This window comes from Amia ocellicauda, chromosome 17 (assembly GCF_036373705.1).
Source record: "Amia ocellicauda isolate fAmiCal2 chromosome 17, fAmiCal2.hap1, whole genome shotgun sequence".
NCBI lineage: Eukaryota > Metazoa > Chordata > Actinopteri > Amiiformes > Amiidae > Amia > Amia ocellicauda.
In genome coordinates, this window is record NC_089866.1 from 5,579,570 (window position 1) to 5,640,517 (window position 60,948).

Here is a 60,948-nt window from a genome sequence, read left to right on the forward strand (position 1 = left end):
CCAATGAAAGATAGTATATGCAGTTCTATAAGGTTTTATTACCTTCTGGGAATCAGCTCACTGCGGCTATTTGAAATTTCTACAAATGTATTGAATTAATGGTCAGTTTATTACAGTATTTGAGAAGAGAACCTTCTGGAGTCTTCAGTCATGTTATTGATGGACCTGGTCTTCCATATTCCACATTCCACTTGTTCAGTCTTCTCATTTACAGGACCCATGCATGGCCACTGACTGTGTTTGTCCTACTGTTATCGCAGTACTGGGGCCCAGTTATTTGTGTCCCACAGATGGACTGGATGCCTTACACCTACAGAGTTTGCATCATCACTCATTCATCAACAACTCATACCCTACAGCCATCACTTTGAAATATCTCTGCATTGACTCATTGTTTTCAGTGGTTATTCTACATGAACGGAGCAGAAAATAGACATCACACATCATCAGAGAATAATTTAAACACACTGGACTCCTATTATCTTCATTCTTCAGAGAGTGTTAAATGCTCTGTTAAAACTACTCGTAATGAAGCTCAGATGTCTTATATGCAACAACAACAAAAACAGGGCTGAAAGAAACATCATGTATGATTTATAAGTGCTTACAGTTCTGGATGAGCACTTACCAATCAGTCATTTAAACTTTACTTTTTTTTGGGAGAAGGATTCCTCCCAAACAAAGGTCCAATACCAAGGCATTTGCATGACTGGGCCCTATGCTTGTACCCCCCCACCTCAGTGTCCTCCCTGACCAGCCACCTTGCCGTGTCAGGGGCTTCTGTCAGGGCGGGCAAAGATCTTCTCTTCCAGATTGACTTCCAGCTGGAGGAGCTTCTGGCAAGCGAGCGTATGTTTAAATAAACAGCCATATGCTGCTCTGTTAATTATTTCTAGTAAGCAACTGCTCTTGTTCTGTACAGTAGTCAATGCATCATCCCAAACCTTGTTTTGTACCCTAGTGGAAAACGATTGCGTCCCGCAGAAGGTTTGCTCAACTGTGTAGTCGTTTTGACTCTTGACAGTATTGTATGTTCTCTGCATCTTCAGCCAGTCTGATCTATGAACAGTTGTTGCGACTGGTGCACTTTCAGACTGTAAATCTAATTTCTCGTAGTCAATAAGGCACCATCTGAAATGTTTAGGGCCACTGTGGAGGTGCTAGTCCCCCGAGGTAGTTCTACATGGAGTGTTTAAGCTTTTATCCTAATGAAAGGATTGCCGAGGGTGAAATCATAAGGAGGCTGTGAAGAACCGACAGATGGAGGCAGGGTACCCACAGAGCCCGGACCAGCTGTAAATAGCTCTCGCACCACCAGCACCACAGGGATAGCACCACGGGTGTTACTCTGAATTTCAGGTGGTCCCACAAGCCTTTTAATCAGCCATATAACACAGTTTCTAAAAATACAGTACAGACCAAACACATGCAAATGGCAGTTAAAAAAAAAAGCAAATCAATTAATTTAGAGCAAATCTGAAGGGGGGGGGGAAAAACAAACGCTGTTGGGTACATACTAGAGGCGCTGGATGCTCCTGAGCAGCACTACTTCCTAAAGATGCTATCACTCAGTGGGAGTTGTCTCATTATATTCATACTGAATATTCAAGGTTAGGATTGAAGTGACAAGATAATTATGCAGCTCTGCAACTACGACTGGTGCATCTCTCTGAATAAGGCCGGAGTATCTCTCAGGGAGGCCAGTGTACTCAAGAGTGAGGCCGGTGCATCTCTCGGGGGAGGCCGGAGTATCTCTCCAAAATCCAGAACATTGTAGTGAAATATGACCTACTTAATGATTCACTGAGGCATCAGCCAGCGAAGGCACATTACAAGCAAAGCATGAGAGACTATATACTATTGATCAGCCATCAAGGTGTTTTATTACCCCTCACATTTATTATTTGATCATATACTGTATGTGTAATGTTTAACAAGAGATTAAGTGGCTTTAATATTCAATGTGAAAGCAGTTTGCTGTTGGTGCAAATACATTGGGTCCTGTTTGCAAACAGTGGATGCAACAGACCAGTATTGGCATTGAAGCAGTTTATTTAAATTCCTGAATTACTAATATCATGGCAGACTCGGCGCAAGGTCTCTTGGCATCAGCCGCCTGGGCATCATGAAGTCTCCAAACCATCAGAAGGTAGGGCAGCACCGCACAGGCATGGATTTCTGGAGAAGTAACTGAAGTGCAGGGATGCCTGTGATGATTAATCATAATCATCGTCATTGTCGTTATTACGAAAGTCAATTTAAAATGAATGATTAATTAAAAAATAACTACTTTTTATAATATATGAAAGAAAACGACAATATTATATATAAATGCATATATACATTTTAACTGACCACCCAAATCAAGTTTCTGCGTCCAATTCACAGCGCCTTTCCTTCCATTTCTTTGGCAATCCGTTTAATTAGCTTCTCTCTCTGGAAAATTCTGCTGTTATTAGAATAATCCCATTAATAATTATGAAAGTTAAGCAACAAGGATGTAACGAATCTGTAATCTCCAGCAATCCACACCACGCTAGGAATTGGTACTTAATAGATGTTGTGCTTGTCAATATTTAATTTTTAAACTTTTAAGGTTCAGAAGAGAATGATCCACGCTCCTTAATTAATTAATTAGTGTCTTCTGGTCATTCTACCCGTTTGAACAGCCTGCAGTGCAAGTCACGTGCTTTCATTGAAGATATAAACAGTGTAGTTCAATCTGTCATTAAAAAATATAGATGTGTGATGGGGTGAACTGATTACAGCAGAAAACAGTATTAATACACATTTTATAGACATTCTACAGAATAAAAAATAAGAAAATAAAAAACCAAAAGAGAGGGAGAAGAGGCCAAATCCACAGAAAGTCATAAAGATTTAGGATGACGGAGCAATAAATAATAAAACGGCAGTTCCACAGCAGTCTGCTGTGAAGTCAGCGAACATCCCACAGAAGAGATTCCAAGCGAACTGAGGTATCCGAGTCCGAGTCCCCCTGTGCATTCCTCATGCAAACGCCGGGCTCCTGCAGCCTGAGGGAAGGTGTCTTTGTAACGAGTCGAACCCTTCAAAGGACTACGCTGAGCTGAGGAAGGGAGAGAGAACAAATTTTGATCAGAAAGGGAATCCTTTAGGAGGGGAATAGGCTGCCGAATGCGCGGCTCAGACGGCGAGGTCATGGGGTGGACTCGATGCAGGCGCTGCTGCTTTGCTTTGTACTTTGTACTCAAAATATTCTTTTGTTTCTGCTACTGCAGGTAAACACAATTACCAGCCAGTTTTACAGCAAAAGGAGGTATTGTGTTTCTCTTTCCCATGCCTGCATTGACTACTTTCAAAGAACCGGGAACATATTTAACTAAAGAGCAAACGTTAGACATTGCTCTATGGAAACAATCTGGGGGTTTCCTAAACTCTGTATACGGTCTCTCCACCAGCTCCTCTTCTCAGGTACTAAACAAACCCTGCCATCAAACAGGTGAAGTGGACGGTGTGTGCACTGTTACACCGATATACCGCAGAGGTCAGAGTCTAAAAATACCAGTGGAGAATGCCTACAGGGCTAGTTGAGACTTGTTTAATTAAAAGGACCGAGCCTGTCTCCATCTGTTAGCGATGACAGCAGGGGAATCATCGGAGCTAAGGAAGGAAAAGGTGTCTATATATAATCTCCCGGGGAAGATCTAGAAAATCATTTTACATCATTTGACTTTATATCTCACAAATTGCTCTCTTGCTGTTTCAACCTGCCTGCCCTCTATGAACGGGGAAGATCCTACACAAGAAAAACGTTTTCCCCCTGTGCATCCCACATGACAAAAGTGAAAAGGCAGCATAGTCCATGCCCTTTATAAGATCCTATCACTTTATATTCTATTCAAAATCATACAATCTTTCCACTCACAAAAACAATCCAGCAAAATCCACATCCAGGTTCTGCAGTGTCTTCTCTCATCTTGCAACCACTGAGCAAGTAGGATATGCCAAATAAAACATGATAAAGACACAAAGATGGATGCAACAGAAGTCAGTGGAATAATCTGTGGGCCTCATTGTGTAGCATATAACCCAGTGATGCAGCCAGGGCTGGAATTAATTAGTCAGTCGATCCAAGAGCAACTTTCCTGCACCACGCAAATTAGTTTCCAAATCTAACAAGTCTAAACAGAGGCTGTTATAAACACAAGTATAAATTCACCGTGAATCAACACCACACTAAACAAGAGCACTCAACACGCGCTCGCTCATTACGGCCAGTCACCGCAGTGCGTGACAAAAAGCCAATAACTCGCATGTGTAAAGCCAACGATCCCATGTAGCGAGTCACGTTATGTAAGAGTGAAGCAGAGGTCATGCTACACGCCATGTGGAGACGGATGGGTGTTCGGAGATAACTGAACTGCTTCGGCTCCCATCAGCACTGTATTTCATTGGGTTTTTACATAAACCCCAGGGCTTTAAGTGGTTAGACTGTATAAATAGAGAGCACATATATACACACGTACATAAATATCCTATGCATAAGTTTGGAAGCAAGGAATGATGTACAGAATGGGGAATGAGAATAATAATGTTGACTTTCCTTCCAACTAATCCCTGGATCACCAACACATTTGCATCCCCACACTGAGAACGACCGCCCCTTTAAAAAATAACATGCACACATCGATAACGAAGGCGTCTCATTAGCGTGATGGGAATCCGGCGTGTTTGCTTTTAATGAAGAACCCTGCAAAACTGGGGACAGTTTCTGTTATTCTTGATACACTAACTTTAGTGTATCGTGTATATATATATATATATATATATATATATATCCCCCTTAAATGCCATCCTATACAGATAAAGTGCTGCCTGATTATACTGCCAGGTCTGGTAGAGGCATTGAATTCGGCAGTTGACGGGAGCTGGTGTGATTAAGGTGGTGGTGGAGAGAGAGACAACTACACAATGGTGCAAAACCTGTCAAGAGGGCAAAACTGGAGCTGTGCGAGGCTGGCATTAGGAACAGGTTTGGATAAAGAGGGACGCATGTATCTGAGCACTGTACCTTGGGCTGGCATTGACTGTGATATTCCAGAGGCAAAAGAGCCTGGTTAATAATTAAATTAATCAGTTGACACGCTTAGTAAAGAGCACCCTTCCTCTGACACAGCTTTCGGCGAGCGAGATGCAGAATTGCGCTTCACTCGGGAGCTCATTCAGGATCACTATCAAAATTTTTGCAGAACAGCAAGGATCAATGTGGATGGAGAAAAATTGCAACTCCTATACAGTTTTTGGTTTTACCTCTAGAGCACAATGTGAACCAGAGCACAATGTGAACCAGAGCACCTGGTTTAGGTAGACAAACTCAGGGCTCCTTCTTCTCAAGCCAAACTCTTTGCAGGATTCATGTGGAGATTTCAGCAAAAGTTGGGTATAGTTCAACATATTCACTCTTGGAATTGACAATGGATTCCTTTTTTTCCCCAGTTGTAACGAACAACAACAGAGACATTGTCTGTTCACCTAAGGACCAAACTGTTTCACAATCTTTCTCCAGCTGAATCAATATTTCAAAACTAGGGCGGAAGGTGACAGGAAATCGAAGTCAGCTAACTTCAGGATAGGCAGAGCACAGGGACAACTTCCAAGAGGAACGGCGAAGGACAATAAAAGAGCAACAAACTGATGAACTTATTGGGCAATAGCATCTATTCCATGTGTTTAGGTTTTGCAGAAAGTGAAGAAAATAGGACTGGAACCTGAATTCAGAAAACTAGCAATGGCTTGATGGAGGGGCTGTCATCCCAAATGTTCTCTGTGTTGAAAAGGAATGGCACGGATTTGCGGTTCGCTCAATAACACTCTCTCAAGGAGGGATTTCAAACTTGGCTGACCTTCTCATATGCACTCGGGGGCTCATTTAACAGAGTTCATATCTGATACCACAAGAAAAGTAGGGCATGTTATATTCAGTTGCTACAGTGAGAAAGAGGTAGTGGATACGCAGTAAATGCACGGGGCTGTGTTGTGCCAAAGCCTCATTCCAGAGAGGTCCGCGGACTGGATGTGAATCTGATAAACAACTGACAGCACCTGCGGTTCGGTCTGCCGTGCGCAGGAGAGCTGGGAGCCTTGGCATGCAGGAGCGCACCCCTCATGCATTGTTTATGCCTCCTCCCGTCCCTTCCTCTCTGCTGCACCTCTGAGGAAGCTGCACGAGGCGTTCAGAGATCTGAGGAGGCAAGACATGCTTGGATTTTCCAGATTAGAGCCCAGCTGTCCATAGACGGGGATCGTAACGAGACCTTGTTTTAGTTTTTGACCATCTCACACGAAAACACAGCTCAAAGACTTGACCGCCCTGAATGAGATTTTCCCGATTCCCTTTTTTAAACGTTGCCGTTGGAGAAGAATAGTGATTTGCCACGTGCAAGGCTCAGTCTGTATCGAGCAAGTACTGTTTTGCCATATAAAAATATATACCTTTTTAAAAGTGATCTAAAATCAAACCACTCATGAACAAACTAGTAGGAGTACGACTGAGGGAGTGGGGCTTACATAAATATAGGAGAGCCTGTTATAGTGGAGCTATAATTCGTGACATTCTTGCGTCATGTTTCGAAAGGCAAAGTATTGTTTGGCTCAGTGAGGTGCTGTGGCTGTATGCGACAGAGCAGTGATTGTATTCATTGTCAATCAATCTATCACATGCTTCCAGGGCCCAATACCGACAGCTTGTGGGATCTAAGCGTGGCAGCTACACAGCAAGTGTAAACCATGTCAAAAAGAAAACCCTCAGAGGTAGAGAGTGAAATGTTGTTGCAGCAGTATCTGAGGGGCCCTCGGCTGCAGCAGATTACTGTACAAACACACGGCATACAGGAGATGTAACATAACCAGTGGCAAGGGTTTCTGAAATGTATGATCATTGGTACCAGAAACACCTAGCAAGTATCACTACAGCAATAGCTACAACATAACCACGTTTGCATATGCACAAATCCAAGTGTTATGACTTCTGATTTATTTCTGTATTCTATAACACACACAAGGAGCACTGCAACACATACGTACTGCTGTTCAGGCATAACATTCGACCTATTTCACATTTTAGATGTAAATGTAATGGGCCCATCAGATCAACTCAGTGTGAGATAAATAGATTCTCTGTTTTGATCTGCAAGTAATATTGAGCAGTAATGGCCAATCTGCAGAGAAGGCCTTCTACTGGGAAAAGCCAATCTTCCCCAAAGTAAAATGACAATAAGAGCAGCAACAAAAGTTCATTTTTCTCTGTCTGTGTGTCTTCTAATACAATCTAAACAGCACCTGCATATCTACAGAGTCATGTGCGTCTCCGGTATTGTACACCACGTTCTCAGATTTAAGCACTTCAAGTAAAGAAAGCCCAGTCCGTCACTGGGCCGGTTTAAGAAGCCCGTAGAGGTGGGCAAATGAGTCACCATCACAAAACCAATTTACATTTCAGAATAAACAACACTCCTGACATTCACTGCAGAATATCACATTGTTTTTTAGACGCATTTGAAGTTCCCAGTATTCGCAGGACAAAGTCATTCTGTGTTTTAAAATGATTGTCACCAACGTCAGAGCATCTAAATTTTGATGATTTCTCATGCTTTCGATGTAGGTAGACCAAGTCCTCTGCTTCCCTGCCAAGAGAGTGACATTACAAATTCACACTGCATCAGGTCCAGTGAATTGAGACACCGAAAGCCAGCCAAGGGTATATCCCTGTCTTTAGCAGAGTGTAAAATGGTTATTATGGATGTCCTTTTATTTGCAGTGATGCTGGTGTGACTAAATAACTGTTCCCAGAGTATGCGCCAATGCACTGTGCAAGTGGCAAACCATTAGATTACTCTGAGACAAGTGCTGAGTAACAAGAAATAGAGAGGTCTTATTAAGGCACTGTGGACTGTTTTGGATGCTTGACTGTAACTGAAGAGCACAATACTGTATGATAGGACAGCAAAGACATGACAGACCAGAAACAATGGCTGGACAAAGCAGTCACTACACACAACAAGCTCTGTGGTCGCACTCTTTGACCAATCAGCCAGCAACAGTATCACCGCACCTGGTGTTTACAAAAAAAAATACTTGAGTGCGATGGTCCTTGACAGCACAGTCTGATTTTGATAAACTACTGTCATTATTTCTAGCTTACTCTTGTTTTTTTTTTTTTTTAATTCCTGACACCTATGTTCAATACAATTTACTGGGCTGTTAATGGTTGTCAACAGTTGGGGGTATGACACGTTTGGAATCAATTTTTCATTAAATCTTTATCTGACTAACCTCGCTGTTGAAAAAGGAGAGGCAGAGGGCGGTGTCATATTGTCATCTTCAGCATGTCACTGTCAGGCGCTTCGGTAAGACTGAAATTAATGATGCATGAAGTTAATGTCACTGTATTCATTAAAGGCATATGCATTGTAAAGTCATCTGAATACAACTTCAATGGTAGCATTTTGAAAAACACCACCACCCCTCAAAGACTTGAAACTTGGGTTATTATTGGAAACAAAAACAGGCGCTTATAAGACACACCTCCATTCAAATCACACACACACACACACACACACACACACACACACACACACACACACTAAATAAAACAGTTCAGTACATTTGCCATTCTTGTGTCTCCAAAGACTACCGATCACTGTGGCCTATTTCCCTTCACCTCAGGTGTGCTCCAGTTTAGGTTTACCTGAGAGTACCGCAGCAGCGAAAAGCAGCAGCACAGCCATTAGCAGCATCACAGAGGTCACTGTCACAACGCCGAGCACACGGGTCTGTCAAAACCGCACACGCCATTTCATAACAGACACCCCGAGACCGTCCTTTCATGGCATCTCAACACATCTGTTAATGCACTGCGCCCAAGCTGATACACAGATAACTGATCACTTCAGGATTTAATCTCACAGAGAGATGCCCTGTGTCTAAGCTGGTACTGTATCTGTTCAGCTTTGCCATTTTAGATATTTTTTTTTACTTCAGATAAGTACCATTTTTGGTAAGCCTAAAATGGAGGTCTGCAAAAGAACCACAACAACAAAAAACATAGTGGCCATATGTCTGCACTGAAAGAAAATGGCTTCACATGTTGAGCAGACAATTTCCAATGCTAACTGAAAAATATATATCCCAGCATCACATTAGGGAATTGTGTTATTACATGTTATAAGACACCACTGCAATTTCTATCGAATGCATCAGAGCTATCTAAAAAAGTTCAGGTTTGTAAATATGAATCTGAGACACATCAATGTATTCAATTCAAGATATCCTTAAACGGTTCATATTTAAAAGCACTCGTTAGTTAATTACTACAGTTCAGTTCAGCCGCAGTTAAATCTATCCATTAAATCTGCATTAGTAAAACATACCAATATATATGAATCACATGTCTGTATAGATCCTTCCGTGCATAATCGTGTCTGCGGTGGGGAAAGGCTACGTATTACCTTGTTTCAGCAGAGAGATAAAATGAGTTAAAAAAGCACAACGCCTGTCCCATTGAATGTGGCAAACACACCGGCGCGCCCCTCTTTAAAATACCCTGTCAAGCAAGAAGATGAATGATACTGAGAGCCCAGCTATTTATTCATGTCTTTTGTTCTTGATTTGAATAGGTGATTCTGGGAAACCTTTCATTCTTTTCAGGGAAAGGCTATATAATAATAATACATGTATACCATATTCATGTTCTTCAATATCAACACTCGTGACTTTAATGCTACAGAAACTACCGAGGAAAACAACTTCAAAGTGAACACAAAGTTAATAATTTAGATCCTTTTAATGTTTTCTCTGTAGAGATAGTAACTGTGTACGTTAAACTGATGCGGTGGGGAGCCAAAGACAGCCCCTGATATTAATCAACATTGCATGCACAAACATGTGCATATAGAAGATGTATATTCATATATTTAAATGCAAGGTTCAAAACATCCACGGATAAAACTGGGAAAATTACCAGGCAACATTATCTGTGAATTTAAACCGTGTTTCAAGCGGCATTTTCCTCCCAGAGTAGGTGTGATTGTAGTCTGCTCTGCTGGGTAATTTAAATGAACACAGACAAAAGGAAGAGAGCCTCGGCCAAGATATTTGTGGAATCTCCTGTCAGAAAACAAACAAGTTAATGAAACATAACAGTGATGTGCATTCATCATTACTGCATTGCGTCTGGGACTGGGCTTCCGCACTTTTGTCATTCTTAAATTGTACTTTGCGTTTGCTGCTTATTTAGAATTTAGTTTTGAATTGTATTACTGCACTTTTGTAATGCTTATGCTGGATAAGGGCTTCTGACAATAAAATAAATAATAATCTCAGCTGTTGAACACTTTGGTTGGCCTCCGATACTACACCATTGTCTCCGGGTGAATAAAGAAAGCAGAGATGATTTCATTACATTTCTGCAAGAGCCACCCTCCCACCTCATGCCACGCAAACACAGAGGACAGAAACTCGTTTTGAAATGCAGCTGTCAAGCCAATCTTTGGAAAGACTCAGAAAAAACTAAAACAAACTTTACATATTATAGTTCTAGCTGCAGTGGTAGATTTCGGTCATTCGAGGACATCCAGACAAATGCTGTCCCTGTCCTTTAGTTTCTCATCCCAGGGAATGCCTTCATTCGAGACACAAAGCAGTGCGGCTTGGACGACAGCTTGACATCCTACAGCACCACTGTGATCAGAGCGCAATCAAAATATCAATGTATATGAAAAGTGATTCACAAGATTTCACAAGGAGCAAAACTAGAGTTGACACTGGGATGTTGTGGTTCAGACGGGGTCTTAGATATCGCTGCTCTAGAGGCAGTTCAGAGGAGAGCAACCAGACTTATTCCAGGTCTGAAGGGAATGTCCTACTGAGAGACTGAGGAACTGAACCTTTTCACCCTGGAACAGAGGAGACTACGTGGGGACTTGATTCCAAGTCTTCAAAATCATGAAAGGCATCGACCACATCAAACCAGAGGAGCTTTTCCAGATCAGCAGGGACACACGCACCCGGGGACACAAATGGAAATTGGGCTTCAAGGCATTCAAGACAGAAAACAGGAGACACTTCTTCACACAGAGAGGCGTCACAATCTGAACAAACTCCCCAGCGATGTGGCTGAAGAGACAATTTGGGAACATTCAAAAACAGACTGGAGAGGATCCTTGATCACTTAGTTATTAATGGACACCAAACAAGCACGATGGGGCAAATGGCCTCCTCTAATTTGGAAACTTTCTTATTTTCTCACTGCTCCCCGTATTCAAAGTTCAGTGCTGTCTACCAGGCAACCAATGACTGACGGGCCTCAGAGCTGAGCCCAGGGTCTCCAATCCCAATCATTACAAACCAATACTTTTCATCACAGCCTTATTATCATCATCATCATCATCATCATCATCATCATTATATTTGGAATGCATCTATTGACAAAACAATATTTTCTACAACAAATATCGTCTCGACTGCCTCTGCCTCGGCTTCGGGCGGTCAGGAGAGCGGCGCTCATCTTGAAAGAGAATGGATAAAGGCGGCTGATATTTGAAGAAAGCAAAAGGTAGGAAATAATGGATCAGGCCTTCAAAGGCTTGTGTTTGTTTACTCGGAGTGGAAGCCAGCACATCTAAACAGGCTTCTTTAATGATTAAAGAGCTGCTTTCTGCTGCAGATATGTGGTTTAACCTCTGCCTCTGACTGACGCCCAAAGCCCACTGCATCTCTCCAGCCTGGAGAGCACTGTAGCACCTGCACCACACTTGTTCTCTGGCAGTTACAAACTGCTGCCTGGCTTAAAGATAAAAATAAAATGCCATCAGGAGCGATTCCAACAGGCTAATGTTGTAAACAGTAATCAAACTGTTACTTTGAGTGAGTGACATAATTCAGAACCTGTGTTTTGGCTCAGTTTGGTGTAACCGGGTTCCCTATTCAACGTCCTAGAACACGTTGTGTATCAGCAACATTGCAGATGAAAAAATGGCTGCATGTTCTTAGGACATTGTTAAATACCAAAACTTGTTCCATTGAGTCAGTTTATTAAAAAAAAAAGTATACTGGCCTAATTGCAGTACTGTACACATCAATTAATTAAAACATCCCACAACTAATTAGCCAAATTTTTCTGCATCATAGATGTAAACATTTCATTAGCATCAAAGCCTCCTAGTGCACTTTTCTTCTGTACCATGGTGGGATCAAATGTATTAAATACAGAGTGAAGCAGCTTCATATTTAAAACCTCATCCACACCTACAGGATTGTAAATAACATACATCTGTGTATGTGTTTCCCATGTGAAACATAGAATATACAGAGAAATAAGTTATCTGGGGATCTGTGAGGAAGGTCTACCGTTTTCTCTAAAGAACCCAATACAAGCCTTAGCAAGGGATATTGAATCTGTGGGATTTCAATGTGTGTCAGAGTATAAGACCATGAGATGCCGATATTTCTAAATTAATGAACACAACGTTCTGTGACGTTACTTCTAAGCGAAGTAAGAGGACCTTTAACAACAAGGCAACAGTTTTCATTTTTACTTTCATGTGACAATCTAGTCACAAGTGATGCAAGGTACTGTTTCATCCTAATCAAGGAGGCTTATTTTCTTCAGACATGAATGATATAAATAAAAACTTCAGCTTCACTGTATTTCGGGATGTACTCAGGCACATAACTGCAGTCACTCCAATCACTTGCAAAGATGTGAGGGAGAGGAGAGGTCGAATTCCCTCGTTGCCTCTTCTGATAAATAGATAAATGAACCCAGATTTCCGGCCACACATGAAGGAACAGTCTCTCTGCTATATGGTTCATTATTCGTACTATTTCCCAGTCATTAGTCAAGAGATCCCTCTCCGGAAGTACTGCAAAAGCTACCCACTCTCGCCATTTAAAATGTTTTTTGTTTTTTTTCCTAAGTTGTTTGCCAAACTTAGGTGCCAACTTTACATTTATGTAATCTAGTTCAATTGTAGCGTGATTGAAGTGAATAGCAGTGCAATGAGCAGAAGTTGCCTAGGGGCCTCACTGGTGCCTTAATATAGCCTCACTGTCTCTATTTAAAAAAAAAAAAAGACATGTTTCTTATATATTCTGACCTTGCCAATAAAATTTCCCATTTCCTTTTGGGCTGGTATTAAGCACTGGAGGCTGGGATTATTAAAAATAAAATAAAAAACAATGAGGACAGTTGAAAAACCATAAGTTAATGGTACAAATAATGAGGAATATTAAAAACACATTTTGTACCCGACACATGACACACAAAGTGCGTCTAGAGAGTTTAGAGGACACGGTAACTTTGCGACTCCAAAACCCTCACAATTAAAGCAATGTAGAAAAGTAGAAAAGTCATATTTGGTGGATTTCATGATTTAATGCAAGAAAATATAATTAACTCACATTGGCATTCTGCAGAAAAGCTTGATAAATCTGTACCATGTTTTCCCTGCCAGAAATGTATTAATTTGACAGATGAAGACCCCTTGATTAAATTATGTGTAATGTTTTTAAATCATTTGCAATTTTTCTTTAAATAGATGTATTTCTATGGTGCATATTATTGAAAATACATACAACAAATGAGTCGTTTGCATTGTTTTTCCAAAAAGCACCAATTAAAAAAAAAAAAAAAAAAAAACTACCAGCTTGCTATTCCACGCCCCGCTATTATTGTTTACCACAACACAGGGGATATAACCTACCGGAGCAGTGTTCATGAACAGCAGCGATTGATTTTTATGAATGAGCTTTGAGATTGTGAATGAACAAACTAAACGTTGGATTGCATTTCATTTCTCAGCACTACAAGGACGATAGCTTGGATCCAGGACAGTATAAAATCACATGGAGTTTTTGGCTTCACTACACTGGCTGCATTAGTAGAGTTTTGCTCAGTAATTGCAATCAGATTTTTTATTATGGTTTGTTTATTTAATTTCCTATCTGCTCTTCATTTTCTTGAATTGACACACAGGCAAGATTATATCAGTTTTATTTTGTAACATATTTTGGCCAGTTTCAACTCACTAAAGTTAAAGTAAAGTAAAGGGGAGAAAATCCATCATTTGCACAATCAAAGTGGAGAAACATTTTGACTTGATGACATACTAAGATGACTATCAATTACTCTACAGCATATATGTTGCTTAGGTAATTCAGAAGGCATCAGCAACACGTGTGTTACATTCTCAGCCGAAATTATAGTGGTGTGTATCCAATGTCAAGATGAGAGAAAGCTTAAGTCGTCAGGTTAGGTTAGTTTAATTATGGTGGTGTGAATCCGTTTCCTTACCTGTAATTATTATCAGATCTTTGAGCATCACTCATAAAGGAAGGAAAAACATTTAAACCAAAACCAAACTGAAAACATCTCAGGGAATCAGATCATCACATTCAGCAAATGCCACTGACAATCTCTCCGTCGCAAAGACTTTGTACTTTGAATGGTTAACGTGAAACTGCACCCTGTGATGATGGATCACTTCTTTCTTGCTACTGTACAGCAAGCAACAGATCTGGGCTCAACCATCAAGTTCCTTTTTCTTTTTCTAAAGCAACGCAAGTAAAAGAAAATGCCAAGGCCACTGGACAGAGCATGAGTTTCACCCATTTCCAACTGCGCACGGCTTCTCCACAGGGCAATTATATTATACTTACAGAAAAGCTGCAGTGTCTAAGATTAGGCAGGGCCCTGCTCATGTATCTTGATCATGTTCGTTTGGCAGTAAGGAACTGATTTATGTGTTTCACTTCTAAGTTGTGTAACTGAGCATGAAAAGCCTAATAGACTCTAAAAGTAATGTGCCTCCAATGGGATTCGCACATCTTTAAATTTTGATGTCAATTTGATATAAAAGAGATGTTCTACACTGGAGTCCGTAGCAGAAGACTGTGCAGCGGTTTATGGGTGCCTTGTTTTCAATGCAGTTCACATCGACAGACAGCCGGGGCACTACTTAAGTCACATGCATCAACTTGCGGACAATGCAAACCATGGAGTCAATATAAAATAAACACTTGAGAAGGTGTAACCAGCCTCATCATCTGAGATCTCTTTATATCTGAAACATAAGCATTAAGTCAATGTTCCTCCCACTCACAACCTTAAGCTAAAATATTTTTATACAAATACAGTTTCATGACAGACTTTTGAAATATTCTGCATATTTTCAATGTCATTTGCATGATTCCTGGAGATTAAGATGATTATGCAATACTATAATTGGGCTTGAGAGCCAACATGAATCTCATACCTAATAAAAAGCAGGCTGAACAGGTGATGAGTAATAATAATAATAACAACAATAATGATGAGTTGCCAGATAAACATAAGAAATATGTTTTGGCAGGAGTGTGAGATCGAAGTTGTTGATGTAGTGACCCCAAGCTCCCTGCAGTGGCTTGGTCCTCAACACAAAATTCTAAGGAAGTGGAGAGTGGAAATAAAATAGGGCAGAATATACAAAGAAGAATACGTTTATTGCTCAAGTCACTGAATCATTTTTTTCTTACCGAATATGTAAACAAGAACTATGCAGAAACATCAAATGAAGGTCTGGGACGATAGAAACTACACCCTCCTGGAAGGGCTCGAGATTTGTATGCCATCTATGTTTGTGTCGTTATATTTCCTATACGCCTTGAGAATGTCTTTGTAAAGGGAACCTCAGCAAACGCTCAAATGGGTGCTCTTACATTGCTTCATCAATGCTGTGCAAATAAGACATCCTCAGACTTATAAACGCGGCCACACGGGAGAAGAGCGAACGAGAACCTGGCATCGGTCCAGCATGGCTCCTGGCTTAATGCACAGGAGGGGCTGTACAGATACAGAGCGGGGGAAAGGGCAAAATCGCTGTGCTGTAATTCTTCGATGCTCAATCTCCTTGGAGCCTCATTTCATAGCAGTAAGTGTTATGTCACAAAAAAGTATATACACATGCTGGAGATCCACACACACACCTGAACGCTGCCAGAACATAAGAAAGTTTACAAACGAGAGGAGGCCATTCGACCCATCGTGCTCGTTTGGTGATCAGATCCAACTTCTAGTCACAAATTGTCCACGATTAAATAATAAAATCAATGATACCGATATATCGGTGGCAACAACTGGCCCATTTCTAAGATACTTTGGATGATGTCCAAATGCTAATCTGTATACACAATCATTTGATTTACACACACAAACACACTGACATTGCGAAGATAATAAACAGAGTTGGCAGCACTATTGGGGATGCAACGTGGTATGAATGTATAGGTTTGACACAGAATGCCATTACAGTAGGAGCCTGACACGGTCTTAAAATCTCCCAGGAAATAAGTGAAAACCTTACCTGAGTGACAGGATTGTTTTTCACATCCAACTGCACTTTCAATCAACGACTGCTCAGTGGTGTTCAATTTGAACTGAAGCAGTCAGTGCAATAATTGGGGTATCTGAAGACTAGGTACATTTTAGCATCCTCCAATAATGCATTAAAATCGATGGGCCAGTCCCTATACCCTTCCCTCAGGCAACCACATTCTCTTGAAGCACTTTCGGTATGCTCTGAGTGCCGAGATGTATTGAAGAAACGCTATGTACTGTTTCAAAACAACTAGAAAGGTCTAATTAATCAAATCACTGGTTCAATTAAGGTTATAATGAAGAAACCGCAAGCTGAGTTTGAAGGGAAATCAGCAAGCATAAGCAATCATAAATATGGAACCCGGCGTGTTTACAAAACCACCTCTCACCTCTCAAGCTCCTTCCGTGACAGTTCAAACTCATGACTCGTTATAAAGATGCCAAAAACCTTCAACTGACTCGTACCTGCTGCCTTACATCAAATTCAAAGGTGCATCTCAATGAATTGTTAAGGGGTCAGTTATAACATTACAAAACCACAAGACAGATCTGTTAAAGTGTTTTTAATGTGTTCTATTCCTGGTTATATCTGTCGGGGGGAAGATACCACAGTGGATAGCTGAAATGTACTTTAATAATTTACCACAAAGAAGGTTTTATATTTTTGCTGGGAAGTCTGCTTATTGATGCATTAAAAGAAATTAGGAAATGTACGCAGTATGTTACCACAGAAATCCAGCCGATTCGCCTGTAATAGCACTTTAACCTCCGCAGTCTGCTCGCTCCAGTCCAACAGAAAGCGGAGAGACAGGATATTGACGTTTCAATTTGAAACAACAGCGTTACAGCAGCCCAAGAACGGCATTTTTTTTTTAGGTGGTCGTCTTGGAAACCAGACTGTTAGCTCTCATTGAAAACAATAATAATACAAAATAATACAAGCCGAAGTCTGAAAATGGTGGGCAGACGTTTGGGGAAGAAAAGAAAAAAAAAAAAAAAAGGCAGCTTGAAGAAGGGAGGAGATGTGGTTATTGTTTCAGAGCCTCAAAGAGGAAAGTAATTACTTAGAATCAAGATTATATTAAGGCTGCTATATCTGTCCTGTGGATGACTAAAATCAGCACTTATTGAGTTCAGCAGGCTAGATTATATTAGGTAAAATTAATTTGGGAGCAAATAAGCAATATGTTATGTAACAATACTGTTGAAATTCAATGCACATGTCATTAAGGATATGGCCCAGGGCCGGTTATTTCCAATTCAAAAAAAACAAATCGATAAAAACTATAACTTTAATCAAACCAACTAACATTTTCATCTTTCATGTGAGAGAACTAAAAAGCCTACAAAAAGCAGAGGGAATACATAGGATACACAACACCCAATGCTATTTTGAAATACTTCCTGCTTTATAGATTATTATTCGTTCTAAGAAATTGCATTTGCTTTGAGAATACAGCTCTTAAAACTGGAGGGTAACAAACTAACAAAAAAATGTATAAAGTTGTATATAGACAGAGACCATTGGTAATGTGGTACAATGTTGGTCATGGACTGGTGATATTCAAACACTGCATGTTTAAACACAATAGCAGTGGCAGACATTTTGGCTTTACTCCCAAAATATTGAATACATTTAACTTTGCATCAGAAATGTTCTCGTTTTTATCCGCATGAGGTGGATAAAAAAACACACACATACACCCGTGACTCTCTCCAAGACAAGTTTAGCGAATTAAATAAAAAACATACATACATACATATACACACACACTATATATACACCGATCAGCCATAACATTATGACCACCTACCTAATATTGTGTAGGTCCCCCTTTTGCCGCCAAAACAGCCCTGACCCGTCGAGGCATGGACTCCACTAGACCTCTGAAGGTGTGCTGTGGTATCTGGAACCAAGACTTTAGCAGCAGATCCTTTAAGTCCTGTAAGTTGCGAGGTGGGGCCTCCATGGATCGGACTTGTTTGTCCAGCACATCCCACAGATGCTCGATTGGATTGAGATCTGGAGAATTTGGAGGCCAAGTCAACACCTTGAACTCGTGATTCATCAGACCAGGCCACCTTCTTCCATTGCTCCGTGGTCCAGTTCTGATGCTCACATGCCCATTGTAGGTGCTTTCGGCAGTGGACAGGGGTCAGCATGGGCACCCTGACTGGTCTGCGGCTACGCAGCCCCATACGCAACAAACTGCGATGCACTGTGTGTTCTGACACCTTTCTATCAGAACCAGCATTCACTTTTTCAGCAATTTGAGCTACAGTATCTCGTCTGTTGAATCGGACCACACGGGCCAGCCTTCGCTCCCCACGTGCATCAGTGAACCTTGGCCGCCCATGTACTTGTCGCCGGTTCACCGCTTTTCCTTCCTTGGACCACTTTTGATAGGTACTGACCACTGCAGACTGGGGAAACCCCACAAGAGCTGCAGTTTTGGAGATGCTCTGACCCAGTCGTCTAGCCATCACAGTTTGGCCCGTGTCAAAGTCGCTCAGATCCTTACGCTTGCCCATTTTTCCTGCTTCTAACACATCAACTTTGAGGACAAAATGTTCACTTGCTGCCTAATATATCCCACCCACTGACAGGTGCCATGATAACCAGATTATCAGTGTTATTCACTTCACCTGTCAGTGCTCATAATGTTATGGCTGATCGGTGTATATACTATATATGTATTAGGCCAGTGCTGGAAGCCGATGAATCCCATCTGTAAACCTGCAGTTCCTCTCTGCTCAGGAAGAGAGTTCATCCTCTTTAATCCTGGAGGAATACGGCTGTCTGAGTGAGGGAGAGGCAGCTCCCGGACTCACCAGAGCTACCGGCTGATGACAAGCAGGAGATCAGATCGATAATCACGCATGATTAAGCCACTAATAATGTGGAAAACTGGCCCAAATGCCTGAAATGCTGCTGGAAGGAGGGATTTAGTCAGACTGAGAGGAAGAAGCAGGATAATTGGATTTTGTGACAAGAGCAGGAAAAGGTTTGAGTCTTGCTTGGTGTCCAGACTTGGCAAGAGGCGGATTATAAGTAATGGTGTTACTGTAATCACATTACAATATGTTATCGTAATGTACTATAATGGCTCATGGTGAAGGGGTTCTTAAAATATATATCATTAGTCAATAGGGGAGAATACAAGGATCAAATTAAGAAATAAAATAAATGTTTAGAGGGGGATAGGAGGGAATAGAGAGAAATTAGAAAAAAGCAAAGTCAAATCAGGCCAGTAAGGTGGAGTAAGATGACTCAGAAAGGGTTTTGAGTTTGTACTGGATCTGAATAACCTGAGGATGTGAGTGAAGTCTTTAACATACAAAGTGTGGAGCGGCCCCCCGCTTTTAGGTAAACTGCTGAGATGCTCAGGGCAAACAGTATAAGTAGGCTGAGGTTAAACAGGGCTTGTGTCTTTTTTCACATGTACAAAAACAAGCTATACATGTTTAAAAATGTAGGCATTTTTAAACCTATGCATGCTATTGTTGTTTGAGTTTAATCTCATGATTTACTATTGAAATGGATCGCACACATATTCAATGGGGAATAGCCCTGATCGGGAACATCTCCAAGAAGAGATCACGATTATATAAAGTACAACTGTACAGAACTTTTCCATGGTGTTGCTTTTGTGCTCTAAGTGACCCGCAAACACAGGTGCAGAACTGGGCCATCTTCCCAGAGTTTCTGTATATATATGGATGTGTGAGGCAGAGGTTTATTTTCAACAGGGGCCAGGTTACCAAGTGAACACATTTCTACAGATGAATGAAAGGATATAAACCTGATTAATGTACACATTTTAGAAAATTAAACCTAAACATTTGGATGTATGAATCAAAGTGAAAGGTATGTCTAAAACCAGAGAATATGGGAATCGCACTCAAATAGTACTTTTGGAAATCTCCATCATCTTCACTGGAATGATCGCATTACAAGATGAAATAGACTGATTTAAGTAATGTATAGTGTTATAACAGTAATATAGACTGATTTCAGTAATGTATGGTGTTACTATCCAGATGCCATGGACTGCCACAAATCCAAACACTACTTTGCTCCTGATAACTCCTGTGCTGAGAAGAGCTCGTTAGCATTGCGAGTGCTGTGTGAAAAATCAAGCTGTATGATATATACATGGTTTCTATTAATATTTAATAATTATTTAAATGCTTCCCACAGAGATCAAATCTAGGTTGGGCTTAAAACCATATAACTGAAATGCAGGAATGAAAAAAACCACACTGTCTAGGCCACTTCATAGTCACACAGCTATAGACCCAAAGAGTCCTAGAGGCCTCTTGTACCAAATGCATGTTAATACTGCTTTTACAGAAGATCGAAATGATTAAAATATTCACATTGTGTTTTGTCTATGACACGCAGAAAAAGGAAACCAGAAAAAAACTAAACAGACGTGGGCATTAATAACAAATGACTTAAACCTGTATTTAGGATCGCTTACAGGATTACATATTAATGAAGAGTCAGTCTTTGACTACAGCAAACCGGCCTCTGCGGTTGTGTGTCTTGAACAGAAAGCTGTGTATGATTACACACTCCACCTATGGAGCAATACTGGTATTACCGCAGGAGACAAAAATGGTTTATTAGATCCTTTCTGTAGAGCTGTACCTGTTTCAACCATTGAGCAAAAGCAGCCTTCTTCAGCAATGAAAGAGCGAAAGAGCATATATTATAAATGACTGTATGTGACAATGCAATAGACAGAAATAAAGGCATATTATCACCGATACAATTATTAATAATCTTCATCATCATCATCATCATCTCCCTCTTATTATTTCACTCCTGAATGAGTCGAGGTTTGATCCCTCCCCTGCAGTGAGCTTTGATTTCATAGCGAGTCTACTGAGAACAAGCATTATCGACACAGGGCAGGATACTCAGAGATGACTCGAGGGTTTCTGATGTGCTCAGAGACTCACCTCACCGTGAGTGGGATCAAATAAAATCGCTGTATTAGGGCCCTCTTTTCTGAAACGGTGCTCAAGTTCAAATGCATGGAGCTCTGAATCAAGGGCCTCTGCAATTTAAACAGTATTGTGATGGGCTCTGACATCATCATAATGTAACCACCAACCTCCCCTTCCCTGTTTCAGAAGAGTTTAATTCTTGGATGAAACCCAACAACTTCATCTGTAAAAATTCAGGATAAAACACAGACGAGGGGTTTATATTTTTGAGATGCAGAAGTGAAGATAATGAAGTGCCACAAACTGCGAGTCTCCCACGTCCACAGCAGCTCCTCTCGCTGCGCCACTGTCTCCTGCACCCACGGCGTCAGCATCCTCACTGCATTCCCAACAACTCTAACAGACTGTTCAGCTTTGTCACGTCAGACTTGAACAGGAGTGAGAACCAACAGGAGGTAGAAACACAATTAAGTATTTAAACGTGTGTCTTGGGTTTTGTTCTTAAAGCAGAGACTGGTTTAGATCACATTTAAAAACAAAAGAGAGAGACATGTTGGAAGTGGCCCTGGGTAAAGGGTGTCAGCAAATTAAAAAATAAATACACAAAGAAATAAGGGAGGGAGGTTATTTGATAATGCTTGGGTTTTGAATAACTGGTCCGATAGCAAACTGCCATTAATGTTTTAACTGGCAAGATTTTGTCTCTCTGGGTTACCAATGATAGATCCTTATTTATTATTATTATTTATTGCCAGATGCCCTTATCCAGATGCTGTTCAAATGCAATCTGAGGGTCACATGGGTCAGTTTTATCGGTAGTAGAAAATGCTACAGCTACACTACTACACATTACTACACATAGTGCAGGCAATCTGTCGGCAGTTCCCGAGAGAAAACACATCTGATCATCTCATTTCCCCAAATCTCCTGTAACCTTGACATCATATGCCAAATTTTGAACAACCCACAGTTACTATTAAAAAGCCAGCTGAGCCCAGGAAAAACATCACACCTGAAATGAAAGACTCCTTTAGATGGAAAGGTAAAAGCAATGATTCAGTTACTTCTAAAGGACTTATTAACTTCATATCATGAAATTTAGCTAAAATAAAAGCTTCATGAGATGAACTCCTGTTGTCTGGCTGTTCAGCTTCCTGGTTGTATCATACAGTTAGGTCCATAAATATTTGGACAGTGACACAATTGTCATCTGGCTCTGTTAGCCACCACAATGGATTTCAAAGGAGAGTGTCGTCTTTCATATTTAATTTGAGGGTAGTTACAATCCAAATTGGGGGAACGGTGTAGGAATTACACCCATTTCTAGATGTGGTCCCCACAATTTTAGGGGCTCAGAAGTATTTGGACAAACTAACATAATCATGAATTAAATTGTGAGTTTCAATACTTGGTTGCAAATCCTTTGCAGTCAATGACTGCCTGAAGTCTGGAACCCATAGACATCACCAGATGCTGGGTTTCTTCCCTGGTGATGCTCTGCCAGGCCTGCACTGCAGCTGTCTTTAGGTCCTGCTTGTTCCTGGAGCGTAAGACTTTCAAATCCATTGTGGCGGCGTACAAAGCCAAAATGGTGACAATTGTGTCACTGTCCAAATATTTATGGACCTAACTGTATTTTAAGTAATTATGTCTGCAGCATTTTCATTATAATGGTTACAGTACTTAATTGAGAAGTTAGCGATTTCCACGGTCCCTTGGGATGTCATAAGTTGAGGTCACCAGTACTGCTGCACTTTTGTAAGGCTTAAATTGTATTTTGTATTGACTATCACTGCACACTGGTAATGCTTATTGTGAAAACTGTAAGTCGACCCTGGATAAGAGCATATGCTAATAATAAAAATAAATCTCAATAGGTGCTGCTCAGAAAGGTATTAAATGTCTGGGTACAGTGGATTAGTGCCATTTCTGCTCCTGTGATTCATCAGTATGAGAAATAAAATATAAGCAAAGAGGCTGTGTTTAAATGTTTTTTTTTCATAGGAATTGAACCTTTGCCCTCTGATTAACATTCATTTTCACAGCAGATCACCACAAAATAATCTGATAACAATACTAATCGTTATACTGTTCTCTTTCACAAAAGTGCGACGGAGAGTGAAGAAACAAAGACGCAATTCCAATCTGCTGAGGTAAAATCATAGAGTGCATTATTAACACGGCATACAGATATTTGTGCTGACAAATGCGTTAACATGTCTTCCTCGAGAAGATCCTGCATGGACTTTGTGCTGCGTTCGTCCAAACAAAGACACAATTGCTTTATAATGGAATATTAAACAATGAACAAACAAACCAGCAAGTCATGGACACCGTACTTTAATGATGGTCTGGATTTTTTATAAGCTAAATAAGCACTGGAGATGAAGACTGAAAGTTTGACTTGACACCTCCCATCCCCCCACACACACTTTAAAAAACATTTTAAGAATCAATTTGTTTTTACAAATCTTGCAAAAAAAGCTCATAAATAAATAACTTTGAAACATCGGTACATGTGTCATGGAAGTGCAGTGTCTAGTGCAAAAACAGAATGAAAAAAAAAAAAGGGTCCTATTTTCATCTAACAGTAACACAACTTAAATAAAAATGGCAAAAGCTGTGTTCCATAAAGACGACACTTTCCAGGTTTCCCTTTCAAAATTAACATGCAACAGTGAAATAGAAAGTACATAGTTTTACAAGAAATGTAACATGCACTCTTACCTCTGATTCATAAGCTGTAAGTCACTGCTTTTTTCTCTATCCAGCTTTACTGAATTGATTGTAGCTCAATAATCTGGGTGTAACTCAGGACTCAAGACATGAACATATTGGCTTTTTTTAAATGTATATGTAACACACGAACGTGACTGCTCGTATGCCGGTGTTGCCTCAGCACAATCAGTAAATAACTTCTGAAACTACGGCACAGTGTTACCCAGCTGTGAACTTTTTGGGTTGTTGGTCTTAAACACCTGGACGTCTAGACAAGCACAGTCAAGAAGGATCCAAAACCCATTAAGCAACACTAGTTATCTCTCCTAGTAGGGGATGTGTTTCTTCAAAGATTACTGAAAATGTCCTGAATCATAAAACAGGACGACTCATGTTTTTGGATGAGAGTACAACTGCTTCAAAGGAGCCCTAATGCATTTAAAACTTTCCATTTGTGCTCACCACAGGTTTCATTTGAATAAGATTACATGAACAGTAAGACACGGCGGCGAGATTATCTTTGGGATCTGCGCTTCTTTTCAAATGGGTCTGTCTTCGTGGGTAGAATAAGGCACAGAAAGTTCTCTCTTTACTCATTTTGAGGTTGCTAAAACATTGGATTTATTCATTATGAATTTATTTGTTAATTTGCATTCCATCAATCTGTTGTAATTCAATTCAGACCCAGGCATTTCTTTTTTAACATACACGACTCTTTTTAGCATCCAGCATGACTAGCATTTAATTTAGGCCCAAAACAACCATGCAGGTTTACCCTTTATGCACTTACAGAGCAACTTAAAACCTGCATAGTATTTTCGATCTAGTTTAAAATGAATTACAAAAGGTACAACACAGAATAATGCTATGCTATAATATACTGCAATGCTGTAGGATCTCTAATTAAATTAATGTACTAGGTCAGTATATAAATTGTATTGAATATGCATACATTTTGTGAGTTAACTTTTTTATTTTATGAATGGTTTGGGGATACAACCCTACTAACCTACTGACCTTCAAAGAACTGATTGCCCATTTATGTGCTCTCCAATACATTTCAGTGATCGATAACCACACTAATAGGTACTAGATATTTCTAATCTTCAACTTCAACAAAATGCAGTGCAGGGAAGCAATGATTAGACTGGGGGAAACAGCGTGGTTTTTTTACAGGCAGTGGGACACTAATCATTATACATATTAGCTCCGTGGGGAATGTGTTGATCTTCCCAAAGGAAAAAAAGGATTCCCATAGTACGCATGACTGCAGATAGTGTGCTTTGACAGCACAGCGGCTGTCAATACAATTGTCCTTTAGTTTCAAGAGCTGAAGAACTGTACTTTCCTTTACTTAGAAAGTGCAGAATTAGGGTTTTAAAATACGAATTATGTATCACAATTGAAATTACGTTGTTCTTCTCAGGTTTAAGGGACTATAAATGAGATCCCCATCTCATTGGTCTCGCAGGCTGTATGCAGAATCTGAAACTGTGGATCTTTGCATGGCTAAAAAAACTAACAAAAAAAATTTCATCAAGAGCTTTTCATAAAAGTCTTGGGGAAGTAAATTAACTGCTAAATGATTTACATTTGTTTTGTTTAACTGATCTGCTTGTTTGGGTTTTTCACCTACAAAGCTGGAACTGGAGTAAACATTCATTCAGTTTGTAAACAAACAAACAAAAAAAAAAGAAACGCAATACATAAAACAAAGTGTGAAAATGTCCTACTAAGAGGTTTGCTTTCGTATGTACGTCGTCAGTCTGGCAGCTTCCCCGAACAGGTGTGCATGCAACTGCCGTATCCACACACTCGCTGCTGCTGCTGCTGCTGCTGCACAGGCTCTGCACACGCTCGGTGACATATGCAGATCTGGACAACGCAACCTTGTTCAAATCGTTCATGAACTTTGCCAACTGCTGCCTGCAGTCCTAAGCACCGGCATGTAACACAGCGAACGCGTGTGCGTGCCTCTGCCCATTTAGTCTCATTACTTATCTTGATCTTTGAACTTCAGACAACGAAGACTGCATCTGTTGTGCAGGATGACTGACCATAAGACTTGCAAATGCAATTTGTCCTTATTGTGAAGAATGTGGTAAAGAGATTGTGTATCTTTGTAGCATCAACACAATGTGATTTACCTGATGTAACCTTGTGCACTGCTGTATGTGATTTGAAGCAAGGGGTCCCTGTCCCTGAGGGATCTTGTATCGTATGTTTTTGTTCCAATAGGAGCTCTCAAATACATAATCAAATCTAGTTATTTTATGAATCTGGCATGTGCAATATAAGATATATTTGACTTTGATTTAACATGTTTGGGGCCTTTTACAATATGATTTGGATTCAAGTTGCATAGCCATGTCCAACCTGGAGAAATATATTAAATTAACTTAATCAGCAAATTAGACTAATTAGGTAACAGAGTCAAGAGACACTGCAGCCCCCCACAACCTGAGTCTGAGACCCTTGATTTAACTTATCAGATATATGTTAGAAAAATATATTAAACATGAAAAGATTTGTGTCATGAGGTGTCATGTGGTCAGGGAAAACAAATGGAGATCAAGTCCATAAATATCCATTTCCTAAGTGTAATAAATAGATCCATGAATTATTAAACACAAATACTATTGTGCACATCGCTAATAAGATTGCAGAATAAAACATGAACAACGGTTTCTCCACAATCTCTTTAGGCTAATGAGCAGCCATCTTAATAACATAAACCTTAGCTAATGACATATTAATAGCCTTATTTTTCTGATACTTAGATTGAGCCATCCTATACGGAGAGACACTAATTTATTAATAAGTGACACTTCTGAAGAACCCCTCCCACAGGGCAATTATCCCTCACTGTATTTCTTCTTTAAAGACCACCCCTCTCATTTAAAGACAATAATTTTGCGATAATATTTCCATGGTGTTAGTGTTGTTACAGTGCAGAAGCCGTTTCAATTCCTCTCCCTCAAGAAATCCATGAAGCTCTGAGGGGGCCTAACAATATTATCCTCCCTGGGCTTCCCTCAGTTTCACATTCATAAATATATACCTTCCCCTTCGCACTGCATCACCTGCTACATCCTGCAACGATCTGCTCACGAATGGTTGGTGCATCGTTTCGTTACTTCAGCCGTGTAAGGTCAGCAGTGATTAAAACTGTGCATATTCTGTAACGCCCCGCAATGTTCAACAGATCATGTGTATCATATGATCACCAGCCTGCCTGACATTCAATAAAGGATGAGTTCAACGAGGGGATGTTTTTCAGCAGTCAGTCCTTTGGAAGTCTTTCAAGTTGCTACAACAGCTCTGCCTCTGCACACATTTCAATAGAAACCCTTTCCTGAGCAGAGGATCTATCGGTCTGAGGTAATGCAGATGTTCCCTGCATTCAGAGATCAGCACCCCAACTCAAAACACACAAATAAATAAAAACTGGAGTTATAGATATTGTTTTCTGCATTTCTGTTGACCAGACAGGACCTCCACATACCTTGCAATGAGTTCCAATCTTCAAAATCATATGTGATACGAAAATAAAAGCAGAAGAAGCTGAAGGGAGGTTTTCGCTGGAAGGCAGTATTTTTAGGTTACAGACGAACCTGCTGTAACTGGTAAAGCCATGAAGGTTATGGGAAAAAACGAAAATGAAAAGAAAAAACAACAACAACTGCCTGCCAAAATGTAAAGATGAGATTGTACCAGTGCTTGAAGGAAAAGTACAGGGAAATCAGTAGCATCAATTCAAGTCAGTTCATGGATGTTACCAAAAACATAAAAGAAATGCTGATGTATGGCTTTAGATACACTTATTTGTACATCAAGTTGCCGTTCATTGGCAGTGCAGCAGGAGGGAGTGTGAGGATTGAGCCCACAGTGGCTGTGAGTGCCAGCTACTGTGACATGCTGAGAGAGAGCGAGCAACAGAGAGAGAGAGAGAGAGAGAGAGAGAGAGAGAGAGAGAAGAGAGAGAGAGTGAGTGTGTGTGAGAGAGAGAGAGAGACAGAGAAAACTGCAGCAGATCTGGATCAGATAGCAAAAATAGAGCGAGAGAGAGGGCAAAGAAGGGGAAGCCAAATTTTAGAAAGGCAAATATATACAGAGAGAAATACTTCAACTGGCTGGCTTCAACCAAATACAAGTACACAGTCGTACCGAACTACCCGAAGGAGTGAAAGGCTCAAGGATACCATGTGGTTTTTGTGCTGGGAAATTGTTACTTAGCCACCTCTTCCAAAGCCAGGGACACTGGTAGTGTTGGTGGGGGTGACTTTTTTTTTTTTTTTTTTTTTTTTTTTTTGGTTAATTGTTTTTGGGAAGAAGAAAAGAACAGCAAGAGAAGAAGAAACTGGGGGATCGCCGGTGAGTGAATAACGGCACCTGAAGATCCCTTTTCCAGCACACGCTGCAAACACGCAAGAACAAACAAAGCAAAACAAACCAAAATAAACCGGATTGATGGAAATGAAGAAGTTTAAGGGTTTTTTATGGTTCTGCCTCAAATGGATGGATTGGTTTTACCCATAGGTGTCTGAAAGGACCAAAAGAAACCTTGAAAAATGCTGAGGTTTGGGTAGCTATGAAGAAGGGATACTGACATTAATCTGAGTGAATCAGAAGAAACTCAAAGGTAAGGAGGACTTACAAACTTTGTATGCAGTTCTGTTTGCACTTGTAAATGTCATTTATTGAATAAAAAGGCCAGGTCCTGGTAACATCTAAGACATAACATTATCTATGTGTATCTTTGACATCTATGCGTTATAAATATATCTATTTTGTGTCACTCAGATGACACTGGTAAAGAGCTATGTTCAGCATAAATGTCAGCTGTGTGGTGCTGAAACTGGCATCCTAGCAACTACTGCATAATTGTGAGCAGTAAACTACTGGCAGCCCCCAAAATAAAACACTACCTGCAGTTACACAATAATGAGTGCAATGAGACAGACAGCAACTGCCTTTTAAGGAGGTTTAAAACACCTCTTAAATAGCAGATTCGCTTTTCCCCTTTCAGTAAGCTGCTTCACTTATCATTCACCATTCAGAATACTGTGTGGATTTCTGATACCTGTTACAGAATATACACAGAGACAGGTTTACGCAGGGAAGAAAAGGGATTAATGCATATTTAACACACAACAAAGTAAAATCTGAACACCACCACTTAGAAAGAGGGGGATGATTTGTTTTGCCAATTTTCCACTGAATTTGTAAATGTAATACCAATTAAGCATTGGAATAAATACTGCATTAGCCAGATATTTGTTATTTTAGGATCAGAAAACTATAACTAAATGATTACATTCTTGTTGGGGGTTTAGCAGTCAGTCAACACAATGGTATATCATGTATTTATTTATATACTTTGGAGGCTGAAAGTTGCACCCACGTAACAAGGTCCACTTTCACATTTGTCTTCCATTCCTTTTATGGAAATGTGTATAAAAAGACCCTTTCTGCAAACCTGTCGCTACACGGTGCCAGTTTAACCCCGTCAGCTCCGTATCACAGGTAAAATATCCGATAAGAATGAGACGACATTCCATATTGTCAGAGGCCAATTGGAAACTTTTACAGCATACAGTGCTTTGTTGTTTAACTTACGAACACAATCGGTTGGGTTTTTGTTTTTTATTCTTGTAAATGTAAAATTATCATCGCTGGAGGCTAGATTAGCAAACAAAGGATAAACTCTTTAGTCTTCACACACTCCATTGGTCCAATTATATACTAAGACATTTTAATATTCACCTAAAGTGCTCGTAACCTGGACTGATTTCACGTTAAATGCAATTTAATCTAATCAACAGGTTATTTGAAAAGGCTGCATTGCTTGCCCTGCTTCCAACATGGATTTCTAAAATGAACCTAAAATGAGAAAGCAGGCACAACCATTTATAGCATTTAACCCACAAGACGCGGCTATAATTTTCTCTTCATATTATTAAATTTTCTACCATTTCTGTCGAAAGCTGAGAGAGACTCACATGCATGAATGTAAACTGTATTTCTGAAAGATAATTCTAGCTATAGCTCTAATTCTAAAACAACTATATTGACACTGTCCATTATGTTTTAAAATCTACAAACTGGGACATAAAAAGACTTCACACTTCAAAGGGAAAATGACTGCTGATAATATAGACATATGTGTATGAAAACATCCGACTGAATGAAGTCTCGTACCTAACAGGACCCATTATCGGGGCCTAGCTATTTCACTTCACAACCTCCACCTCCACATCTAATAACAATAAGCTGACAACCATCAGAAAGAGCATCAAAGCCTCCTCTTACATTAAATAATAAGCTGCACTTAGACTTTCTGGATTAAAGCATACAACTGAACCGAATACATAACGAGGTAACTGCAAGATAAGTAAAAGACTTTCTTCTAAACCACGATAATAATATGAGTGGGACTGAACTCAAACGACTTACAAGAAATGGGATCTGTTTTTATAACCCACACAAAGTCCCTGGAATACCTCGCATGCAGAAGGATTAAAAGAAAAGGTGGAAAACGACCACAGACGTATGGATGCTTTAGAGATATTGTTTGAAACGGCAACAGACTCCACAGCTCTGCTCCAGCGAAGCCCCCTAGTGGATACCATCCTTAATTACGGAGTAAATGAAGATGAACGTCAATATACACAGAGACTAAATCGAACAAAATAGTGGTACCATCTATATCTTATTAAAGATCTGTATTTAGTTTATACCACATTATTTGTTTAGGTATATTTAAACACATCTGCTACGACTGTGATGATAAAGATATAATCATAGTTTCCTATATTTGACCCCTATGTTTATCTGTGGTCCCTAATGGAAATATGTTTTATATTATTCATACTGATCATGCATAACCATTATATACATATATAAGTAATAGACCAAATTTATTTTTAAAGCCAGCTAAGGAGTAAACACAGAAGTGCATTATGATACTGTATTACATAACTAACTGGATAATATATTGGTTACACATTTAAAATTAGACAGATCAGGTCATAATTTATTATTATAATCCTGTTGTTTTAAATAGATCAGTTACAAGAAATAAAACTGGCTTCATATCCATTAAAAATACTTCTCTATTCTGCATCTGTGTGCAGCTGTGGTCTAAACGGGGAGAAAAATAAGGGCAAATGGGAGGCGAAGCCATTAGAATTGAAAGTTCACAATTATTGATATACGTTTAAGGCAAGTGAGGGAGAGCCGGGCCTCTGTGTTGTTATTAACTCCCAACTCTGCCTGGGAAACTCGTGCATGGACCATGTGAGTAGCTGCCCCCACAGGATGATAGACCAGAGCACCTTGTGAAACGTTGGCTTCAATTAATAAGGAAAATGAAAGCTATTTATATAATTACAACTACATATAATACAAATTAACCTTATTACATATACATACACACACACACACACACTGTACATGTGGGTGTGTAAACAGATCGAGGGTTAGATTGACACACACAGCCATTGTCCTCCTCCAGCTCGAGTCCAGGGTGCGAGGGTACAATGGCGTGGTTTCACTCGTTGTCTCTCAGGTCCCTGTCACATGACGGGAGTTCACTTCAAGCTGTTATAGAACTCGGACTCGTAATCCTCCTGGGTCTGTTGCAGACACAGCGACGCTGTCAGCAAATCATAGGCGATATTAGTAGGGGCCAATAATCTTCGCACCCTCTCTTTCCCAATCGAGCGTCTTCGATAATGACTCCCGTGGGGTCAGGGGGAGCTCCAGGGACAATGTATCCCCATGATGGATACTAGTCTTGATTTCTAATATCCAGTCATGCTTGTGTAGGCATACTAATGACTTTGCCTTCTTTAAGATGGTGCTGATTGGGACACTGTTGGCCTTTTTTAAGCCTTAGTTCTTTAAGGGGGCTCCAAAGAGATGTGTACAGTGAGTTTTCAGTTAATCATATGCAAGTTGGTGTTTAATACTTGTTGGAAGTACAAAAGTACAATAGTACAATATACCTCTGCAGCTACATCCATGTAATGCAAACACACAGCTGGTTATTTAGCCAGCCTGTATTTCAAACCTTTTATTTGTAAGAATACATTCGATAAATACAAAAAAGATGCACAGAAATATATTTAAAAAAGTAAAACGTGACTGTACTGGGTCTTCTTTTGAACGTTTTCATCACGAGAGAGGATTAGTGCAGCTGTAAATGAACAGAGCCGGCTGAACACCAAGCCTGGCCAATCTAGAGCTCTGGCTCACGCGCAATCATAGCGCCAGGTATTAGAGACCCATTGAAGAGTACTGACATTGGCAAGGGATATAACGAGGTATTAATGTAGAATTCAATGATCCGATCCAACATAAAACGTGGTAGTCTAACAGAACCGTCCAGTAAATAGCTTCAGGTTGGTGTGCTTTGTGATTTGGCTGTGCACATCCACAAGACAAGTATATGGCAAGTGTTTAGCCACCCCACACTGTGGCTGTGTGTGGGTGTAATACCTCAAGCATATGCACGTGGGATTTAAGCATTCACAGATACTTATATTTTATAATGTGGGTGAACACTATTTTTAGTCTTAACATGTTAATATGAGACCTATGCTTTACTTGTTGCTACCGTTAATGGTCACGAGAAAGCCGGAGAAATGTGAGAGGGGAAAAAACAAGCAGGCAAAAGTGGAAAATGATCGTGCAAATGTACCATAGTAAAAGTCATGTACAACAACCTTGGTTTAAGTCTGCTTGTAAGGACATAGAACAAGGAGGTTGGGTAACATGTTCAGGGTGAGACAGTAGTAGGACTGAGACCTGAACCAGACAGACTGGAAAGAAACTAATCGTGTTGCTTAACCAAGCTACCTCCGTGCCAAGGGGCAACCAAAGTCATCGAATCCAGTCTCACAGAGCCGGGTGTCATCCTTACGTCAGAGTTACAAAAACAGCGGACACGGCATGCTTAGCGCAAACTAGCCATTACAGAAGAGAGATAACGAAGGACAGCATTACAATATTAACGTTTATCTCAAAAAAAGTTAAACTCTTTCAACAAGCCTCAGGAATGCAGACATGTTCTTTGAAAGTGAAAGTGATTACAGGTGTACAATTCACACAGTGAATATTTAAATCCCCCATGGTCTTGTGAACTACATGGCACCAGCAAAAAAATTAAACTACAAGATCGCAAAAGCAATATTTAATACGTGTTCTGTGAAAACTCAGGCTCACCCACATGCCCTGCTTTTCCTACATGCCTCCTGCATGTGCTGTTTACTGCCAGGCATAATGAGTGGGTTCAACTCCCACCTGAACAGCATTTAACTGAGATGGATATTTTAATTAATATTTAGAGATGTCTCTCCCCCCTTTTTAGTTCGCCCTCACGCTTCCAAGTGAACAATGGGACATTTTTGCATTTCATTTTTTTGTTGCGATCCACGTTTGGTGTTTTAAGTTCTGTCCATTGAGTGGGTTTACTATTTCACTTTTCCATTGAGTGCCCTGATCGAATAAAATAAAATGCTGGAGCCATCTCTAATCTTGATTACGGATAAGGGATAATATTAGTTCAGTAAATGACAATACTATTTCAAAGGACAGTAACTAAAGGTTGTCAGTAATGTTTTATTGGTCTTGACAGTCAAAATATCTTCATAGTAGGTTTCTGATTTAATTTCACTCGTGAAAAGTCTCTTGGATCATGATAGATAATATTGTACACCGCTAAGCACACTTTAGAGTGAATAAAACGCTTCTGCACATAGAGAAACATGACCACCACAGCTTGTATCAATCCAATCGGGGATTGTCAGGATTTAAAATTAACCTCGAAGACACCTGGCTTTAACGTATTTTCCAAATTTAAAAGCTTACACAGAATAGATGTTATAATGGCCTTGAGTATCATAATTGTTCCTCTTTGGTATCAGGTAAAGGGGAAATACATTTAAGAATCTGATCAATTCTCCTTAAAAAGCCTTTGCACACATTTGAGAACAGAGTCAAATGTCACGTAGCAACGAATCAAGCTACTTTCATCAGTGCGATGTTTCTCATTCCGAGATTTGCTTTATCTACATATTTCCTTTTTTAATTGGATTTCATTTCCAGACTGTTTTAGGCCTTCTGGCATTGTCTCAAAGGAGACCGTCTTGAAATTTAGGGATGTCTGCAACATCGTTCATGGCAGTTTACGAAGACATAACCCCACAGTAGTCTATATCTGATAGAGAATGATATGTTAATTAGCAAGCGTACATATGTTGCTGGTAGTATGATACTCCAACTATGATATTTCAGAAAAAGCCTGCCCAACACTGCCATAAATCAGCAGAAAACCATATACACTTGAAATATACTAGGCATAAAATCAGTAAATAAAAAACAGGCATCACAGGAAAGATTACTTCTTAGTTTGTTAATTTGGATTTAAAAATGTCTCTTTAAAAATTGTATTTAAATACTGAAACATTATTTGAACACTTTTAATTAATGACACTGTTAAATACAGCAGACCTGATAAGGAAATTCCCCTAGGTGAATGACCCAGTATAATGAAGTCATATCTGCCTTTACAAATCAGGCAGAAAATGCACACAAATGCCGTCTGTGGATCAGCTGCCCACTTTCTGGTAGGATCTTCATAAGCCAGCTGGAAAACATTATTCAAAAGTGGAAACAAGTCTCAATTTGAGTAATTTCAAGTTTCAGAAGCTGAAACCTCTTGCACAGAAGCCAACGAACAAGAGCCGACAGACAGACCCACGGATACAAACTGTTCTGGTTTAACATTAGCTGTTAAAGATAATACATTTCATAGTGAGACAAAGAAATCTACAGAAAACTGCCTCTCTCTCGCAGAGTGGCGGATTAAATCATGGACAATAATATTGACATCATGTTGAGTCATCTTTAACTTGGCAACTGTATTACTTCAGTGGAGCAATGCAAAGCAACCTCCTTACATGCACTTCTGTGTTTGCTGCAAATATCATGATACAGTGGGTGAACTGAGGAGCTAAAGCAATCTCCATTAACGCTCAGATTATTGTCTTGTCAGTTTGATATACCTGCTGTATGAGCGTCTGATTGAGGTCTACACCTTTTTAATAATCTTGTCAGTATAAAAGGGGAGGGTACATATTCACAGTTTTAAATACATTCGATAGACACCAGGCAGACAATTACTCTGAGGGTGACCGAGTTCTCCCTCGGAGGCTGTGCCACTTATTTGTAACCTCCACTAGATTGGCCGCGCTCCTGCTTTTATTTGTCAGTTTGTCTTCATTTGCTGCTTGAAGACTCTGGGCCTCAGCTGCACAGCCACAGTTTGCTGTCGTTACCTGCTTAAACAGACAGAAATCAGAGACCACTGCAGTGCTCGCTCCACCGCAAAAGAAGTGTCAAAGTCTCAAAATATAACCACTGCTCGGTAGGAATAGTGGGAGAAATAAGATCCACAAACTAGACTTATCAAAAATAAAAACACTTGGCAAACATTAGCAGAACCATTTAGTCTATTCTGAGCAACAGGAACCATAGCTGTCTGTGTTAAATCAACTGAGAATTGTCCTAGAAAACTCATACCTCTTTAAATAAGCAGAGTAAGGATGTAGTTACACTTTAAAAAGACTCAAGTAGAAGAAAGACTGCTTATCACTTTTTTTCTCCCCTTCTTCAAAATTTGTATGTCTCTATTAAAGTGCTATTGAGAAAAGCTTAAATTTCACGGCTTCCACTGAAATCATGCTTCACTTACTGCCGTGACCTACAGAATATTTTCTCACGTCTGTCGTAAAACATGAAAAGCAGTACAGGCCCCTGCATTTACATATTAAACTCCAGAAAGTACACAACAGCTGTCTAATCATTTGTTGAAACATTCAGCGCTCTTGCACTATTGTTACTCTAGCCTTGTGCGACAGCAGACTGTTGCTTTACAGTTGTGTCATAATGAGTTCAACACAATGTTTTTCTGGAGATTAATTGCTATTTTCTGCGAACAAAGACAGCCCGGAATTCGGCGTACATTATTTTGTGTCAGGATAGTACAGATCAGTCGAAAATTATTAATATTTGTTTTGGTCTGCTGTGATTTTGTACCAGTATGCTGTCCTACTATCTGCGTTGGCATATTTGACAGGTCATTAATCAGTATTGTTCTGCATCTGTAATACAACTTCGCATGAAGGATAGATGGAAAACAGCCCTGAAGCGATCCTGAATGCAGCTGCAGCTCTAAGCAAAAGGAGTAGAGTGTCTTTTTCTGTGTCACTCTAATTGATTAATTGAGAGAACACTGTTACAATGCCATTCTTAATTAATGTTACAGGAAAGCAAAACCACACAAAGGAAAGTGCTTCTGAAAATAATAATGCCAGAGAGTTTTAAGGAATATAGTATAGGGCCCACCTTTAATATATATAAGGCCTACCATTTCATTAATGTTTCAAGCCATAGAAATGCCATAGAATACAAAACCTCAGCTTCATTTTTTCCATGTGATGGGCTCTCTTATATAATTAGATAAAACGAATGATTTCATACTTGAAACACAAAGTGCCACTTTGTATCCCCGTATCAATACTCGGGCATTGCCTTGACCAAAAGTCCTGAAAAAGGTGCAATTAGTTTGGATGTCAGCTATACGATTTGAGAGATGAACGAGTGAACAGTGGCTTCCTATAGACTTTCATTCCAGCACTATTCCAGTCAGGTTTTATTGAACTCTTTTAGGCGAACAACAAAAATTGACGTTTCATCTGGTTTTGCGCTAAACGGATGCGGTCGTAAAAGCCCCGGAAAAAAATCTGTGAAGACAGCTAGTCAGTTTCAATAAGGAATTTAAGAGGCTGTATATCAGAGCATGGATTTCACTGTCTTACAACCAGACAGAGCCGAGAAATAGATTAGATTAATTCTTCAAAATGGGAAACGCAATGAACAGAGCAAACAGAGAACGTGATGAAATCATAATTCAATGGGGTGAGCTAAAGGAATGCTTTGACGGGCTAAACACAAAAAATAAGCTTTTGTTTTATTAATGAGCATCAAACATGAAAAACGAATGCATCAACCTAATTGAAGAATAATACTGGTGCAGCAGCAGTAAAACTCAATTTCCTACCACATAGTTTGTCTGCTAAAGGCCAAAACAGCGTGACACCTTGAGCTGCAAAGCCATGTCTCTTGAGAACAGGAACATGAGACCTAAGAGACGCCACCCACGTTTTAACACCTAATTGAGGCCAGAGTCGCAATACATTAATCACATTAATCACATACAGGTGGTATTTTTTCTCTGACTCCTGTATGAGCTCATCGAATCTATCGTTCTGATCAGTCATTGGCATATCGGGAGCTGAAGTCTCTCTCGGATGAAGTGAAGTCTCTTGGGGTACAACATGCCTGAGTTTTGGATGTCAGGTGTGTTATGTTGGTATAGAAACACCTCATTAAGCGTGCATCGTTGAGCACCGCCTAATTCTGAACAGTGCAGCCCCATCGTACTCGGCACACAGTGAAAATAAACAGGTGGGGAAGAAGCCACAGCTTTAGACACAGTTGACTATTTCCCCTTGATATCGTTTGAACTTTAAGAAGCCTGCGAAGAGATCAGGTTTGTCACGGTCACATTGGCAAGGGAGACTCCGAAAGCTTTCCAGACAAGGGATCCTATATAATTATCCTTCCTCAGAAATATAATATGCCACTGCTGAATAACAATGCTTACGATTTCCCAGTCTGCGTGGGAAGCACTACTTTGCTAGATTTCGGTTACACTTCCTTTTAGGGATAGGAAAGCGTTAAGGATAGGAGTATGATCTGGACTCATTCAAGGATATTTAAATATACTTACATGTCCCCAGGTACATAGCAGTGGCGTAGACAACCAATTACAACACAACATTGAGCTTCCTGTGACCGAGCTGAAAATAATATCTGTCCTTGTAGCTTATACCCTAGTTGGCCAGTAGATACCTTTTAGGTGTTAGCTTGCATTCGTGTGAGGCGGCTAAACTGGGGTTATGGGACACCTGCAGCCCAGTCAGGACGGGTGTGCAATCAGCTCCGTCACTCCTGCAAGCCTCCAAGTCATCAGCGCCACCGTCACCGAATTAGAGTGTCGCCCAGTGGCAGCACTTCAGTTTTAAGACTAGGATTATAAGCACTATGCCGTGCTTTGAGGTGTATGTAAAAAAAAAGGAAAAGAAAAAGAATAAAACAGATCGGAGGAGATAGGGAACCCGTATCGAACATTAATTGATATTAAATGCTGCAAACAGTTCAACAACACTTTCACATTTATGAACAATCCACATCGTATTAATAAAGTCAAATTAAGCATGACTGGATCCCCCTTAACTCTCTCCTTTGTCAATTTATAAGCTAGAAATCGCTAACTTCCAGTCTCTCCCAGCAGGCCAAGATATTCTCGGGGTTACACGAGAAAGCGCACAAGTCAGGGTGTAAATCTGCTCGGGAGACACTGAGAAAGGCAAACTTCAGGCGCAAATGAATTCACTCAATAATGAAGTGCCCTGTTAAAAGTAACACTTTAAATGAATTACATTTTGAAAGAGCTTCCCGATTCAATTTCGGCTTGCGTGTAGATTAATGAGATGACATCAATACTGCCAGCAAAAGCGCAATCCCTATTCTCCCCGCAGTCTTGTGCCCAGGGTGGGTGTGCTAGGTGTTCGGTGCGAGACAGGTGAGCACATAATCCGTCACAAGATGATCCTGATAGTCTTTTTCATTTCTCATTTATATATTTTGTTTTCACACTGAGATTTAAATTCAGACAGGGGAACACAGTTTGGAGGAGCAGGAAAACTTGTTGGCAAAGCAGCTCTTTTGTACAGCATTAAAGTGCAACAGCCTTGTGATCTTCATATGAATTTCCTCTCCAGGGATCACTAGCATCCATGTGCCGAGTTATTTCTATATTTACTTTGATATGTAGTATTTCAGCAGACCTTAAATGATATGAATATTTTATGCAGCTACGCCACAGCGCTTTTAACAGTTAGGGCTCGTCTCCTGTTTGGTTCAAATATGATATTCTGAAGACAAAGCTGTAACATGTAAATGCATAAAAAGATTTGTTAGTTTCAGGTTAGTTTACAGTACACAGACAAGAAAGGAATATTGGATTTGTAAGTTAATGGTTTTCATTTTTGTGTATATTTGAGGAGATGTCTGTGGGGGGGAAAGAAGGTCAATACAGATGAAAACGTGAGGACACCTAAACTTCCCTGATTATATAACAGTGGCCTAAGGGGACCTCCATACATACCTCCCCTTGAGACCTTCTCTTCAGGTGTCCCACAGAGCCTAATTAAAAGGCAGTCGAGTGAAATTCAGCCTGACGTCACGGGCACAGCCCCAGGAGACGCGTCATCGGGGCAAAGATGCCTCTGCATTATTAACTTCTTAAACTCCCCTGAAAGCTGCAAGCGTATGCGTTTAACATGCTCTACGCAGAGGTTAACCGAGGGCATTTGCATGTAATTGTAGATGGATCTAATTATTATTATTTAATTTTTCCTGAGGGTGGGGGTTGACAGCACAAGGCATAGCAGATGCTTGGACAGTAATAATGACTCCAGCTCTCTGTGCTTCATCCAGTGCACATCTGCTATTCGGATCAGCAGAGATCAGCTCTCTCTTCCAGCACAACTACACAATAAAGAACACAATAAATACTTAATTGTGGTTGATAATTGCTGGCGCCACTAGGCTGAAATTGTACCGAGCCATCACTCGAGATTGTGCCTGAAGTGAGAAGGGGAAGTTTTACCATGTCATTCTTTGCGACAGCATTATGATGATTAGCCGAGCTCTTAATGATTTATTGGCAGTATTTACTACCCACTCCGAATGTTAAATTATGCATGGAAACTTGCACGCAACGTATTTTGTAAATCTGCAAATACTTTGACAATCATGTGCGAGTCACGTGCGAAATTAATTATACATACGATCCAGTCTGAAAAATAGCAGTTTCGTGATTATAAAAAGCAAATTTTCACAAATCCCTCCACTTTCAGTTTGACATTTTCTGCAGATGTGCGCATAAACGTACCCTGTATTAGGAAACATTTTCCAGTTTTAAAAGGATTGATCTGAAGTTCTAGTTTGAGACCGCACTCATGTCCTGATAAGCTTATAGAAGCCAAGGTCGAATAAATCTGCACTAAAGTTCTGCATTAGATGTTTAAATTGAGACAGAGAACTCTGGGCACCTAGGCCACAGGTAATATCTTTCCTTGACAGCAAACAGTGAAGCCTCAAGTGAATTACTTTCCTGAAAAGTATAATTGCAGTTCCTTTCCACTTATAAACTGTATTCTGAGAACTCACATCTGAAGAGTTTTCAAATATCAGTTAGAGGAAACTTTGGGAAAATCAATTGTTACATGAAACAGCATCACTTGTATGCCTCCGTTGAACAATCTGCCAACACAGAGATACTTACCTGTAGGTGTGTAGGGCTGTTTCTGAGTTTATATCAATACAGCACATAAAATAATCCGTTTAATTGACATCATATTTCCCACCAATATTTCAGAAGTTGCGTAATTCCGATGCCACGGAAGGCTTTTGTATAAACTTCAACCAAAGTGTTTATTCTTTTTTCTCTTGTCTATAATCCTGGGATCTATATATCATATGCTTTTCCACCATTCTGCAAAATTAATATTTTGCTTTCGCAGGGCTAAAAAGCATTCAGAGAGAGGCTCATCAGAAATGAACTTTTGAAGTGATTTAGATTAAACTGATTCGCACCGCAAACCTGGGGCATTCGCGACAGCGCCTTATCTTCCTCCTCGCATCATAAATAATTGGGTAATACTCGGCACATAAAGCAAGTCTTAGGTTCTCATTAAATTTATATAATTGCTCATTTGTTGTCCATCAACTGCACAGAACTTCATAATTATAGATTCCATTTTATTTATTTATTTTGCGTGTTGGGGGGGACTTCATCTGTTAACTGTAGAGAATGTGTGTGTCTGAGTGTTTTCTGATCAAACTGCCAATGATGAAGCACAAGGTGCGATTCCTGGTAGGAGTTCTGTACAGAAAAAACGACGCTTCATTAGGCAATAATGTTCACAATGACATAGCTCACTGAGGGGGATTTTAGCAGCCTGAGCTTCGTACCATGCCTGAATTATAGGGCTATTTTAGCAGTGCCACTTTGCAACACATAGGATTTCTATAGTTTACCACAGTTTTGTAGAATGTCATTTAGTTTTTTCCATAGTCCTGCTTTGCATGCTTTTATGTTAGTCTCTTTTTCAAAGCTATCCATCCTAAGATACAATCTCAACTGTTTTGAAAATGTAAAACTGAACAGATGCCTCGTATACATATTTATGCGACAGGTGTGAACTTTTTGTTAGACAAAATAATGTTTCTATTATGTTCAGGGGGAGAAGCGGGATTGTAATTTTAACTCCGCAGGGCTCTGAAGGCTTTTTGTCACACAGTGCATTTGCATTTTTTATTGAAATTTTTTCTGTGTCATCGACCCTCTGGGGACTTGGCGCTTTAATTCTGGTTTTCTGCAACTTCTCAGCAGAACTCCCTGAGTGAGAGAAAGGGGCTAGACACCCACAGTTTACAGCCTCTGTTATTTATCATTCCCTTGTTAAAAAGCAAACATGACTCTGAATACTATAACCTTGAATAAAAGAAAAGAACAGAGCAAACAAAGCTGGGGAACTTCCTATGGGACTTATCTGGCACAACAGTAATGGTTTTGGGGTGTTATGGGGACATAGAAAATGTCTTCCTTCATTTAATTTTGAGGCGTGGCAGATGAGAGTGTGTAGATTTTGACCATTTTGAATAACAGGTTTTTCTATTATCATGTGTCCTGAATTGGTCCCATAACAATACTATAAGCAAGTAGAGAAAAAATGCATATTTTAACATCTACACAAAACAACAACCAACAAACAAATCAGTAACACTATGAAACTTCGTCTCTCGCAAACGTTACACTGATCAGAACAGGAGGGTAGAGAGAAGGAAGTCTTCTTAAACACTTTTCAAGCAGCAGTCCAGAAATCCCAGAAGTACAAGTTCTGGGACGAGGAGATGGTAATTCAAACATGGAGCTTAATGATTTTTTGTTAAATGGCTCCAAAAAAATAAAAACGTATTAAATGAATCCTAATGGCCTGTGAATTAAGGCATCGATAAGGAAGGGGCAGGAAACCAGTGGTTGTATATAACAAAAAAAAGAGTTTGAAGTGCCTTCTCCCATGATTAAACAGGCCTCCTTCTATATTTCATTCTGTTAATAATGCAGGTTCCTCGACAGGATTCAGATGATTGCGGCCCATTGAACCGAATGATGTGCATGTTAAGAGCGAAGTAGAGTCTAAAGGACTGGGAAAATATTCTTTTAGCAAATCCAGCCCAGCTGCTGCTTATCTCAGTACTGGGGTGAGTTTTGTTTGAAGTGAAATTGCTGACGTTGCCGCCTCGTCCTGACCCACAAGCCTAATCCTCCTGCATTTTAATGACTTCGCAATCGAGTGCCAGGGCCGCTGTATGGATACCTGTGGATCGCAGTCTCGCTCACTCTCTCCTGGCAAAGTTTGCTTTTCCGACTGTCGCCTTTAAAATGAAATCTCGCATTGGGTTAATAGGACACTCAAATGCGGAAGCAAAAATGGAGTGTTATTACTTCATACACCGATCAGCCATAACATTATGAGCACTGACAGGTGAAGTGAATAACACTGATAATCTCGTTATCATGGCACCGGTCAGTGGGTGGGATATATTAGGCAGCAAGTGAATATTTTGTCCTCAAAGTTGATGTGTTAGAAGCAGGAAAAATGGGCAAGTGAAAGGATCTGAGCGACTTTGACAAGGGCCACATTGTGATGGCTAGACGACTGGGTCAGAGCTTCTCCAAAACTGCAGCTCTTGTGGGGTGTTCCGGGTCTGCAGTGGTCAGTACCTATCAAAAGTGGTCCAAGGAAGGAAAAGCGGTGAACTGGCGACAGGGTCATGGGCGGCCAAGGCTCACTGATGCACGTGGGGAGCGAAGGCTGATAGAAAGGTGTCAGAACACACAGTGCATCGCAGTTTGTTGCATATGGGGCTGCGTAGCCGCAGACCAGTCAGGGTGCCCATGCTGACCCCTGTCCACTGCCGAAAGCGCCTACAATGGGCATGTGAGCATCAGAACTGGACCACGGAGAAATGGAAGAAGGTGGCCTGGTCTGATGAATCACAAGTTCAAGGTGTTGACTTGGCCTCCAAATTCCCCAGATCTCAATCCAATCGAGCATCTGTGGGATGTGCTGGACAAACAAGTCCGATCCATGGAGGCCCCACCTCGCAACTTACAGGACTTAAAGGATCTGCTGCTAACGTCTTGGTGTCAGATACCACAGCACACCTTCAGAGGTCTAGTGGAGTCCATGCCTCGACGGGTCAGGGCTGTTTTGGCGGCAAAAGGGGGACCTACACAATATTAGGCAGGTAGTCATAATGTTATGGCTGATGGGTGCATTTCGGTTTGGTTATTCATACGCCAAAATCTAATGGGTTCTTGCGTCAAAATCAAACTTTCATTAAAAAAAAATGAACATATAAAGATGTGGAAGGAAGAAAGCAACACAGATGCCCCAAATCTCTTATTTCTGTCTATAAAAGAGGATATTCATACTTTTTAATTCTCCTAAAAACAACACTCATTTGCCTCAGCTACAGATGTCGTGACGAATAGTTTATCAGTTTTTAAAGTCCATTTTTGACACCATCTGTGCCAATTCTCTCCCCTCCATTTGTCCATTTGAGTGGTATAAATCGACCAGTACCACAGTATGTTGTTAGGCATTCATCACCATTCGGCATTTGCCATTCTGTGTTCGTATTAAATCTCCAGCTGCATTCCCAAGGAGAGAGAGAGAGAGTAAAAACCACTGTCTCTGGCTCCCGGGTGACTTTAATTAGTATGTGCTCGCGTTATCGCTCTAAATATCTTGCTAATGCTTAATTTTAGAATCTATAAAAAAGAAATCTAACGCACAGACTTTTACAAGTGGCATTTTTCTTACAAAGTAAATTGCGTAGATACTGTATGTGCTAATCTAGACAACTGTAAATGTGTTTTATATTAAATCATAGGCAATATGTACACACAGTAGTATACAGTGCATCTTCCTATGGAAACCTTTTGGGATTTTGCTTCGAAGGTAGTTTTAAGACCAGATTAGGAAAGCAAAAGCACCACCATTATATTTGTATCAAATTCCCTGTTTAGTTTATTTATTTGTAGATTAAACAATTAGACAAACTAATTTACAGAATTTGACTTTACACAGCTGGCCATTGTCTTCTATATGTCTTGTGTTCAAATAATTTATATTGCTGGAAATATAATTATATCACTTGATAATATACATTGCTTGTATCACTGCTTTCAAAATCTGTATTATTAAATAGATAGCTTTGTCTATTTAGAAACAACCCATTTGTGAGCTAAATCATTAAGGATAGCTGAGAAGGCAGTTAGAAAATATGTTGGTAACGGCACAAAACACAAAAAGCCTCGCTCAAAAATAGCAAATAAATCACACTATTATGTTTAAACAAACCCGAGTAATATTCTCATTGGTACGGTTATGTTTTCTGTGGTGTTTTATACGTAATAAGCAGTACTGACTGTATACATGGACTGTACTGTGCAGCCGGCCCTCCTGACCGTATCCTGTGCCAATATGTTGACCTGTCTCTTATTTGGCTTGCTGACACCGTGTCATGAAAATGAGCTTCGCCTGCATCTGCAGAAGATTCTTTCATAACCAGACAGGTGCTGATCATTATTCAGAAGTGCACGAATGTTCATTTACATAACAATACTAAATAAACTGCTCTATATCTGTGGCACACCTGAAATGTAAATTAGTAATGTTGCTCAGCTCTCTGCTAATAACTTTCACAATTCCATAATCAATCAGTTTGTTTTTCTCCCCATCGCATCCATATGGACAGTTTAGGTGCTGCACTGCAGTTTTCATATCAGAAGACAGACTGTCAGTGTAGATACTGTAACAGACCAGACCATGCAACAGACAGACTGATATATTTAACACAAGCAAGCTTTTTGGCACTGCGTCACACGGTTCTTGTCATGCAGTCCTGCCAGTCTCAATCTCTGCTGCTCTTTTCTGTCAGCTGTATCATCTGAAAGTCTTGCCGTTTGATTCAGGGAAACAGGAAGGCACTCACTAGGTTTCTTACTGTTTGGAGCATCGGGGAAGTCTGTAAAGGCCGGACCAGGCAAAAGCATTTTTAGACAAAGGACTACATTTCAGCCTGCTAAGAGATTAATAAACAGGCCTGTTCACTGAAGAAATGTCTCCGCTGTTTAGAAAGAGAGAGAGAGAGAAAACAAATCCTTTTATTTAGACAAATGTGCAATAGTTAAATGTTGATACTTCCACCAAAAGTTACATTATTGTGTAGGGCAGGGGTGGGCATACTTGATGCTTATTTTATTGCTTTTAGTTAATTTTAATCAAGTAAAATTATATATATAAAACATTTAAATATGTCTTAATATAGCCAATAAAAGTCCTTGAAGAAGGGATTGGCAGAGTAAAAGCATAAATCACAAGGATCTCAGGAATGTCAATTAAGTGTAATTCAATCAATTATGTAAATCAGATGTCAACCTGAGGATGCGGGCGTCTCTATCACGCCAAAAAGTTTCTGTACTGTAACAACAAATAACAGACCCCTTAAATGATATATGATTTAAGATTCTGTATCCTTGTGCACCTTTTCACATTCGATCACTGTTTTCTATGATGTGTAACTGTCACCCAACACCACTGAGACACTGCGGTCAATTGGGATTTCTGTGAGGAACCCCTATATAATGCCTTTTAGCCCTACGGACTGTGAGCAGGACTGTGTATCCAGTCAGTGTACCCTTGAGTTAGCACGTTAATCAGTGTTGTGGGTTTTAAATCTGTGTCAATCTGTTTAAACCCAAAGAACGGCTAGGCATGAGAGCATATTTAATTCCGTCAGCATATCTATAAGGGAGAACAGATAGAAAAGTCTAAGAGACAAGCACAGCGATTGTCTAAAACCAAGTCAAGAGAGCAAAACAGAATTGTGGCAAAACATGGAAACTGGTCATATACTTGAAATGGTTCCAATATATGTTTTTTGTTTGTTTGTTTTAGCAAAACTGGCACAAAGAATTAGCTATACTTGTGTTTGCCTATATATAGAGCAGGACTGTTGACACGGGCAGCATCATTCTTTAAATATTCACAAACAATTCTGAATAAACATCAGGTGGGTAAATTACGGGTTTTAAAATGCTAAATGCGCAGTTTCACGCTCGTAAAAAAAAAAATGTGCAGGGGAGTGACGTCAGTGGCGTTTGGCTGAGGTGAACAGCAGTCTGTCTGTGTGACAGGCTGGTTTGTCAATGTATTTAGTTGGCTTGACAACGTTACTGTATTCAACAAATGTTTAATTGTGAACACACTCCTCTTTCATGTCCCTTTACAGTTCTTGAGCCACAACCAGACCGTGTCCCCCTTTGCTCCCTGAACCTATATCACCTTCTTGTACGGTTCAATGCATTCACCGGTTTTAATACAGTGCTCTTCTGTGCTTGTGAGCGTTGCAAAGCTGCACAGTAAGGGGTTTGCTTCGCAGTTCGTTCGTTTGTTCTCATTTTTAACACCCCCGACCCCTGCCATACAAGCACCCTTGCCTGGCATTGTTTGTTGACTGTAGCATGCCCCGGGGTTGCCAATGCACGACTCATCCACGTTGGCGTTACACTTCACTTTCAGGCACGTCTCGCTACAGATTTGCATTGCCTATCGGTTTATCGAAAGCCTGTAGCTGGATGGAACAATAAAACAAAGCACATAATTCAGCCTTTTCCTCGTACCAGCTTTGACAATTCTTGTGAAATGCTCATTGAACGCTGGCGCGAACCAGCAGTAACTCGAGCAAAGCGCCAGCAAACACCTTCACTGCTTTTTTTTTCCCCCCGCACAGTCTAGCGAGACCACCTATGCCTTCCCTCGTGGGTCCCTTGGCATCCAGTCCTGGAGGTCAATCATATTTTTATGTGTTTAGATGATTTAATTAGAGGCACAAAACTTTTTTTTTCAAAACAGATTGGTTCATATCTCCCAATTCATACAGCTCTACAAGATAAATTTACTTAACCTAATTTGAAATGTACAGCAGCGTGACTCGACTACGAGACATCCCTATGAGGAATCCACTGAGAATGGGAAATTAGTTTCACCTCTTCTGGAGAGATCCACGGGGTGAGTGGGGAGCATATATTTAAGAAACCAGCTATTTTGATTTCTTGCGATACTTTCTCTTTGTTTCTTTCTGGCCACACATCTCAATTTCAAGGTTAGGTTGAAACATAAATCAACACTGCCCCATCGTAACTTCAACAGCTCATATAAAACAAAATACCTTGTTACTTCTATAATTGTAGGGAATGTAAATATGATCCGAGATCTTATTTGCCCCATTGCCAAGTCTAGATTTGACTATAGTGACAACGCTATGCAAATGCCCTTGGGGCCAGCTCTCCTCACCCGCCAAGCTCATTTAAGAGCTAAAGCTTCCGTGACACGATTATGAAAACGTAAAGGAAACCGAGAAGTAAATTACTGTCAGTGTCAGAAAGAGATGCCGGATTATTATCTCCACTATCTAATCTAAAATCTCTGTAACAGGTAGCATGTGAGCAATTAATACTGCAGCACCTTAATTGGGGTGGTAGGCTGGTATCAAACATCATTAGGACTCAAAGTCATGTCAAAAGGGGACAATTTATTTCAATGAGCCGCATTGAACCAAATTGAGTCCTACATGACAGGAAATCAATTAACTGAGTGAGTGGTTAAACAAATATGTTAATTTAAAGAGTGAGCAGTGCTACAAGTTATTAATATATATATACACTCACCTAAAAGATTATTAGGAACACCATACTAATACTGTGTTTGACCCCCTTTCGCCTTCAGAACTGCCTTAATTCTACATGGCATTGATTCAACAAGGTGCTGAAAGCATTCTTTAGAAATGTTGGCCCATATTGATAGGATAGCATCTTGCAGTTGATGGAGATTTGTGGGATGCACATCCAGGGCACGAAGCTCCCGTTCCACCACATCCCAAAGATGCTCTATTGGGTTGAGATCTGGTGACTGTGGGGGCCAGTTAAGTACAGTGAACTCATTGTCATGTTCAAGAAACCAATTTGAAATGATTCGACCTTTGTGACATGGTGCATTATCCTGCTGGAAGTAGCCATCAGAGGATGGGTATATGGTGGTCATAAAGGGATGGACATGGTCAGAAACAATGCTCAGGTAGGCCGTGGCATTTAAACGATGCCCAATTGGCACTAAGGGGCCTAAAGTGTGCCAAGAAAACATCCCCCACACCATTACACCACCACCACCAGCCTGCACAGTGGTAACAAGGCATGATGGATCCATGTTCTCATTCTGTTTACACCAAATTCTGACTCTACCATCTGAATGTCTCAACAGAAATCGAGACTCATCAGACCAGGCAACATTTTTCCAGTCTTCAACTGTCCAATTTTGGTGAGCTTGTGCAAATTGTAGCCTCTTTTTCCTATTTGTAGTGGAGATGAGTGGTACCCGGTGGGGTCTTCTGCTGTTGTAGCCCATCCGCCTCAAGGTTGTGGCTTCACAAATGCTTTGCTGCATACCTCGGTTGTAACGAGTGGTTATTTCAGTCAAAGTTGCTCTTCTATCAACTTGAATCAGTCGGCCCATTCTCCTCTGACCTCTAGCATCAACAAGGCATTTTCGCCCACAGGACTGCTGCATACTGGATGTTTTTCCCTTTTCACACCATTCTTTGTAAACCCTAGAAATGGTTGTGCGTGAAAATCCCAGTAACTGAGCAGATTGTGAAAAACTCAGACCGGCCCGTCTGGCACCAACAACCATGCCACGCTCAAAATTGCTTAAATCACCTTTCTTTCCCATTCAGACATTCAGTTTGGAGTTCAGGAGATTGTCTTGACCAGGACCACACCCCTAAATGCATTGAAGCAACTGCCATGTGATTGGTTGGTTAGATAATTGCATTAATGAGAAATTGAACAGGTGTTCCTAATAATCCTTTAGGTGAGTGTATATATATATATATATATATATATATATATATAAATAATAGGTTCTCTCTTATAATACAAAATCGTTACTCAGATTCCCCATCTTTGTAAAATACATTTGCCTTTAAACTATATCACTGTGTGTGAATGCTTCAAATTTATTAAAACAAAACCTTGTGATTCGAGTCTTTCACATTCAAATTCAAATCACCACATAGTCACACCGTTTTTGGTGGCGTAATCACACGTATAAATGACACGCGGTTGTGATTGATGCTCATTGTGCTGCCTGCACAGAAACACATGGATAGTTCTTGGCCAGGTTTAAACTATTAGAGCTCCAAAAAGTAATGTGTATATGTAGTAGTATATTACATCTTTTTATAGTGCAGTGAGATCCCACAGCCCCTCTTGGGGGAGAAAGTTAAACACGTTAAAAAGTCTCGACTTTCCCTGGAACATGCAAACGTCTCAACACACGCTGGAGACTGCGGTCTTAAATTTAGCTCTGCTTCAGTTACTGCGATCGCAAATGTCGCCTTCAGGGTAACATGGTGCATGTTGTGTCTTTGTTTTTGGCAGTTTGTCAAACAATTTTACATTCACACAAAAACACACTTCGTTGTTCTGCTCACAGAAGATTTAGTTTGACGATATGAAAAGTCACCAAGCTGAATGGTGTTACTGAGATCTCCGAATCAGACCTGCTGTGGCTCGCTACACTAATTGATTATTTAACTTTGCTTCTTTACTTGCACACATATCTATATTTCAATAGCAAAAGCAGACGCATGTTGCCTGAAAATGTATTATTCTGCTCTCAGTAGATATAAAAGTAGCTTATTGATCACAGAAACCAATTTCCAGAACATTCCCAGAGGAGGAGGTTGTAGAAATGGTTTATTTATCCACTTTGTGTTGAAGAGTTCTTTCTGTAGGTCTGAAATCACCTGCTTCCCACTTATCAAACTGCAGAGCCCCATTTAGCTGCCACTACAGTGGCACTGTGATATAAATAATGAAAGTCTACGTCACAAAACATGTTACAAATTCATGTAATCCATCTGAATTACAAATCATTTTGAAAAACCCAAAACACTCTCTCTCTCTCTCTCTCTCTCTCTCTCTCTCTCTATATATATATATATATATATATATATACACACACACATATACACACACACACACACACACACCACTTGAGTTCTGCAAAAAGCCTCCATCGTGGTCTGATTGCTCCAGCTATAGTTTCTGTGGCAACCCTAATTAACACTTCCTTATTTTTTTCTTTTCTAAAAAGTAGTAACCGTAAAGTAAACGGTTTCATTAGAATTAAATCTAATTAAAAGAAAGTTCTGTCTCTCTCGGGGGCGTTTGGCACGCAACGCCACACGGTTTGTTTGTTCTGGGGTTTGTATAATCTGTATCTCCAGTGCCCAGTAAGTGATACTGGACAAACATATAGTGTTCTTAGGGTGACACAGTCACTCTCTGTCACAAAGGAAGGCATACAGTAGGAAATGAAAGAAGGCCTTAAACTGAGGACAAATGGTTCTCCAGCCCCCCATCCCTAAGGCCTACAGCGATCATCCCACAGAGAGGAACCCTGACGTCACCCTGCGACAGTTGAAGTCTGAACTATGTATTCTTTCACGGTTGCTTTGCATGAGCACACAACTGGGCTATTGATGCAAGAGATCAGCATTTAGTTCTGATGGTGCAGTGTTATTGGACTAACACCACTTCGTAGCTGATCGTGGAAGTAGACGTGCATAACAATGGTAAATGACAACGGGAGAACACAAAGAACTCTCTCTTGAAAAGGAGGGACAGTAAGTGGTTGATAGTGAGACTATAGGAAGGCTACAATTATGGAATTCGGAAAACTCCACACACACGTTGACTAAGTCTTTTCAAATAATCATCACTAATTTAACCACCTAGCACTCTGGCACTAAAACTAACAATCAGTAAGATTTGTGCCGAAGTATTTGTTGTTTCAGATGTCACCACTATCTGCGAAGTCTTCACGGAACTGAAACTTTACAGTTGGAGTTTCATATGGAAGACTCTGTAGAGCAGGCTGGACCAGTTCACTAATTTGTGTCTGTTTCACTCCACAGAGCGTTGACTGGACACCCTCTTCGAGACCTTCAGGGCGCCTTGATACCCTGCACATTATTTTCTGTGAATGTTCTGCTCGGCATTTAGTGGGAACACAAGAGTGCAGAACAACCTGGCTCCCAATCTGTGCTCCAGAGAGGGATGAGCGTTGGTAGGATCAACCGGTACAGCATAGTGTCCTCGGAAGAAGAAGGCCTACGGCTGACCACCATGCCAGGAGTGAACGGCTTCGGCAACGGCAAGATCCACACCAGGCGGAAGTGCCGAAACCGCTTTGTGAAGAAAAATGGCCAGTGCAACGTCCAGTTCGCCAACATGGATGACAAGTCCCAGCGGTACATGGCGGACATGTTCACCACGTGCGTCGACATCCGCTGGCGGTACATGCTGCTCATCTTCTCCCTTGCCTTCCTGGCGTCGTGGCTGGCCTTTGGGTTGGCGTTCTGGCTCATCGCCCTCATCCACGGAGATCTGGATAACCCCGCCGGAGATGAAAACTTCAAGCCTTGCGTGTTGCAGGTCAACGGCTTCATAGCTGCATTCCTCTTCTCCATAGAGACGCAGACGACCATTGGGTATGGGTTTCGCTGTGTCACTGAGGAGTGTCCAGTTGCCGTGTTCATGGTTGTGTTTCAGTCCATTGTAGGGTGTATTATAGACTCTTTCATGATAGGTGCAATAATGGCAAAAATGGCAAGGCCTAAGAAAAGAGCCCAAACCTTATTGTTCAGTCACAATGCTGTAATAGCCATGAGAGATGGCAAGCTCTGTCTCATGTGGCGAGTTGGGAATCTCAGAAGGAGTCATATTGTTGAAGCCCACGTCAGGGCTCAGCTAATTAAACCACGGATAACAGAAGAAGGGGAATATATACCTCTAGACCAAATAGACATTAATGTTGGTTTCGATAAAGGCTTAGACCGGATTTTCTTGGTGTCTCCCATAACAATTCTTCATGAAATTGACGAAGAAAGCCCCCTGTTTGGCATAAGCAAACAAGACCTGGAAACAGCCGATTTTGAAATCGTGGTCATACTTGAAGGCATGGTGGAGGCTACGGCCATGACCACCCAGGCACGCAGCTCGTACCTGGCCTCGGAGATCCTGTGGGGCCACAGGTTCGAACCTGTCCTATTCGAGGAGAAGAACCAATACAAAGTGGACTACTCCCACTTTCACAAAACCTACGAGGTGCCGTCAACTCCTCGCTGTAGTGCCAAGGACATGGTTGAGAACAAATTCCTGGTTCCCAGCACCAACTCTTTCTGTTACGAGAACGAACTCGCTTTTATGAGCAGAGACGAAGAGGACGACGAGGACAGCAGGGTGCTGGATGATTTGAGTCCAGACAGCCGGCATGAGTTCGATAGACTACAAGCCACCATAGCACTGGATCAGAGGTCATATCGGAGGGAATCTGAGATATGACCCCTGACCCTTAACCTTTTGTCAGCTTTTTTTTTTGTTTGTTTTGTTTGTTTTCATAAATAAATGCAGAACAATGCAAGTGCCATAGGAAAACTTAACTACTGTAATAGCGTTGCAAGGTTAAGAGACACAGGACGTAGTTTGGGGCTGGGCAGGGGATTTTGGCAAACAATGTCAGCAATGTAAGGCAAATGCAATTAACAAATGTTGGGGTAAAAAACAGAAAACACGGCTTCCTGAAAGTACAGTGAAGAATGACTGAGACAAAGAAAACGGTCTGAGGAAGACCCTTTTTCTTTATGAAAACTTGAAAATGTTCTCTTTTCATAACGTAATTTGAGACGAAAGCTTTAAATGACATAATACAAAGAAATGTAATTCTAAAAAGGGAAAAAAAAACAAAAAAAACACATTGAAGTGTAAATAGGTTGCTACAGTAAATTATGTTTCGTGTGGACAATTAATGTAAACAAATTGGAAATCGCAAAGACCTGCCGTTATTGTCACCTGCTCTTTGGATGTTAGAAGCCAGAGTGCCAGCAGCACTGCCAGAGTGGAGATGTTTGTGCTGCGCTGACCCGTACGGGAAAGAGGGATATTCGCTGGGGAGCTATCGATTTCATCGGCGTACGCACAATGCACAGCGAACAAGCCACGAAGAAATAAAACCTAAAAAAGCGTGGCTGCTCATCATCAAGCACAATTTACTGTAGAATAATACGTCACCTTACTGGTGCAAAGATCGAGGCACTGAGGTAAAGAGTGAAGGGGAGGGAGGTTTGAAAGGGGCAAGTGTGACCAGATTCATCAAGGAATTCGCACACAAAAAAAATATATATATATATATATAATTTGCACTATAGTTTGTGAAAGGATAATCAGATATGCAACATGAGCAGTAGTTTCGAGTCCTGAAATTAAGCCCGAGACTAGGAGTGTAAGATGAACCCACTTTATGTAGCTTTTATTTAAAATCGGGCGCAGGAAACTGTAAATGAGGAAGGGGGAGTGTGTTATAGACCACTCAGCACCTGAGCCAGGTCATCCAGTGACCCCTTTAAGGACACATTTCACACGATTCAATCAAAAGGGATAATGTTGCTGACTTGACTGTTAGTCTGACGGAAACTGGGATTTAACGGGTCACCACTACTCTATTTTCCTTTGTAACACACGTGAAAATGATCCTGCATTTGGGATGCAAAAAGAAATTGGAAAGTCCAGTACCTGAATTGTACTTTGAGAATCACTTCATGTGATGATGTTATCAACATAGCAAATTGTAGAATTATAAATTAACCAATGTCACCTAAAATGAACTTGCATAGCCTCTAAAACAGTTGAAAATGAAAAGGTTGGATTTCCCTTTGATAACATCTTACAAAACTAACAAATAATATTAATAATAAATCCTAAAACTGTTCCAGATCAATTAAACTAATCTGAAGACTTTAAATGAGGAAGCAGATTCTAGATCGTGTGTCACAAGAAAAAAGATGTAGTGAAGTATATGTACCTGCAGAAACGGCAGGTGGTTATGAAAGGTTGTGCAAGGCCGCATCATGCTACAGCCATGTTGTGCAGTTATAACACAAACACAAGCTGTGACTCTGAATACCAAACAAAGCAAGTGGATCAGACACTCAAGATTCCTTCAAATTCTTTATATCTGCTGTGGGGAGAGAGGATGTGACCTTCCCGGTCCTCCTCATCTGAAATGCATCCCAGAGGCAGAAATCGAGAATTTTTAAGTGTGCGGAGACCTTCCTTTGTTTTGGTGTCTTTCCGCCCTGTTCTGAGACCTCTGTTAGGAACTGAGTGTGAAAATAAGCAGCTCCTTGAAGGTTAAGCTGGTGGAAACGTGTGAAGTTATAACACTACATTAGATTTGTAGGTAGGACGTCGGCTAACAAATCCAAGGAATCCTAAAATCTCCTCGCATGGGTTACATTTAGAGGTTCAAACTAATAACTAATAATCAATATTGACCACCGTGATATTCCTCCTTTTTTTAACAATAGAGTAAATAAAGAATTAACTTAGGAACCACCTCCAAACTTGGTAGTTTTCTATTGTTTAATTAATTATTAGACTAACGGGAGTTTTAAAACCAAAGTTGCAGATAACACCATCGCCTCCTAGACCAAATTAAAACTTTGACACAATCACCAATAATAACACTTTCCATCACGTACCGTTATTGGGATTTATTTTTTACTGGCGATTGACAGGTGGGTCGAAGTAATGGTTTAGTCCTGGCCTTTGTTAGGGAAATAGTCATTAAGAAGAACGACGAACAACAAAAACAAAAAACAAACAAACAATAATAAACACCACCAACAAACAACTCACACTATCCCGTTATGCAGCGATTAAGCAACTTGTCAATTACGAGCCAAAAGAGCCTCCCTAGCCTTGCACAGGAAGCCGGGGAACATCTGCAAAGGAATTGTACACCTCCACTCATTTTTGACTATATACTGTCTTTACCTGTGTATCTTCAGCTTAGTTAGAAGACCCCCGCTTACATAAAAATCTTAATGAAACCAGACAATCTTATATTTGTGTGTAGTAACAAAATAAATATTGGAATGCTTTTCTGTTCCTCTAAAATCCATAGTACCTTATTCCTCCTATAGACATTTGCAATTGCTAAAGGAAATGGAAAAAAAGGACGAGGAAACATTGCATACATTTCGAGTGAAAACTAAAATGGGAAGATTTCAGTCACCACAACTCAGAGGAATTAGACTTTTTTGGATTTTGGTTTGGTTTTTTGCAAGAGGGGTGTTGTGTTCATAATCCCTAAAAATGATTATGCACAGCTGTGCTATATATCAGATACAATCCCTTTGCTTAAATCTGAGTTCAAATCAAATGAATGACAGTTGATTTGACAGTCAGTTGATCTGATTATCTGTTTTTGTGGTTTTTAAGAGTCGTTGCCACGCGTCTCCCTACAGATTAATGCACTTGTGAGATGTTCCAGGCTTGCACAAAATAAGTTTGGAAAATATCCTGGTTTTGAAAGAAAAAAAAATACATTGCATCGAAAAAGAAGAGCAGAAATGAGTTACTTTGTAGAACTAAACAACGTAAAGGTCTGCCAGTTACTAGAAGTATTGAAATCAATGTGAAACATGGTTACAAAACACTTATAAATAAATAAAACCACAGCCAAAAATAAAAACAAAACTCTTCCAACGTAAAAAGCATAGTGTGGCTCCCCCAGCCACCACTGGATACGTATTTATACCAAAACTTACTTTGTGCTCGTCTTGAATGTATGTGAGAGCATGCGTTTTAAATACAATTTCAAAATATATAAATGTGGGTTCTGTACAACCCTAGCTAGGTGGGGATCTGTGATAAAGAATACAAATACAAATTGCAAACTAGGCCTGGCTATGGAGAAAAATGTCATGTTATAAATAATGTATAGTCCAAAATATGGATCGTGCTGTTATATATTGTATAGATTATTTTGCCTACTGTATGTAAAATGCTATGGGTAATTAATACTATCAGGGAGCGTTATAAGGTTCACCTCTACAGTTTCTTAAAATTAGTTTGATTTGTTTTTCCCCCCACATTATTTTTCGGAGCAACACGGCTCCGCACAGAAAAGGGAGATTCCTGTTGTGGAAAAGAGAAAAGTATCTGAGGGATCGGTGTGCTTGAATTCCTCAAAGTTCCCAAACAAACAAGGAATAATGAGGGAATGCTGCTTGTAGGCAGTAGAACAACTGGATCAAGCAAAACGTATCATTCATGCGAACCAGTCGTGCTTTATATTTCGAATTTGGCCGTACGCGATCTCTTTTGGCATACGCACCCATCATAACGGACAGTTCATGAAACGCAATAGTATGACAACGGCGTCACGTCATCCTTCACCCCTGGGAACAGTCCCCACTGTCCCTTAGATGTAGACCTGAGAAGCAATATCTACTAAGGGAGTCGAGACATTTGCTCGAGCAATAAGTACTGGAAAAGCACTTGAGAATATTTTTTGTATATTATCAGTTATAAAGTGTTATATCTGGGCGAAAAGACAGGAAAGCCAGCATTAGTTTATTTTCTTTGTAAATATGTACTGTACATTTACTTGGCTCCAGCAGTTGTACAGCTCGGGTTTTATAGTCAGGGTTTTACCATACCTTGGCTACAAATACTATAAATAAATACATTTGCTACTTGAAACTGTACATTATATATGATACACCCGTAGATATTTAGATGTGGCCATCTAAGTATTCAGTTCTCATTAAATATGAATCTTCCTTTTGTAACGTCGTGAATATATATACGCCGCCACGCTGACACTGCATCGTCAGGTGTAGCTCAGTTAACGAGAACGGACTCGCAGACGACCTGGGTTTGACGGGACGGAGAAACGCCGGACTGACGGGCTTCTAGAATTGGAAGCTTTCTTCACATCAGGAGTTCTCATGAAACGATGGCATTGACCAGGCATAGTTTAACTGCATCTTTGTAAAGAAACTGTAGCGATGCACCCAATGCTTTATTGACCTTTCTGCACTCTGTATTTTGGGCCGAGACAAATGCTACACACCTTGATCTGGGTAAAAGCAGCGATCCTTCATATGCTCTCAGATCTCATTTACTATGAGACTTGCCGAGTTATTCCCTCCTTATTTGCTTTCCTCTTCTTGTGGCCAACCAAATCATGCCATAGGATGTAATCACTTGAAAGGGTGTTATTATCATCTCCATTATCTTTTTTTTTTTTTTAACAACTTCCATAAATACACAGTGTTTTTAAACAGTATAGTCAAAATCAAACTGGCCGTTACTGAATGTCTGATTGTATAAATACAATTACACCTATGAAAAAATAAGCAAGAGACCATACATTAAACTCTGACAAACTTAGGAAACCAACATTAGATCCAAATAAGCTATTTAACAGGTATTTCCTACTAGTTTGCCCCTGCCTGTGTCTGTCAGGAGGGTTGTGCTGAATGCGCCAATAGCAAGTATCGTCTCTCTAACATACTTAACTTGGCTTCAGGCGAGGAGAACTCAATGGCAAATCCACCCACATGGTGCGCAGAGAGATCAACTGGAGAGAGGCTTGGGCTGACTGCGTCCGTATTAGGTCATATTTAGGGTCTCATTTCGGTGCCCACCTCCAATGAGAGCGCGGCCCTGGATTATAGCCATCTATGAGAAATTCGAACCCGTTACACTTGGAAAGCCATTTCTCTGTTATATATTGTTCCAGAAAGGTCACCTTGGCGGCTGATTTCCAATAAGGGGCTATTCCTGAGTGATTGCGCCTCTCGTCCCCTACACATCCCCCTCTCATCACGTCACCTGACACTGCCACTGGAATGGCACAGTGGGGGGGGTCCTAATTTGATGACAGCTACAAGGTTGCGTTATCCCATTTTTAAGCATCCTAACTTCCCAGTTCACACCTTCATTACTTAACCAGTATCTAAATTGTCCAGCCATTACAGTTGAAATAGTTTCTGAAGTTTTGTCTTTGTTAAATTGTAACTGCATTATCTATACCTCAGATAAAAGAGATGGAAACTGTAAAATGGAGCATAAAGCTATGCGAGATCCACACATTAATCATTTAATTATAGTCTTTGCTAAACAGTCCAATTTTAGATTTAGAATTTTAAACGGTTACTTCTATTTCAATCACTGAAATATATTCCATTTCATCAAGAGAGCGGCAGCATATTAAACAGTATACATGTAAAACGTATTAGATTTTAGGAGAGAGATTTTTCATGAGTATTTTAAAAGTCATTAAATTTTACTAAAGCAAAATTCAGTCAACATACAGGAGCATCAATATTTATTTCAGTTTCACAAGAAAACAATGCATTGATTTATTTTTCTTCCATTGTGCATGACGTGTGTGTGACGAAATGTATGTTACGACAGAACAAATTGGCTTGGAATCAAAACGCAGATTTATCCCAGTACAAGACAGTGACAGGTTTATGAACAACAGTTACAGTATCAACAAACAGACAAAACAGATACGTCAACAACGCGCTTTGTCATTCAAAGACGCACTGCTGCTACATTTCTTCCTTAGATGTATGAAGGATACAAAATGCTTTTCAGAGAGGTTTTCAAGGTGTCAGAAGCCTTTGTCCCTGTCCTAATATTTACGCTTTGCATCGCCTTCTGAGAAGGCATCGGTAACCTGCTGTGTGAAACCTTTGTACTTACCATAGGGTGTGATACCACTGGGATGTTAGTGGCTTGTCTCACAAGAGGTAATCATAGTAATGCATCATCAGCTTCTATGCTGCATCATGGGATTGCAAATGTCATTATGCTTTAAACTTAATCTTTTAAGGTGGAATTATTACCCAGTTCTGATGCCTCCCTTCAGTATCTCACTGAAGTCGTCAGATGTTCAGTTTAATTTACTACTGTAATAAAACATAAACCATAAGACACATAGTATATATATATTGCTTAACATTTTATAGAAATTACATCTACTTTTTTATACTTAGTTGGCTGTTTTGTTCTTTTTTTTCTCCTTTCTACTTAAAGTCTTTGCTTGTAATACAGTAAGAAATTCCACTGAGACCTTAAAAGAAGGCAGGAAGTGTTGCATCCCTAATTTTTAATTTTTAAAGTTTGTTTTTTCAACACGATACGCCTATACCGAACCGGACTGATCCAACTTGTTTCCTTAAACTCCAAAGTAAAAAAAAAAAAAAAAAAAAAAGTAAAAAAAACTTAAAACACACACAAAAAAAAGATGTGATTCTTGTCTCAGTTATTTGTAGTTTTATTTTGTTTCAGCACAGAAGCTTGTGATTTAAACTGGTATTTCTCTTAAAGGGATAATTGGATGACCTTTGACCTCTGTAGAAGTCTTCCTCTATGCCCAGATTATATACTGAAAAAAAAATTATACTGGGTTTTTTTTTTTGTTTTATTTTAATGGATGATGAAAAGTTTATTAAATTATTAAATTAAAATCGAATAATATAATACAGATGTTTCATTTGTTTTCTGTTCTTAGGTGTGCTTTCAGTCAGTCAAATTAAACAGCAACAGATGCTAAACATCAAAGTTGCATACCTCCTGTTCCTCATTTGTTTGCTCAGGAATATTTGCATTTAAATGATACTTCTTACCCATCTGTCACTGGCAGACAGATAAGGTTATGTTAACACGGCACAAGCTGGTTTTGACATCCAAAAGTGACATGAAAACTATTTATATTCCAGTTCGGACTGAGTTTTGATGAGGGATAAAGAACATTAGTCTGCTAAACTTGGGAACGAAGTGTCAAAAACCGTGAGTCACCGTTGTTTAGGATTTTCAAGACAAAAACATTTTATTCCATGTCTGCAGGGTGTGAGTTTATGCCTTCTGTGCTCTTTTCAATGCGAAAAAAAACCTAAAAACGCATTAATATTTGCTCCATGATGTTTTTGTTTTGTCTCTTGATTTTTGAAATACAAGTGACAGGCAAACTAATTTAATTTGTATGGGAAACTACTACTGCCACATACACAGGGAGAACACTCACACACACCCCCACACCCCAATATATATATATATATATATATATATATATATATATATATATATATATATATAAAAAAAAAATTAATCAACTAACTTGTCCACCTGCCTGTGCAATTTAAACAACACAAAAGCAAAGCGTTCAATTTAAAGAGATCAAGATGATACCAGATTCACAACAGAGAGAGGAGCTGTGAATTCAGGAGTCACACAGGACTGATCAGATATGATTGGGGTTAACTCAGCAGCACTGCAACCCTTTGGCTAATGCTGTATTCGCTGGGCCTGATCCTCAGTGAGCACATGTGGGAGATCCTTGGCCAAATCCCCATGCCTCTCACTTCAGGGACTGCCTGGTTAGGATTTCAGGAATAGACGGGCCAGGATTGCGGATCTTACCAAACTGCGTGTCAACACGGCTTCACAGAGTATTAATCCAACTCGTATTATGTCAGAGTGCGGTTTGTGCATTCAGACACTGTGCTCAATGGCGACAGATTTATAAACGACAGGAAACTGGGCCTTCTGAACTAGAATGTATTATTAGAGATCTATGCATTTGTTACACTGATCCTTTGGGCAGGCCTCTAGGAAGTGTCCGTTG

At 40.1% G+C, this 60,948-nt stretch overlaps 1 protein-coding gene across 1 annotated transcript; it reads left to right on the plus strand.

Annotated features, from left to right (window-relative positions):
• Positions 1-51,389: 51,389 nt before the first annotated feature.
• Positions 51,390-59,804, plus strand: LOC136712854 (ATP-sensitive inward rectifier potassium channel 12). Its single transcript, XM_066689658.1, has one exon. The coding sequence runs from the start codon at positions 51,519-51,521 to the stop codon at positions 52,803-52,805; it is 1,287 nt and encodes a 428-aa protein (XP_066545755.1). The 5' UTR covers positions 51,390-51,518; the 3' UTR covers positions 52,806-59,804.
• The last annotated feature ends 1,144 nt before the right edge of the window (positions 59,805-60,948 follow it).

Excerpts from the sequence above, each read along its gene's own strand:
- LOC136712854 (XM_066689658.1), top strand. The coding sequence starts at position 51,519 with ATGAGCGTTGGTAGGATCAACCGGTACAGCATAGTGTCCTCGGAAGAA.